Source organism: Erythrolamprus reginae, chromosome 3, assembly GCF_031021105.1.
Source record: "Erythrolamprus reginae isolate rEryReg1 chromosome 3, rEryReg1.hap1, whole genome shotgun sequence".
NCBI classification, from domain to species: Eukaryota; Metazoa; Chordata; class Lepidosauria; order Squamata; family Dipsadidae; genus Erythrolamprus; species Erythrolamprus reginae.
The window spans coordinates 136,552,899-136,624,987 of NC_091952.1; the positions used below are offsets into that span (position 1 = coordinate 136,552,899).

Below are 72,089 nucleotides of genomic sequence, written 5' to 3' on the forward strand. Positions count from 1 at the left end.
TGCTGGAAAGCAAAGGATTCTAAGTGAGCCAAAAACAGTGAATAAAGAACATGGATGAAACAGAGAATCCCACAAAGTCTGCTACTTTTCCTTCTGCTCCACTGCATGAATGTCAAGAAGTTGGCACAGAATGCAGCTACAAACAGTACAAATATTTTTTGAGGCAAAAATCAAAGTGGGGTGATGGGGAGCAGATAGATGGTCTTAAATGATTCTTTGCATCTCACTTAGCTGTTTTTCAACAGCAGCTGCTGGCCAGCTCTCATTCTCAACTATAACAAGGCATTAAAATATTTTTCAATAAATTGATTAAATGAAATAGTGTTATATTCAGATCTTTATTACCAATATTAGCAGTATATGAGATTAGTTATGTTCTTTGGTAGTGCCACACACAAACAAATTACAAAAATAATTGTATCATTGCTTGCAAATGAGTGATAAAAATGGAGCCAGCATTATAGTATATTATTGTTGAATCATTGGTGCCTATGTTTTGCATCCAAAATTTTAAAGTTTCCAATAGCTCCTTTTTTACTCTGAGATTGCTAACCTTTTCATTTTCAATATTTCTTGCATAAAGGGTGATTAAATTATATTGCTGCTCTAGTTTGTTACTTCCTGAGTAATCAGCAGTGAAAGTGGTGAATAGGAGATGTCTACCTCTGCCTAATCTATCACTTGCTGGATTCACACTGCTTGTGCTAACATTGAGGATGATACTGTGGAATAACCCTTGTATCTGGAGGATTGTCCTGTGTACATGTTGGGAAGAATTGAAATCAATGTGGCATTTCTCAATTTCCAAGCATAATTTGATTCCTTTTATGATGTGGATATTTTCAACATGACCTTGTCATAGATATTAGATATTTTTTAACAAGTGGGGGAAATATTTTTTTCTGAGCAAATTTTCTGCAGTGCAAAATGCTGCCTTTTTTTGTCTAAAAGTGCATGATCTTAATTAAACTATCATCATAATCTGGTGCCAATATTAGCTAGCTGCCCACAGAACAGTGTCATTGGACTTTTATGGCTCTTGACTAATTATGTGGATAAACGTTAAAGAAAGGGGGAATCATAAAGACAAATGTAATTGTGGAAACTGGACATAATGTAATTCTAATCTCAAGAAGAAAATGGTGAGTATCAATCTATTATCGACCTACCTACCTACCTACCTACCTACCTACCTACCTACCTTTCTATCCCATGTATGATTTTATACACTTTGATCAAGTCACCCCTTCAACGCCATCACACCAGCACTACCAGCAATGCCTCACTAACTTGTATCAGGAAATTTTTTTCTGAGAGGAGGTCCTTTACACCTTGAAATGCCCTGACTTGCACCGAACCACAACACCATGTAATTCTTTGTCGATCAATGGCTTAAACAGAAAGGGGACTCTACGGGGCCTTAGCCTTATCAGCTATATGTTGGGGTCTAAATTAAAGGAAATAGGGGTGCTCATGTACCCTGGAACTCCTATAGCAGGTGGACACAGCTTCCCATAACTGTCGCATTAATTGTCTTCTCATCTCAAGTCACCTTCAGTCAGAGAGTTCTGAACCAATCTTGACCCTGTAGGCTTGGAATGTGGTCATGGGCAATTTTCAGCAGCAGGCTTGCTTCTTGGTCATCATATTTTATGATCACCCTTTTGATTCCCAACACTGAGATTCAGTTTCCTTGACAGTCTGAGATCCTCACCAGTTGAGTTCTTAGTTGGCCCAGGGTGAGGTTAGGCATGGTCCGCTTGGCAGTTTCCCAGGACACGATCATTATCGATGAGCCCTTATCTATCTGTATTTCACAGGAGGAACCTTTCACTAACACAGTATGTATGTATGTATGTATGTATGTATGTATGTATGTATGTATGTATGTATGTATTTATTTATTTATTTATTTATTTATTTATTTATTTATTTATTTATTTATTTATTTATTTATTTATTTATTTATTTATTTATTTATTTATTTATTTATTTATTTATTTATTTATTTATTTATTTATTGATTGATTGATTGATTGATTGGACTTTTATGCCACCCCTCTCTGAGTATTGTGGATCAGTTCACTGCTCTGGCCCCTCACTTGGTTCACTCTGATGTAATTTACCCCTGGTTTGGAATGTAATTGCTGGCTCATCTGTTTAGGCCTCTCTCATCTCTCCTTAGCTCGTTGGGTAGTAGTTTCACCCAGAACCTCTGCACAGGAAACGTGGTGCCTTGCAAACTCTCACTATGTGTCCAAATTTCCTACATCTGTGGCAAATGGCGTTACAGAACTGGCAATTTGCTCGGAGGCATTGCACCCCACAACTAAAACAAGATACTGACCCTGGTTTCCGTGCATCCCCTTTATGGCCCATCTGGTATGTTTATGTTTATGTTTATTTAGATTTGTATGCCGCCCCTCTCCGCCCCTCTCTTAGTCGTCTTCTTCACATTCGGGTTGTTCAGCAGCAATGTCCTTTTCTTGAATCTCGCAAACTTCAGCATCCCCTTTAATAGGAGTGTTCCTTCGGCACAGTGCTTCATCATCCTTATTAGATGTCCTAGTTGCCCTGGCTTCCTGTACTGCTGCCTTCAGGGTTAACTCATCGCCCTTTGCTATGAGTCTTTTTTGTAACCCCATATCATGCACCCCACAAACAAGCTGGAAGAGTAGTGCTTCATCTAGATGCTGAAATTTGCAATGGATTGCACCTTTTCTCAGTTCAGCCACTTAGTCATTTATGCTTTCTCATTCCTGCTGCAAGGGTTTGCTGAATTCGTACCGGCTAATGAATTTTGAAGGTGCCGGATTGTACTGCTTCTTGAGTATCTCCTGTAGCTTTGTCCATGTCACTGTTTCTATAATTTCAAGTTCTGTTAATGCTACAGCTCTATCAAAAACCTTGGGTCCACAATGGCTCACGAACATGTCCTTCTTCCTGTTATTTGTAAGATTCATCAAATCATTAACTTCCAAGAAACAGCGGAATCTTGCCATACAGTTGTCCCACAATTCATTTTCTCCATCAAATGGGGTCAGCGGATGGTAGGACAACATCACAGTGCTCTAGTTGGCTGCTTCTTCTTTGATTAGTTTGAATCTGGAACCCTGTGGTCCAACTCTTCCTTCCAACCGGGGTTGGATTGCCTCTGTTTAAAAATCCTCTTCTGTATCTCATCCTCATCGCCAATGTTGAATTCAGATACTGAAGAGGCAAGAGACTGGCAGTGAGACTTCAGCTCTTTATTGGTTATAATGAGCAAACATCAGCCCTTGCCTGCTTTTGGCAGGGGTTTAAATAGGGAGCCCTTTTGGGAAGGAGCCAATCAGAATTTCCCTGCTCCACTTCCTTGTTGGACTGGAATGAAAACTTCCCAGCTTCTCAGGACATAACAGCAGTGTTCCAATATTTAAGGAGCTGCCTCAAAGAAGAGGGGGTCAACCTAGTCTCCAAAGCATCTGAAAGCAGGACAAGAAGCAATGGATGGAAACTAATCAATGAGAGAACCAACACGGAACTAAGGAGAAATTGCCTAATGGTGAGAACAATTAACTAGTGAAATTGCCTTCATCATTAGAGATTTTAAAAAAGGGATTGGATATACATTTGTCAGAGATTATATAGGTTCTCCTGCTTGAGCAGGAAGTTGGACTTGACAATCTCCAACTCTGTTATTCTGTACTCTGTAAAATAAAATCTGTCACTGCTTCCATCTCCCCCCCGCCCCCCATTTGCCAAAAGAGACAGGACAGGATGCCATGATTTTAGTTTTTTAATGTTAAGTTTCAAGCCAACTTTTGCATTCTTTCACCCATATCTTTATGTGATTGCAATATGTTAAGATAATAATATGAGTCCCAAAATAAATCCTAACATTGTTATGACTCACTGAAGAGTCCTAGGCAGTGAAAACTTTGCTAACACAAGTAAACAAAACAATTAAGCTGCCTCTTTTTTGCCCACTCTGTGTCAGAAATGACTGATAATTTTCAAGAGAAAAAAAAGGCAGCTGTAGTTATAATAAAGTACTGTACATCTGTTGAAGATTCTTAAGTAGGTCTAAGATGACTCAATGACGCTAGTCATTAATGTTCAGTCTCATTAAGGTCTTAGCATTATAACTAAAGATCTCTTGAGGTTTAAATACCCTGTAAATTGGCTTGCTTTCTGGAGACAGATTGCTCTGGAAGTGCATTTTGTAAGGTAGGAAATGTTTAACATTTCTCTAACATGTTATTTTATTTAAGTGCTTAGAGAGTTTTGTTGTAAACTAGAATGAGTAAAATAGGAAGAGCTCTGTTAGTAAAGATGTGCTTTAGCAGATGGGTACTCAGAGAGAAGTGTATTCTGCATGTGTTCTTAGGATGTCATAACGTATCATTCTTGGTAATTGAATTACGGTAGTTGCTTAGATTTCTGGGGTTAATTTCATTAATGTTCCCAGCAGGTACATCTTTAATACCCACATTCTAAATGTGTTAAGTGGAAGGAAAAACCAGGCTCCTCTGAAATCAAACTGTGTGAAAGCAGACATATAAATTCTAGACTGCATCTACTATCCTACCTATATTTGTGGTTTCATAACAAACAAGTAGCACACTGGCACTTTCCTTTAAGTGTTGCTCTTCTAAATAATTATGGACATATTATTTCAAAACAGGTATTTAATATATTCTTTTACCAGCAAGTGTCAGCTATGGGCCTGCTGGGCAATTGGATGTGTAAAATCTAGGGCCATGGGCTGACAGGGAAATCGAAAATATCCCGAAAGAAATCTTACTAAATCTTAAAGAGTAACTTAAAGAAAAGAAGGATATGGGAAGACATGAAAAAATATTTAACTCCTTTTTAACTTTTGTTATTTTAGGTTTAATATTTAATTTCAGTAATAAGATGTCCCAATCAAGGTCAGCAGCTTTTAAAAAACTCATAAAATAAAATGTAGTACTTCAGGGAAATAACAAAATACTGCTGGCTTGCTAAATTTCAGCCAGGGTCTTTCTACAAGAGAGACTGGAGAAGGTTCAAAAAATAATTACAGATCAAGAGTTTCGTAGAGAAGACAATAAATCTTCTTAAACATGGCTGAGGTTTGCTACAAGGCTGACTTAAAATTCAATTCTATATAACAATACACAGAATCAGATTTAATTTACCACTCATTGCTCAAGCATTGCATTATATCCAAAGTTCCTTATCCACTGAATCATGTAGTGCTTTACATATTAATTTTCCAAATTCAAATTCAATAACAATTTATAGAAGTAATGTGTTCATTACTATCACAATATGATTTCCTATTCTTTTTTAACACAGTGAAACCCATTCCACTTTTTAATCTAATTTAAAACTGATGGGTGATCTCTGGTGGGCCCGGAACACAGGTTTATCCTCTGTCCTGGTGCTTCTTGACCTCTCAGCAGCTTTCGATATCATCGATCATGGTATCTTTCTGCGCTGAGTGGAGGGGTTGGGAGTGGGAGGCACTGTTTTACGGTGGTTCTCCTCCTACTTCTCTGGTCGGTCTCAGTCAGTGTTAGCAGGGGATCAGAGGTTGACGCCTAGGTCCTTACCTTGTGGACTTCCTCAGGGGTCGGTCCTCTCCTCCCTGCTGTTTAATATCTACATGAAACCATTGGGTGAGATCCAAGGGCACGGGGTGAGTTACCATCAGTACGCTGATGATACTCAGCTATACATCTCCACCCCGTCTCCACTCAGTGAAGGAGTGGAAGTGATGTGCTGGAGTCTGGAGACTTTCAGGGTCTGGATGGGTGCCAACAGGCTCAAGCTCAATCCAGACAAGATGGAGTGGCTGTGGGTACTGCCTCCCAAGGACGCGTCCATCTATCCATCCATTGCCTTGGGGGGGAATTATTGAGCCCTTCAGAGAGGGTCCTTCAGAGAGGGTCCATCCTCCTTGATCCACAGCTGACTTTAGAACATCATCTTTTGGCAAGGGGGGGCATTTTCCCAGGTCTGCCTGGTGCATCAGTTGCGACCCTATTTGGACAGGGAATCTTTGCTCACGGTCACTCATGCCCTTATCATCTTGAGGTTCGACTACTGCAATGCTCTCTACATGGGGCTACCTTTGAAGAGTGTTTGGAAACTTCAGATCATACAGAATGCAGCCGTGAGAGCGGTTATGGGCCTTCCAAGGCATGTCCATATCTCATCATTACTCCATTGGCTGCTGATTGGTTTCTGGACACAATTCAAAGTGTTGGTTATGACCTATAAAGCACTACATGGCATAGGATCAGATTATCTCCAAGACCGCTTTCTGCCGCATGAATCCCAGCGTCCGGTGAGGTCCCACAGAGTTGGCCTCCGTAGGGTGCCGTCAGCCAAACAATGCCAGCTGGTGGGACCTAGGGGAAGAGCCTTTTCTGTGGGGGCCCCAGCCCTCTGGAATCAGCTCTCCCCAGATATTCACACTTCCCCCATCCTCCTTGCCTTCTGAAAGAGTTTAAAAACTCATCTTTGCTGCCAGGCCTGGGGTCATTAGATCTTCCCCCAACCAATGAGTGTTTTTAGCATAATTTATTGGGTGAATGTTAATGAATGTTTTTAAAGTATTTTAGAATTTTTAAAGTTTTTTAATTTATTAATTGGATCTATTGTGTTTTGCCGGGCTCAGTGGCATGAGCCCCAATTAAGTGCAAAGGTATGAAGTCAGACACGCACACTTGAAAAGTCAAGAACACAGTTTTTATTGAAAATAAAATAAAAGCAAAACACTCTTTTTGCAGTCAAAAGGCACACTTTCAAAGCAGCAGACTTGAAGGCAGTGAAAAGCAATAAACAAACACAAAGCAATTAGCAAGCAGCTGTGAAGACGTCACAGCTACCCTTCTTCAACCGTTGGCAACTCACACACTTGACTATGGTTTAGTTTCAAAGTACTGAGATCGATGCAAAGAGAGTCCTTGAGACGAAAGCCACTTCCTCTTTCTCCGAATAGAAAATCTTTCCACACTTAGAGGCCGGCACGCTGCCCATTTAACAGCAGACCTAATTAGTTGAACCACACCCAACCACAGGTGAACTCTCTTATCTCTACATACCTACATAGCTGCTCTTTTCTATTCATTGCCCTGCGCCCTCTCTTCATCTGATCCCAGTGAGGATAATGATGATGAACTACCTCCTAAATGGCTGTCTGCCAGGCCCCCCTTTGAGGAGCCCAGTTCACATTAATTCCCTGTGTCAGACGCTTTGCTGTCAGCAGCAGACAGCAGTAACACTGGGCCTCTGACACTGCGAAGATTCACCCACATCCACCCCCACATTCCTTGGGGCAGGAGCTGGACCAGAGCCAACCACAACATATAGTACTGTTTGTCTTTTATATATGCTGTGAACCGCCTCGAGTCCTTGGAGAGGGGCGGCATACAAATCCAATTAAACTTAAACTTAAACTTTTTTTCAATTGTAAATATATAAACCAATGTCAGACATCCTTCTGATTCTAACTCTTCCTTAGACTTGAGGATAGGATCACTAAAATTAAAAGATACTATTTGCCCATTAGTCCACCAGTCGGACTTCACCACCATTTCTTTTCTACAAAATGTTTCCTCGGGTGACACCCAAAGAGGCATCTTCATGGAAAACCTGACAAGTTGTCAAGTATTTAACACCAGACAAGTCATCAAAAATGTATAAGGGTATAAGGTATTTCAAATGAATATTGGAAATGCAAATGTAAAGAAGAGACTTGTTATCATTTATAGTGGACATGTGATAAACCAAAGAAATTTTGGAGTAGGATTCATATCCTGATATAGAATATTCTTAAAGAGAATATAAAGGCAATGGACGAATGGCTGGAAACATTGATGAAATTAACAGAGATGCTTTTGTGTTGTTCGATGGAATATCCTTCTGGGTTCAGTTCCAAGTGAGGGAAAAATACCCTGGATTCATGGAAGTTGCTTGGAAAGAAGGTTTAATGGAGGACAGGAGCACATGGCATGAGCTCCTGAACAGAAAAAGTGGATCATATGCTTCCAGTTGTTGGGTGAAGAGAAAAAAAGGCTGAGATTCTGAGAGTTCCTTGTTTTATGCCATGACTTGGGTTCCACCCTGGGGCCTCCTGCTCCTGTGCAAGAAATGCACTCTAGTTGGCCGTCAAACTCCCATAGGGCCATGCAGGGGCAACTCTGTAGGCTGTGTTTTTGAGTTCAAGTTTGGCTGAGCTCTGCTGGGTGATGGTGCAATGAAAGTGCTTTGTACAATTCCTAATATGGCTGTCTGAAGGAGGTAGATTTTTGTTATGTAGAATAAATTGGTCCAGGCTATTAACAAAGGTGGGGGAGATGAGTGATCTGGGTACATTGACAAAGGTGGGGGCTACTAAGAGTGAATTTTTTTTTCTGCCTAAAAGCATGTTTCTGGAGATATTCTATATAATATTCTGCCTTTTTAATATTTCCTAGGATATTTCATTTTTTTCTAGGAGAGGGGGTGGGTGTTGACTTCCTACACTATTTTTGTATTTTATATTTTAAACAAGTTATATAAATAAAAAAATAAATAATCTGACCCCAGCTATCAACTAAAGCAAGAAGACATCATATTGGGCAGCAGACGTATGACAATAGCAAAGGCGTTAATTCATATTATTTGGCAGGAGCAAATTGTAAACCACTTTTGTGTTTTACCAAAGAAACCACATGGATACAAGATAAAGTAATTGATGATAAGTGCTATATGCTGGGTTCCTCAGGTTGGATGGTAACAACATGTTTTGCAAGTTCTAGGTTAAGGTAAAGTGGAAGAAGAGACTAACCAGTTTGCATGATATGGTCTTGAACATATATTCACCATTTTCAAGGAAAACATCAGGAATCAATTTGAAATCCTAACCTGATTTTAGTGGCAATGAGTGCACCATTGAGAGATAACGTTGGGGACAAATCAACCTGAAGAAGGTCTAAGTGATCGCTAAGAATCCACACCAACTAGAAGGCATCTAATTTATCAACAAATTCAACAGGTCTACTACTTCTAAGCATACAGATGCAAATTGCAATGGAAAAGGTTTACTGTGCTTGTTAATTGCAGTTGTTCTTTTTAATTAGGCAGAGAAGTCTATCTATCAAGGTAATGCGATTGCAAAATAAAGTCTCAATTTTACATTTAAAAAACCTCTTATTGGATAATTGGTAATATTATCTAATTTGTATCTCACAGAGATCAGCACAGAAATAGCTATTTATAACTTTAGCTATATGTCATTATTACTTACTCCACAAAGTACTGAACATTTCTGAAAATGAACACACTAATAATATCCAAGCCACTCTTATTTCCCGGCTTTTGATTTGAGAGCTATACCAGGGAAGTGATACACTGATTGGTCTTCTCACTAATGAATTCAGCTACCAGGATACCATAAAGCAAGAATCCAGCTCCCTTTGAGGGAGATTTTAAGTTTGCTGTAAGCAAAGAGAAGGAAGAAGGGAGGGAGGGAGGAAAAAGCAGCTCCAACTGTTTCTAACCAGCCAGCCAGCAGCTGCTGTCCCTGTCTTGTGGTTAAGCAGGATTTGCTTGCACATAATTTCTTCTCCACTTGAGGAGGCTGCTTTACCCTGGAATTGCTGGAAACTGCTGTCTTTGGGTCTCGTTTGTTCATGAGAAGAAAACATTTTTAAGGATTTTTGAAGCTGGAAGCACTGTTACTGTTCCAGCGAGGTGATGGATTGAAGATTAAACATGTACGGGGATCATCCACACTTCATGAAGTTTCACACAGACTTTGTGAGTAAGTACTTCATGAACAGTTCTGGATTTCAGGTTTTCAACAAAAATAGTAAGTTAGATGGTTGTGTGAAGATGAACACTAGGTGGGAGGATGGGAACAGGCACTGGATTTATGTTAATGTTAAGGAAAAGAAAATGATGTTCTTACATCTACCAAGATACTTTCTCATTGGGAAGATGCTCCTTCATCATTATATTACTGGAACTCAGGAGATAGTACTTTAAAAAAAAGTTAATGCATAACCCTTCTTTTAAGTTAGCTCATTGTGAGTTTAGTTCTCAAATTTCAGTTGAATTATGATTCATGAGTTTAAAAATCCTATATAAATTCTGTCAAATAATTGCCAGAAATGCATAAATAAAAGTCATTGCTTGATTATATTTTATCTCATCCAAACACTTGTAAGACTGTTTTAAGCATTTATAGTAGCTATAGTTGATCACTGATAAATCGGTGCCTCATATTTTATTGGATGCACCCTTCTCTATTTCTCTATCTTAGATGCACACTCATCAGAAGAAAATAGCTTAATTATATCTGCAAGGGTGTCATTCACTTTTATACGTCATAATTCAATCTTATGGGCTTGAAGTAGGGTAGCCACATAGCGGTATAACTTCTCAGTAAACTTAACAAGATAGGATAATGGGCTATATGAGTATGCAACTTGCTTGCCTCAAAAAACAACCATCAGTTTAACCATTGTATATATGTGAGAGGTGGAAATTAACACATGTACTGAGATATAAAAGATCTGCATTTATGTATCTTTATATTTATGTCCAAAGTTCATTTTCCCCTTCTTCCTCAAAAATGGAAGACACATTGACAATATGCAGTTAACAGGGACAACAAAAATAAAATGACACTACCTGTCTGTCTTAGTTTTATGAGGATCAAGTAGGGAGATAGGTAGATCGGTGGTAGATCTGCACATTTCATAACATGTAACTCTTAGGTAGCTATCTTGACTCTGCCTTTGTCATCTTCAGACTATCAACCTGAAATGTTACAATAAGGGAGAGTTAATTACCATTTCAAATGACTGTTTTCCACATTACAAGAGTTACATAATATTATAGCAGTACTACAGTATTTTCAGTGGTAAACATTGTGAGACAAAACAGTTTCACCTGATAACTTCTGTTGTGGTTAGCTCTGGTCCAGCTCCTGCCCAAAGGAATGTGGAAGTGGAGGTGGGGGAAACATCCACATGCCACAGGCCTGTTTTGCTCCCAATAGAATCTGCCGACGAAGTCTCCTATGACCAAGGAAGCATGAGTGACAGGGAAGAGGGGAATTTGGCAGACAGCCCAGGAGGAGATCAATCTTCCTTATCATCCCTGGATTCTGAACAAGAACTTATGACAGACCCACACATGCAGAGAGTGATGCATAGAAGAGAACAACTGAAGGATTATTACAGGAGATAAGTGAGGCCACCTGTGGTTGGGTGGGGCTGCTGTAATTAGTGCTACAGATAAAAAGAGCAGTGTGCTGATTTAGCCTTGTGGAAGTTTATCTGATTCATAGTTTCGTCAAGATCGTGGTTTTGCTGTTTCCCTGTTCAAGATTGTGTGTGGACTTTCAGGACTTTGGAATTGGACTCAATTTCCCAGTTACTGGGTGAGAAATTGGGATTGCATTTAACCTGTGCCTGGTGTGTACCAGAAAATCCCTTTGACATTTAAAAAGGGAGTTTGTTCTGCTTCTCTGTTGATAAAGACTTTTGGTTTTCCTTCTATCGTGTGGTGCGTGTCTTTCTGGACCAATTACCCTGTAATTACGGGCGGTTGGGACACGCCTGCAGAACAACTTCTGAAAGAAATTGACTCAGACTGGTATGATGCTAATCACAATAAATAATCTAATTCGAGAGTGGTGTATTTAAAAAACATTACTGTTAATATTCCAGTCTAAAAGGTAAAAACTATCTACCATTTCAGGCCCTTCCCCATTCCTTCTAATGTTGGTTACTTCAGTTGTTGCAATTAGGTCTATACATAGCTCCATTGATCTTCATTGCTAGAACTTGGAGTTCATTTTTCTATTTTCAACTAGGAGAGTAATGTCATCCAGCATAATGCAGCTTATTGATATTTTTTTCTCCAGTTTTAAAACCATATTATCTTCTTCCAATCCACCTTTTTTCAATAAATATTCAGCATATGTGTTTGATAAACAGAAACAGATTACAAAGTTTTATGTCACTCCTATGCCCATGTGGAATAAGTCGGTTTTGTGAACATTCTGCCCATGACTTCAGACTGGGGCTTAGGTGTCCTATAAGGAGAATGAGATATTATGGGATTCTTATTTTACTTTGGACATTCCACAGCTTTATATGATTGAGACCTTTCTGAAATCAATGAAGTACATATTGATTTATTTGGGGCACATTTTGGCTATTTCAATTACCCTGCTTGCATCACCAATGATACCTGTCTGTTCCTTGGCGTTCTCTAAAACCAACTTGATCATCTGGCACCATGTTTGGGGGGGCGTGGCGTGGCGTGGCAGGCCTGGGTCGCTGCCAGTTCTAGTGTCCTAGGCCGCCAAGATACTACCGGTTCCAAAGAACTGGTCCAAACTGGGAGGAACCCATCTCTGCCTGGTCTGCTTCTTTTCCTGATGAATAGACACAAGTCAAATTGGGCACGTTCATCTCTCTTTCTGACCTATCCACTATTAATATAGTGTAGGAATTGTTCCTTTGATCGTGTTTTTATCTAAGGTAAGAATCAAATATGATTTAAAGAGAATATGTATAAGAAAAGACAAGAAGAGCTCAGCAAACATTTGTCAGAGTCAATAGAATCTGGGCAGGTTTCACTCTGCACATGGAAAGACCATGTTCTATGACTGAGATGGTGAACCTATGGCACGCGTGGCACAGGTGGCATGCAGAGCCCTCTCTGCGGGCACTTCAGCCAACTTCCCAGTCCAGCTCCACTGTGCATACTGTCCTGCTGGTCTTCGGGTATCTGCTATGCATGCACAGTGGGATGGGGTACATACAGGGACAAGCACACATGCGCAGGGGTAAGGCACATGCGTAGGGATATGTTGCATTGCATTTTGGGGGTTCATGTGAGGGTGAGTGCAAGGATGCACGCGTATGCACAAGGGTGCATGCAGGGGGTGGGACACATGCTCAGGGGTAGGTGCATGTGTATGGGTGTTCGCATTGCATTTTGGGCACTTGGCATCAAAAAGATTAACCCTTACTGTTGTTTGGTCTTCATCTGTTTATCCCCGTCTTAAGATCTTTCAGTAAGTATGAGCAGCAGAAGATATAACCATCCTGCCCTCCCTGGGAGCCTAACTTTTTGGTACAGTACTAGATGGAATGTAAACAGCACATATGAGCCGGGTGGTGCAGCAGGTAGGGTGCTGTACTGCAGGCCACTTAAGCTGACTGTAGATCTGTAGGTCAGTGGCTCAAATCTCATCACCGGCTCAAGGTGGACTCAGCCTTCCATCCTTCTGAGGTGGGTAAAATGAGGACCCAGATTGTGAGGGCAATATGCTGGCTCTGTTAAAAAGTGCTATTGCTAACATGTTGTAAGCCGCCCTGAGTCTAAGGAGAAGGGCGGCATAAAAATCAAATAAATGAATGAATGAATGAATAAATAAATAAATAAGGCGTACTTTAAAAAAGTTTTTCAGCAAAGAAGATACTATATATCATTCAGCTTAATTCAGAAAACATGTAATCTGTCTTCCCATATGTTGTCTGTGGTGTTATTTTCTTTAAAGGTGGAATATTGCTTGGGAAATCATATCTGAGACCGCCTTCTGCTACATGAATCCCAGTGACCGGTGAGGTCCCACAGAGTTGGTCTCCTTAGGGTCCCGTTGACCAAACAATGTCTGCTGGCAGGACCTAGGGGAAGAGCCTTCTCTGTGGGGGCCCTGGCCCTCTGGAATCAGCTCCCTCCTGTCTATCCCCATGAACTCCATAGGGTCCAGCAGCACAACAGGCTGTCTGCTTAGGAGAATCACGAGCCCCATTGCGTCCCATGCTGTTCCTTTGACATTCACACTGCCCCACCCTCCTCACCTTCTGGACGTGTTTAAAAACTCATCTTTGCCGCCAGGCCTGGGGTTCCTTAGATCTTCCCCCCTGACCAATGAATGCTTTAGTTTGATTGCTGAATGAATGATATTGATGGTTTTTATGATTTTAAAGACTTTTAAAAAATGCGTTAATTGGATTCCTATTATTGTTTCTTGTTTTTCTGTACATGCTGTGAGCAGCCCCAAGTCCTCGGAGAGGGGCGGCATACAAATCCAACTAAATAAATAAATAAAATAAATAAAATAATCTGAAAAGCATAATAGGAGCACTTACTTGCCCATAAGTTGGAATGTCATTAGAATATGTTCTTGTCTTCCCTGTGAGTTACCCTTTTTCTTTTCCCTTTCAGGTTTCCCAGTTCATTCCAGGTCTGTACCTGGAAATCTGTCACCAAATGGGAACTCTATTATAAACAACAAATCCAACCACCTGGAAGCATCTCTTGATGCATCAGAAATTCTGTCTCTCCCCATGAACTCCATAGGGTCCAGCAGCACAACAGGCTGTCAGCTTAGGAGAATCACGAGCCCCGTTGCGTCCCATGCTGTTCCTTTGACTTCTCCACCAGACATGAATTTTGCTGTGCATACCAGTCCACAGGTAGGCACCAATTCTCTTCATTTTTGTTTAGTATAATTGGCATTTTTAATATTTCATATCCTCAATATAATTTTAATCCATGTCTGGAATCTTTCGATTATGAGTCTTTCAACACCTGAGGGAAAAAAGGTTCACCATCACTGATATAGAGTATAGAATGGTCCAAATCAGTGTCCATCCATTCCTGCATCCTTCTGCTGAAAATTGCCTTTCAGTGATTGTAGGGAATATGTTTTCTAAAAGATAATTGATTTTGTGAAATAAAAAAGAGGAGGAAAAGGGTTGAACTGCTCACTCAAAAATTTCATTTTTAAAATTCTCTTTTGCATGTTTTAGGCACATAGTTAATTAATTTACTTATTTGTTTCTCTAGATTAATTTATATGTTACCTTGTGTTATGTAGCACACAGTAAAATTACTTTTGTCTCAATAGAAATTCAGCTAGGATACTGGACTAAACTAATATTAGTTTACTATCAACTAATAGTAAAGCCAGGTGGGGCATGGTCCCCAGACACAGCCGGAGAAGCCGGGCAGGGCTCAGAGTCCATGGAGGTTTCTCCCAGCCGACAGTAGATCAGCTGTTGGGCGGGAGAAATGGCGCCGGCTCTACCATGCGGGATTTGAAAAACCTGTGCAGAGTTTGTTTTTTGGCTGCGCAGCCGCGCAACCGCACAGGCTAGAGGGAACAGTGGCCAGGAGCACAGGATGCAGATGCATCCTGAGTTCCTGTCACTCACCCGCGGGCCAGGTAAATGGCCTCAGCAGGCCCCATTCGGCCCGTGAGCCGTAGTTTGGGGACCACTGGGCTAAGGCCACTGCCTTACAAAGCAGAGGCCCAGGTTCAAATCCCAGTAAGGTTATGGCTACCTGATGAGGGCAAATTAGCCTGAAATAGATCTATAGTAGTCTCCCTCCCTTTTCATTATCAGCAAAAATATGTTACACATACACATACACACACTGCTTATTGCAGTGAACAATTTGTTCATATCCCAATACATATCATTTCATTTCTATCATCAAACTTATATTCAAAATTGTTACTTTTCTTTTTTCCATATACAAAATATATTTTAAATTTAATTTGCATATTCTATATTATTAAACTTATAATCCTCTTTTCATTTTCTTTTTGGGTTGCCTCCACCATATATTTATTTACTTATTTACTTATTTACTTATTTACTTATTTACTTATTTACTTATTTACTTATTTACTTATTTACTTATTTACTTATTTACTTATTTACTTATTTACTTATTTACTTATTTACTTATTTACTTATTTACTTATTTACTTATTTACTTATTTACTTATTTACTTATTTACTTATTTACTTATTTACTTATTTACTTATTTACTTATTTACTTATTTACTTATTTACTTATTTACTTACTTATTTATTTATTTATTTATTTATTTATTTATTTATTTATTTATTTATTTATTTATTTATTTATTTATTTATTTATTTATTTATTTATTTATTTATTTATTTATTTATTTATTTATTTATTTATTTATTTATTTATTTATTTAGATTTGTATGCCGCCCCTCTCCGAAGACTCGGGGCGGCTCACAACAGAGTAAAACAAATCATAAATAATCTGAATAAGTTTAAAATATTTAAAGATTTTAAAAACCCCATATACTAACAGACACACACACAACCATACCATGTATAAATTAAACATGCCCAGGGGGAGATGTTTCAATTCCCCCATGCCTGACGGCAAAGGTTTCTATCTCACATTTCTATCTTTAACTTCCTTTTTTTGCTATAGTTACATTCTCTCCTCTCTTACGTACTCTCTCTCCTACCTAAGAGACCGCCTGCTGCCGCGCAAATCCCAGCGGCTGATTAGGTCCCACAGAGTTGGCCTTATCCAGGTCCTGTTGACTAAACAATACCGTCTGGCTGGACCCATGGGAAGAGCCTTCCCTGTGGTGGCCCCGGCCCTCTGGAATCAACTGCCCCTGGAGATTCGAACTACCCCCAGGGCGGCATCAGAGAAGGCCCTCCCCCGCGGTCCTGTCAGTTTGCATTGCTTGGCTGATGGGACCTTGAAGAGGCCAACTCTGTGTGCTCTTATAGGTCTCTGGGAGGTACATGGTAAGAACTATATACTATTTACCTGTCTTTTGCCTCAAATCTTGCTTTTATTTTGTTGCTATCAGTTCTTGTCTAGTAAAAGTATTCTCCTCTACCATCATGGAGTTGGGGGTTTTAATTCCTGGATTTTGAACAGAAGCACACCTGACACACAACCTCTTTCCCCCCCAAAATGGTACTCATGTTTCAAATCAAAAAATCCACTTCATTATTCTGTGTTCAATTTCATTATTTTAAGTTTATAAATCCACTATATGGAATAGTCAATTTATAGTAAGACAGAGACAGCTTCCAGATCAAATATCAATGTTTTCCCCCTTTAAAATAGGATATCATTCAAAAACCACATCTTTGAAATCTTCCAAGAAATTTTTTTTCTCCTAGTTCCCGAGTGTTTTTCTTCACTGTTATAGTATACTTGACCTGCCGCTATTCTTTAGCTTTATTTATTTATTTTATTTATTTATTGGATTTGTATGCCGCCCCTCTCTGTAGACTCCCTCCTTATTTCTCTCCCTTGTACTTTTGGAGTTGTTTTAAAAAGCAATCAATCTTTTTTTTATCTTGCTAGTTAGTTTAGTTTTATTAGATTTGTATGCCACCCCTCTCTGCAGACTCACAACAATAATAATAACAGAATACAATGTAACAAATCTAATCTTAGAAATTATCTAAAAACCCACCATTTAAAAATCATATAACACAAGCATATCATATATAAACTATATAAGCCCAGGGGAGATGTCTCAATTCCCCCATGCCTGGCAATATAGGTGGGTCTAGAGCAATTTACGAAAGGCAAGGAGGGTGGGGACAGTTCTGATCTCTGGGGGGAGTTGGTTCCAGAGGGCCGGGGCCACCACAGAGAAGGCTCTTCGACATTCTTTAGTCGACGGGACCCAGAGAAGGCCAACTCTGTGGGACCTTATCGGCTGCTGGAATTCGTGTGGCAGAAGACGATCCCGGAGATATTCTGGTCCGATGCCATGGAGGGCTTTATAGGTCATTACCAACACTTTGAATTGTGACTGGAAACTGATTGGCAGCCAATGCAAGTCACAGAGTGTTGAAGAAATGTGGGTGAAACTGGGTAACCCCACAATGGCTCTCGCGGTCGCATTCTGCACGATCAGAAGTTTCCGAACACTTTTCAAAGGTAGCCCCATGTAGAGAGTATTGCAGTAGTTGAACCTTGAGGTGATGAGGGCGTGAACGACTATGAGCAGTGACTCCCTTTCCAAATAAGCGATATAGGTGGGTTTTGAGCAATTTACGAAATCGCAATTTATGATTATTTGTCCTCAAATAATCCCTTCCCCTGCCCCTAAAAATTGTAAACATGAATATTCAGTTTCAGTTTCAGAAACCTGATGAATTAAAATGCAACTTGCTAAATGGAACCTATCTCCACAGAACTCTTCTGACAAAAATCAAGAGCCCTTCCCTGGGGTAATTCTTTCTAGCACTGACATAACTTTTTTTTTTGCTGCTTTGATAGCCCAGCAAATTCATATTCATTTTTCTTGATCCTGTTCTTCCCAGTGCTGAATCACCTGTGTGTGTAAGATACTCAGTCAAACAAAAACAATTCTGTTTACCAAATTTAGATCCCCCTAGTTGTCATGAAATGGCTTTCAGAACAAGGTTGTAATGCCAAGCTGTCGTGTTGAGTAGTTCAAAGAAGTGTGCCACATTTGCTTTTCTGCTAATGGGATGAGGCAGCTGGTCCTAAGGGATTAGCAAGCAACCAGCTAATGGATTTGGATTCAAGCTGCTGTCCCAAATGTCATACATCATTGAACTTAGCATGCAGGAACCAGGCTACAAATATTTTTTTTTTAAGGAAACACCAACAACATAAGAGAAATGATAAGAACAAAATTGAGTCTTCTTTCTTTTTCAAAGTATTAAAATGCACCCTAGAATCAGTGTGGAAAGAAAGCAGGAGTCCATAATCAACTAAAATGGATTAAGTTAATTACTATTTAAAATTTTCTATCTCTGCTCTTGATTTTTCACATATTGAAGCTGCTCAATCATATTCTCTTTTGCTCTTTTTCAAGAAAAAAGTTTATTTAAGGAAGAGTAATCTATAAATTTACAGTCATATTATTATATTGACCATTTGCAACAATGTTTAAAGATGCTTCAACGACTTTCTCCTTGTTGCCACACCGAGTAGTTCTGTATTTCATCTGCTATATATAGGACACCAGATGCCCTAAGGAAACACACTACCATCATTTCTATACACAAGCTTTCAAAACTATTTGGGGTATAATAAATTCCAGGAGTTTTTTTTTAAACAGTGAAAGAATCACTGCCCTGCTCCATACTGCCGTTGGATTTGGGGAAGGAAAGGAAAATAGTACAATTTTTCTCTTCAAAGACCTCCTGGAGGTAGAGTGGTCTGCAAAGGGTTCATGCAAATAAGAAAATTGATTGCTTATATAGAGTCCAGCCTTTCAAAGAAAGGCTAGTTTGTTATAATTTGTTATTATTTCAAATATAAGACAGCTGAGTAGGAAATAGCAATGTTGCAGCTCAGGCAATGTTGTGAAATCACAGAGGTCCAAGAAACACTTTATATGAAATGGGCTTAATTTGGTTACAATTAAAAAAACTCAAAAGAAACTGCCAGTCAGGGATGGATTATACTGCACTGTCTTCTGGGATGGAGGAAAGGTTATACTTACAGCAAATAGAATCAGTCCTACTGCCCTACTCACTGCCAGAGAGCCTGAGGGAAGGCGTGGAATGCAAGTTCCCACTTGTGGTGCTGCTCTGCCATCTTCTGGTCTCCTCCACTTTTCTGCTAACAGTCAGAATGGAAACCAAGTTATCTTGCTTAATTAATATAAAGAATAAATCACTGTTTCCATACCAGAAGAATAGCACAGTTTTACTTCAACCCTATCTTTTTTTAGAAAAGAATATTTTATTTTATAAGAAGCACATACAAAATGGAAGGTAACCCATGTTCATAGGGAAGTGTGTACAAGGTATAGAACATACCATAGCCACATGCAGAAGGGAATAGCCAGAGGATTGTGGCTGCTGCCTCCCAACTCAGTGATGAGGAAATTCAATTCTAAGGGAAGACTAATTATGGGATATTTAGAGTGGTGGTGACACAATAGTTAAAATGTAGTACTGCCAGCTAGCTATGCCCACTGCCAGGAGTTCAGGAAGGTTGACTCAGCCTTCCATTCTTCTAGGCTAGTAAAATGAGGATCCAGGGTGTTGGAGACAATATGCTGACTCTGTAAATCACTAAGTGAGTGTTGTAAAATACTATGAAAGTATATAAGTCTAAGTGCTATTGCTATTTAATAGAATATAATTTTTTAATGGCCAAGTGTGATTGGACACACAAGGAATTTGTCTTGGTACATATGCTCTCAGCATATATAAAAGAAAAAGATAAATTTGTCAAAAATCATGTGGTACAACACTTAATGATTGTCATAGGGGTCAAATAAGCAATTAAGAAACAATCAATATTGTTAAATCAGAGGCTGGAGGCCGAGGAAGAGGGTAACAGCTCTTTTTTCAATAATCAGAAACATTTAAAGTGATCAGCTCGCAGGCAGGTAGTGACTTAAAGACAAGCGGCCAAAACCGCACCTTATATACTTTTTACCAGCGCTGGGGATTGGTGACAATGTTTCAAGAGTTCGCGCCGGGGCTTCCTATTGGTTGCGCCCGGCGATTCCTTATTGGTCGTGCCTCGGCTTCCCATTGGTTGTGCTTGCAGGCTTCTCATTGGTCGCACCTGCTCCAATCAGCGATCACCTTTATTCTAACAACTTGCAAACATAACACCCCTCCCCCATAGGTCAACATGACTGTCAGTCATTTAGGTAGGTTACGTAATCCTGTAACCTGATTGGTGGTTTGGTTGCTCGCCCAGACCTGCGCAGTTCAGTTTGCTGGGAGTTGTCCTCCTGGTCGGCTGGCTCCTGTGCAGCTCCGTCCAGGAGCCTTGCCTTGGCCAATGGACGTCGATGCAGCCTCACCAACGCCGGCCGCCAGGGTTCCAGGACAGCCGTCGCTGGATGCCTGAAGATGTTGCAGTGAGTAGAACGGTTGTTCCTGCTGGTTTCTTGTAGTGTAATCTGTGGGGAGAATGTTACTGTTATTTTGGGGTAACTCTCCGGGATGTCGCTTTCTGATTTGGTCAATGTGTCTTCGCCAAATCCTCCCATTGTGGAGGAGGATTGTATATGATTTGGGACCAGTTCTATGTTCTATGGTCACCTCCCTCCAGTGGAGGTTGGAGTCAAAGTCTTTGGCATACACTGGGTCACCCATTTTAAAAGTCCTTTCGGGCTCCCCCATTGGTTTGTCTTTTTCTTTGGTGTATTCCGGGTGAAGTCTGTCCAGCTGGGAACGGAGTTTTCTTCCCATAAGAAGCTCTGCTGGACTTTTCTTGGTGCTGGCCGAAGGGGTAATGTGTTGGGCCATCAGGAACTCATCCAGCTGCTGCTGCCAGTCTCCGGGTGTCGATCGGTGAAGGACTTCTTTAGTGAACCTCACCATGCGTTCAGATTTGCCATTAGTAGCCGTGAAATGGGGTGATGTTAATGCATGGCAGATCCCCTGTTCGGCTAGAAAGACTTCCATTTGTCTGGAAGTCAGTTGTGGGCCATTGTCGGAGACCAGGACGTCTGGCAGTTCGTGCGTTGCGAAGATTTTCCGAAGTGCCTTTATTGTAGCTGCCGTTGTAGTTGAGGTCATTAAAACAACCTCCAGCCATTTTGAGTACGCATCCACTATGATTAGGAACGATTGGCCCGCTAGTGGGCCTGCAAAGTCTATATGGATGCGAGACCACGGTTCTTTTGGCGTTTCCCACTCCATAGGCTTAGTCTTGGGCGGGTCTGGACGAGTTTGTAGGCATGGATTACAAGTTGCTACCCATGTTTCTATTTCCTGATCCAACCCCGGCCATCATAGATGGCTCCTAGCCAGGCTTTTCATTCTTACCATGCCTGGGTGACCTTGATGTAGCAATTTTAATGCTTTCTTTTGTAGTTGTTTCGGGACTATTACCCGGTCACCCCACAGTATGCAATCCCTTAACACACTTAATTCCATTTGTCTATTTTTAAATGCCTGACAAGTTTCTTTCGGTATTTCTTCCGGCCACCCCTTTAGAACCCATTGTTTGATTCGGGACAACACAGGGTCTACATTTGTCTCTCTGGCTATTTCGTCTGCGATTATTATTGGGTTTTCCTGCATTTCAATCAGTAATACATCCGAGGCTGGGGCTGGGTCCTTTACCAAGTCTGCCTGGGGGCATCTGCTCAGGGCATCCGCATGGCCAATTTCCTTCCCTCCCCTGTGCTTGAGGACATAATTGTAAGCCACTAAGAAAATTGTCCAATGGGTCATCCTCGGGGAGAGAAATGTGGGGGTCTGTCTATCTCGCGCTAAAATTCCCAATAGGGGTTTATGGTCCGTAATTAAGGTAAATGAGCGGCCGAACAAATATCCATGGAATTTTTTAACACCTGCAACCAATGCTAGCGCTTCTTTGTCTAATTGGGAGTAGTTCCTTTCTGCCAGAGCCAGGGTTTTTGAATAAAATGCAATGGGAGCATCGGTGCCGTCTGGAAATGTATGACTAAGGACAGCTCCTATCCCGAAGGGGGAAGCGTCGCATGTTAAGATTACAGGCATAGTAATATTATACTGTACAAGAACACTGTCAGATGATAATAATTTTTAATGGCTTGAAAGGCATTGTGTTTGGTGGGTCCCCATGTCCAGACTGTGCCTTGTTTAAGTAGACGATGGAGAGGCTCCGCTACTGTGGCTTTCTGTTTGAGAAATATGGAATAGAAGTTTAGTAAGCCCAGGAAAGATTGTAGTTCAGCCTTGTTTGTTGGGACAGGGGCATTTTTTATTGCTAGGACTTTTTCTTCTGTTGGATGGATATCTTTTTTGTCTATAGAGAACCCTAGAAATTCAACACTGGGGACTGCCCATGAGCATTTATCTGGTTTTATGCGGAGACCCGTTTCCTGGAATTTTGTTAACACCTGTCGGATTCTTTCCCATAATAGGGAGGCTGATGTTGCAGAAATAAGTACGTAGTTGAAATATGGCACCACCTCGGGGATTTTGTTTAATAGGCGCTCCATTAGGCTTTGAAAGATGCCGGGGGCGATTGCAACTCCAAATTGTAATCGGGTGCATTTAAATGCCCCCTGATGGGTTACTATTGTTTGAATTTCCGCTGTTTCCTCTGAGACAGGTAATTGCTGGTATACCTGGGCTAAATCGATCTTGATGAAAATGGAGCCATTTCCTAATGTGTGCAATAAATGTTGCACTACCGGTATTGGGTAGGCATTGTGTTGCAAAGCTCTGTTAATCGTCGCTTTGCAGTCAGCACATATACAGACTGAGCCATCTGGTTTTAAAGGAAGGACAATTGGGGTCTCCCATTTAGCATGATCTATTGGTACTAGGATTCCTTGGGCGATTAATTTGTCTAATTGTTGGTCGACTTTTGGAAGCAGTGGTAAGGGTACCCTCTGGGGTTTGAGACGAATTGGGGCCACTGTGGGGTCAATATTAAATGAGATTGGGGTGCCCATGTATGTGCCCAGTCCTGGTTCAAATACATCAGCAAATTCCCTCATTATATCCATTGGGGGTAAGTTTGGGTTAGCAATGGAGTGAATTCCCGTGATGCCCATACCAAGCGGATGGAACCAATCTAACCCCAACAACGTGTGCCTAGGGCCATCTACAACAATTAGCGGCAACATTCCCTTAAACCCCTCACAACATACTGGTACATTGATAGACTCCAATACAGGAATAGCATTTCCCTGAAAATCTGAAAGTCTGGAAGTCCAAGGATTTAATTGTTCCTTTTGAACATGTGGCAAGTATAGATGAAATTTATGCCACGGCGTTATAGAGTGATGGGATCCCATGTCAATTTCCAATTTGCAGGGTCGATTGTTAATCAAAAGTGAGGTAAAAAGTTTCCCCTGTGTCGCTGAAGAATTATAATTAATGGGGAATGGGGAATTACCTTTGCGGAATCCTGGGCGGAAACCGGTGGTCTGTTTAAAGTTCCCACGGTTATAGGGAGCGTTGAAATTTCCGGATGCGGCTGGTTGGTGCTTCCAGGGTTGGGCAAATCCCCTGGCAAAGGTGCTCAGCAAACCTCGGCGATGTGACCTTTTCTATGGCAACGATAGCAGAGGGCATCCTTGAATGGGCATCTGGATCGGTCGTGTGAGCCGTTGCACCCGAAGCATGGAGGAAAAGGTCGCCATGGGCTGTTGTATTGTGGTGGGTGGCAGTAGTCCTCTTCTGTCGCTGGGTCGGGAGGCTGTCCAGTGGTGTCTTCGGTGGTTGTAGGGTTGTTTTCGGCTACTTTGTTGACTGTTGGTTCTGAGCGTTTGAGTTAGGCGGCAGATGCGTCGGAGACTTCAGCGGCTTTAACAGCCTTTATGATATCTTGCAAGGAGGTGTCCTTGTCGATGAGGTATTTCTTTTGTAGATTTAGGTTGCTCATGCCGAAGATTAGACGGTTGATTAGCTGTTCTTCTGGGTCTTTGTATTTGCATTTTGCTAGTAAGGCTCGTAGTCGGGTGACAAAGTCATTGATCGACTCGCCTTCAGCCTGCTTCATTTGGAAAAATTTGTTTCGGCTGATGTGAGCAGGAGTCGTTGGCTGGAAATGGTTCGTGAGCTTTTCCTGCAGAGCCATCCAAGAGTTGCTCTCGATGGATTCTTCATCTGCGAGCGTGGTGGCTAGGTTGTAGATCACTGGGCCGCAATAATGGAGGAATATAGCTCATTTTCTGTTCTCCGATGCGTCATCTAGGTTGCTTGCTTGGAGGAAGATGTGAAATTTGGACATGTATGCCATCCACGAATCCTCATCGGGGTTGAAGAAAGGTAAAGCATGTGGCATTGCCGAAGCCATCTCTGGAATGTGAAGGCTCAAACCCCTCGTCGCCACTGTTAAATCAGAGGCTGGAGGCCAAGGAAGAGGGTAACAGCTCTTTATTCAATAATCAGGAACATTTAAAGTGACCAGCTCGCAGGCAGGTAGTAACTTAAAGACAAGCGGCCAAAACCGCACCTTATATACTTTTTACCAGCGCTGGGGATTGGTGACAATGTTTCAAGACTTCGCGCCGGGGCTTCCTATTGGTTGCACCCGGCAATTCCTTATTGGTCATGCCTCGGCTTCCCATTGGTTGTGCTTGCGGGCTTCTCATTGGTCGCGCCTTCTCCAATCAGCGATCACCTTTATTCTAACAACTTGCAAACATAACAAATATTAATAAAAATCTTAGGATACAAGCAACAAGTTACAGTCATACAGTGCTAAGTGGGAGGAAAAGGATGATAGGAATGATGGGAATTATTTGTTTAGTAGAGTGATGGCATTCGGGAAAAAACTGTTCTTGTGTCTAGTTATCTTGGTGTGCAGTGCTCTTTAGCAATGTTTTGAGGGTAGGAGTTGAAACAGTTTGGTCAAGGATGTGAGGGGTCAGTAAATATTTTCCCCGCCCTCTTTTTGACTCGTGCAGTATACAGGTCCTCAATGGAAGGCAGGTTGGCAGCAATTGTTTTTTCTGCAGTTCTGATTATCCTCTGAAGTCTGTGTTGGTCTTGTTGGGTTGCAGCACCAAACCAGACAGTTATAGAGGTGCAGATGACAGACTCAATGATTCCTCTGTAGAACTGTATCAGCAGCTTCTTGGGCTTTGAGCTTCTGGAGCTGTTGCAGAAAGAACATTCTTTGTTGTGCTTTTTTGATGATTTTTTTGATGTTAGGTGATCATTTTATGTCTTGAGATATGATAGAACCTAGAAATTTGAAGGTCTCTACTGTTGATACTGTGTTGTCTAATATTGTGAGAGGTGGAAGGGTGGAAGGGTTTCTACTAAAGTCTACCACCATTTTTACAGTTTTGAGTGTGTTCAGTTGTAGATAATTCTGGTCACACCACAAGATAGTTGTTCAACCTCCCGTCTGTATGCGGATTCATCATTGTCTCGAATGAGTCTGATCACTGTTGTACCATCTGCAAACTTTAGTAGTTTAACAGATGAATCGTTTGAGATGCAATCATTAGTGTATAGAGAGAAAAGAAGTGGTGAGAGCACCTGTGCTAATTATACATGTATCTGATGTGATTTTTCCTAGCTTCACCTGCTGCTTCCTGTCTGTTAGGAAGCTTGTGATCCGCTTACAAGTGTGTTCAGGTACCACTAGCTGATTTAGTTTGGTTAAGAGAATGTCCAATATGATGGTATTGAATGCTGCACTGAAGTTGTAGAAAAGAAGGTGTAGAAAAAAAGGATGACGGATTCCGGTACAATGCCAAAGAGCTGTGATGGTGAAACTATGGATGTGTGCCACAGGTGGCATGTGGAGCCATATCTGCCAGCACGTGAGCTGTTGCCCTAGCATATCTGCATACATGCGCTGGCCAGCTGATTTTCAGCTCATGTGGAGGCTCTGAAAGGGTGTTTTTTTCCCTCAGGAGGGCCTCTGGGGGTGGGCAGCAGGCCATTTTCACCCTCTCCATGTTCCAGAAAAATCTCTAGAAAGGGTGAAAAATGGGCTTAGAGGGCCCACTGGAAGTCAGGAAGCAGGGGAGCATGTGCATGGAGATAGGGCCTGTGGTGAGGCATTGAATTATGGGTGTGGGCATGCACATGCATGCGATAATGCACACGCAGTTGCCTTCAACACCCAAGGAGAAAAAAGGTTTGCCATCCCTGCCATGGAGAATATGGTCAGAAATGATTTTGCACTGCCAAAGAAACTTGGGCCAGATTTTATTTAATTATAAATACATTTAATTTTAATTAAACTTGTATTTTGACTCAATATAATTATAATTATTATAATTCTTGTATTTAAAATAATTACAATTAAATTGTGAAGGTAAGATCTGCACACCATCGAAACAATCTACCTACTGTATTTGTGGAAGCTTCTCCAAAAAGATCCAAGAAGTAACGATAAATTTTCTGAGAGCAAGAACAGTTAACCAATGGAATAGCTTGCCCAACAAAGTTGTGGAAGTCATTGGAGGTTTTCAAAATTAGACTGTAGAGACTTTTGACTGGGATAGTACAAGGCTCCCAACGTGTGCAAGGGACCTCTGAGATCTCTTCCCGCCCTATGATTTTATGTTCTACATGGTGTGTTTACAATCTTTGAAGATTTTTAATTCTAGGCAGGCCCAGCACTGCTTTGGCTACTATATTCTGTGCCAGTTGAAGTTTCATCTAAATATGACTAAATGTTACATTCTTTATGCATTTCTAAAATATGTTTCATTCTGTAATGTTTTTAAAAATTATTTGGTACATTTGTTCATGTTAAAAACCAGAAAAATGGAACTCTGGAAATTAATTATATACAGACTTGCACCTCATGTTTGGAATATAGATCAGGTAAAATTCATAGCAATATTCAAAGTAACTAAATTCCATAAGTCTGAATAATTTTTTGAGTTATATTTATTATTATGACCACCCCTTGTTGCTCCGGGCAATGTTAAGCAGACTATGGCAGGAAGTGGACTTTGAAGAAGCTAGACTGAAGGAATATGGATAACATTTCCTCCTTTTGGGAAAGTGCATTATTTAGTAGCACTTCCTAATCATTAGGAACTCTGAATTGATTAATGGATTAATTATTGCACGGAGGATATTGCATTAAGACTATACAGTTTTTACATCTTTATATTAAATAGGATAAAGTTAATCTATCACTCAATCTTGCATCTAGAAAAAAAAAAGGCAAGCTTTGAAATTTGAAAAAAGTGGTCTTCAAACTACTTTCCATAGAACGATGGTTCTTTTGAGATTTATTAAAATTGAACTGAATTGAATATGGCCAGTATGAGTCGACACATAAGGAATTTCTTCATGGTACAGTGTGCATGCAAAGCAAAATATTAATCATAACCATAACCATAACCATAATCATAGCATCAACATTAGCAGCAGCAGCAGCAGCCCTCAGTGGGGCACTACCATGATGTGGTTGTGGGGCTTGTGTGCTCTGAGGAACATAAGAGCTATGCTAGAGGTTCAACCATATTGGTGGTCTCATCAGAGGAATCAGACAAATAATGACTCTCCCATAAAAAAGATGGTGAAATGTAAATTTCAGAAAGCCATACCAGCTTAGTTGTTGCCTGGGTTAACAAGATCTGTGCTAGAAGTTGGAGTTCCACATGCACAAACTGGTCCGAACCGGGAACATTTCATCCATGCTTTATATCCATGAAGTGACATCAACAGGTTGTACCTGCCTAGAAGAATAGGGGGCAGAAGGCTATTGCAAATCCATCAAACTGTAGAAGAAGAAAAATGAAGTTTGAATGATTACTGCATTTTTCAGAGTATAAGACGCACTGGAGTATATGACACACCTAGATTTTAGAGGTGGAAAACAAGGAAAAATATTCTGAACCAAATGGTGTAGTTATATATACTAAATTAATCCACTGGTCATTATGTAAAAAATACAACTTACGGAATCAAAAAAGTCATGGTAACACAAAGTCAAAAAGGTTGTCAAAAATGAGAAGGTGAAGATCTTGTGGGACTTTTGAGTACAGATGTATTGTCATTTGGAATACAACACGCCAGATATCACAGATGTTGAAAACCAAAACCTACAATTTATTATTATCGCTGTACTATGAGATGCCAGATTGAAAGAAAAAGAATTGGAAAAAATAACAAAATATCACGACCTGGCCATCAAAACTACATGATTATGGATGAAACATGTAACAGTGATACCCATTGTCATCAGGACATTTGGTACCATTTCTAAGAATTTTATAAAACACATCAAAAAATTGCATCTTCCTATGTAACACCAGCAGAACTGCAAAAAGCTGCACTGCTTGGAACATCATACATTTTAAGAAGATACTTAGTTGATACCTAGGATCCTGGCACAAATCCATATCAGCCATCAGCACCAGTCAATAATATTTGTGATACATTTTTAAATGTTCAGTTTACTGAGCTTCATATTTAATGAATAAAAGTGATAACAACAACAATATTATTATTATAATAAAACCACAAAGAAAGGGCAGGAGTAAAGAAGATTTCAGAACCACTGAACTATATCTTTCAAAGATCCTGGAGCACCGGGGAACTGCCAGAGGACTGGAAAAGAGCTGATGTAGTTCCCATCTTCAAAAAAGGGGAAAAAATCTCCAGGAAACCAAAGACCTATCAGCCTGACCTCAATACCAGGGAAGATTCTGGAAAAACAACGAATCAGTGAACACCTACAAGTAAGCAAAGTAATAACCAAAAGCCAACATGGGTTTGTCAAAAACAGATCATGCCAGACTAATCTTATTGTATTCTTTAACAGAGTGACAAAATTAGTGGAGGAATACTGCCAATATAATTTATTTGGACTTCAGTAGGGCATTTGATAAAGTAGACTATAACCTACTACAAGAAAAAGTAGAAAAAATGGGTTAGATAGCATTACCACCAGATGGATTCATAACTGGCTGACCAATCACACTCAACATGTAGTCCTCAATGGAACTGCATCTACATGGAGGGAAGTATGCAGTGGAGTACCCCACTGTTTTAGGCCCAGTACTCTTTAACATCTTCATCAATGATTTGGATGAGGGGATGGATGGGAAGTCATCACATTTGTAGATGACACCAAGCTGGTAGGAATAGCCAACACTCCAGAAGGTAAGTTTAAGATACAGAATGATCTTGTGGTCTTCACTAGTCTGTTGCATGGCGCCTTCTTTTTGTAAAAAAAAAAATCTTTATTTTGCTTCCTGTGTATGTGCAGAAGCAAAATCTCATGAAGAAATGTGTGCATGGGTGAGCATAGCAAGCATGCACATTGATAATTTTTCATTTTGGGTGGGTGGGTGTATAAATTTTTATTGTTTTTCCACACCTTACAGAGATTCAAATTCACATACCTCAAATTAGAATACAATACAATATAGTATCAAATGCCAAATTCTTAATCCAAATTTCCTAATTATTTATCCAATTTATTCTGGTACATATCATTCATCCTGTGCCACCTCCTTTTCAAATCCTATCATCCGGATTTTAGATATTATCTTTTGCCCTAATTTGAATTTAAAGTGCTATTAGCGATCTCAATTTCTTGTGGCTATTTGCTGTTTATCTACCAAAACTGTGCCACCGTGCTACAATCCATTTCTTATATTCTTAAACTCATCAAAACCCTCATTTTATCGAGCTGCCCTTAACAAAAGAAATTTCCAAATTTACTTCTCTTTATATCCCAGAAAGTAAGAAAAGATAACCATTCATATCAAATCTTAATCTAATTATAACAATATACATAGGAGGAAGGGTTGTGTTTTAAACATTTAAAAAAATACTTCCCATTCCCTTCATTCCTTTCATTTATTTCATTATACCAGTATATAATTTCTACTTTAACAAATCATAATCATTATATACCATATTATATATCATATTATTTTTCAAGAAAAGTATTTTCCACCGAACCCCCCCCAAAATAGTAATATTTTCCCCTAATCTATATATCTTCCACTGTAGTTCTTAGTGTAATAATATTTCCTAATCTATAAATTCCACTGCCAAACCCAATGTAATTATCTTCCCTAATCTATATGTCACTGTCATACAAGTGCAATAATCTTCCCTATTTTCACTGCCAATTCCATAATATATATATTTCCCTAATCTATGTATTTTCCCTGCTCTATATACCTTCCACTATCGAACTCAGTGTGATAATCTTCCCTAATCTATTTAATTCATCTTTTCCTTACTCCATCCATTTTTACTGTCATACCCAACATAACCAATACTAATTATTATCCCATATTAATCCTCTAATCCTTTTCCCCTTTCCTCCTATTATTTATCAGTATAAATCAGTATAAATCACATAATAAATGTATAATTCAAATAATCAATAAATGATAAATTTATAATTCAAATAATCAATAAGACTATCAAAAGTAGTAATCATCCAAAATAATCAGAACCATAATCACGACCATTTTTAATTTTCTCATCCATAATAATCATAATCATAACCTTTTTCAATTTTCTCATTCATAACCATTTCAGTTTCCTCTCCTTTATTCCATCATTCCATTTTAACTTTTTTATCTCTAATTTTCTTTTCAGTAATAAACTCCAATAAAATTAAGTCATTAATAATTCCAATTCATTTAGTTTCATAGTCATTTCCTTTTATAATTTATAACTTTATGGGAAAAAACTCTTCTTTGAAGTGCTGGTATCTTCTGCTGTCTTCTGGGTATTCAATGAAAATGTTCTTAAAATGTCTCAAACCTCTTTTCAAATTGTATTATTCAATATATTTTCAAATAATTCAGATGTTACTGTACTAGAAGTACAGTAGATGTTTTCTTTCTCTAGCTTCACCTGTTGTAAAAAAAAGTGGAATCAAAATTTCTGGGACAAATAAAAACTCTCTGGTCTTATTCATGTTTATTTGTCTGGATTTTAAAAATCATATCAGTGTTTCTAAAAAAACCCTAGCATACACACACCCTCGTGTTCCATTATCACACAGACATATTTAGGGTTTATATCAGTCAGCAAATAAAGTAAGTAAAATACTTCTTTCAATCCCAGATTGTTCCTTGAATTGCCAGGTTATGGTGGTTATTTTCTGAACTTATGTTAACAAATAACTTTGTGAATGAAGTCTGCTTGATCACTGAAAGTATGATGTTCACTTCTCATTTCCATATGGAAATGCCAACAGAAATCTATGCCTTAAATCCGGTTCTGAATATTGGATCAAAAATGGAATAACAATCTGACGTTGTGTAACGCATTTTGCTTCCCCCCTCTATATGATCCCATTTTAGTCCGGTATCATGAACAGCGCTGGAACCTCTGAAGATACCAAGCCTTTGACAAATTTCCAACGGATGGGAGTGATGAATTATTCATCCCCAAGTCCAGGATCCCTCACAAAGCATGTCTGCGCAATTTGTGGAGACAGATCATCAGGTACCCACAGCTTGATTTCTGGGAAGTATTAAATAACTATTATGATATAATATTGCCTCAGGATTCTTAGCTCTTAATTGATCATACGGAAAGTATCTTTTTGTTTCTTCACTCAGGGCAAAATCATTTTTAATGTATAGCTTTTGAGTACATTGGACTATTGCTTTATTTGAGGCCAATTTTCTAACTTTTATGAGCTGATGAGGGGGTTAACCACTCTCGCAGTGCTTAAACATCCATGCCTCATATAATTACACTCCTTCCCCTGGTTGGCTGCTGTTCTGATCACATCTGGGTTCTTCACAGTCTGGTCTGTTTCCTATACAGTTTTCTTAGTCTTCTCAGGCATATTGAGTGTTTCTGCATTTAGTCATTACTGAAACAAAATGCTCTAATAATTTGAACGCCCCAATTCAAAAGTGTAGAGAACATTTAAACTTGTTCATATATCCCAATTGGAATGTGCTGATGTGTATTGCTGTATTGCTAGGAAAGCACTATGGGGTGTACAGTTGTGAAGGCTGCAAAGGATTCTTTAAGCGGACAGTAAGAAAGGACCTTGTCTACACATGTCGAGATAATAAAGACTGTCTGATCGACAAGCGCCAGAGAAATCGTTGCCAGTATTGCCGTTATCAGAAATGTCTAGCAACAGGCATGAAAAGGGAAGGTATGTTGTTAAAATAAACACATTCATACACATATATGAACATATATATATTAAGTATATACTTAGTATATACCAGTGATCGCAAATCTATTGTGCGGGTGCCACAGGTGGCACGTGGAGCAATATCTGCTGATACATGAGCCGTTGGCTTAGCTGAGCTCCAGTGTGCATGTGAGTGCCGGCTAGCTGATGTTTGGGTCACACAGAGGGTATGTGAAGATATTTTTGGCTTCCAGAGAGCCTTCAGGGAGATGAGGGAGGGTGTTTTTACTCTCTGCTGGCTCCAGGGAAACCTTTGGAGCCTGGGGAGGGTGAAACACGAGCCTACTGGGCCCACCAGAAGTTGGAAAACAGGCTGTTTCCGGCCTCCATAATGTTCTGTCTGGGTGCCCCCAGACTTCAACACCAACTGAAAAAAGCAGCCATACACGCTGGTAAAAGCAAAGGCACTTTATAGTTTGAAAAACAAACACAGAAAAAACCCTGTTCTTCCACACAGGCAGGCTATGAGGCTTCACAGCAGAGTCAGGATGGCCAGACAATACAGCAGACTTCTTGTTGGCACACACACCACTGTAGAGAATAAGACCCACGCCTTCCCCCCCCAAGGTTTCAGCCTTCAAGGCCACAAGCCAGAATCAGAGACGCCAAAGATTACAGCCAGGTCCCAGGACTCCCAAAGATAATACTCCACAATACAGGAAGGGTGGGTCTGCCTTTTCAGCCTTTCTGGGGAGAACCACACCGAAACCCAGCTGTTGCCTCTTTAGGGCTGGAAATACCTGGCTAATTGTCCCCTTCGTTGTGCTGCTCTTCTCTGCCTGAGATCGATGATGGCTTGTGCATTTTCATCTAAGGACTCCAGGCTGCTTGCTGGGGAGAGCTCCACCCCGGGGGACTCAGGCTGTTCTCCCTCTCCCTCGGCTTGATATTCCTCCTCCCCGTCTGCCTGGGCCTCCTCCTCCTCCTCCTCCTGTTCCTCCTCCTCCCCCTCTGAGCATGGAGCCGGCAGAGGGTCAGCCGTTCCCTGAGGAGCCTCAGACGGAATCACAACACATAAGGGGGTGGGGGAAGCTGTTTTTGCCCTTCCCAGGCATTGAATTATGGGCATGGACACTCACTCATGTGCAATAGCGCATTCGCATACTCTTTTGGCACCCGAGGAAAAAATAGGTCACCATCACTGGTATATACTATATTAAGATGTGCATATGACTAACAGACCCAATAAGCAGGATCTTCAGGAACTTTAAAATCTCAAAAACAAAAAATTCATAAAATAAAGTAAATGTACACTATTTTGGCACTGAAGAATGCAAAACCAACTCTAATTCCCCTCCCCCCAACCCTGCAGAAATAAAATGAGTTTTATCCCCTCTTCCCATTGGTGACAATTTGGTCACATTGTCCAATTGGTCACAATTGGTCACATTGTCCAATTAGTTACCAGCCTTTTATTTTAATAATAGTCCACGTCTTGGCCAATACCTACAGAAGTGTCCTTGACTCTCACAGTTGAAGATTGTAGCCTCCGCATTCCATCTCACCCTTCCCTCCTCTCCTTCCAATTCTTTGACAAGTTGAAAAGCAGTAATAGTTAGAAGAAACTTAAACATTTTCCAATCTTGACACTTCATAAATTACCTATATGAGGGAATAGAAGGGAAACTCATTAAACCCCAGTTTAGTGTCATGAAAATAACACTAAACTGCGGTGAATAGCTTAAAAAAGTGGATGTTAAGACTCAATATTCAGAACAATCTTGACAGACTTGGATATTGGGGACTAGGCAACAAAATTGAAAGGCCGGATAATTAAACACCTGGCCGCCATTTGCAAAGGCGGGAATTAGCTCGGCACCAATCGCTGCAGGGGAGCTCTCGCACAATAGCACGAGAGCTCCCAGTATCCTTTGTGGGCCTCATGGACCATCGGGAGGCATGGGCATGGCTATCGCCCTATTTTAAGGTCTGTTGCGCCACCCACGCCTCCTTGCCAGGGTGCCGCCCTGCAGACACCCACCCACCCTCCGCTCAATCCAGGGTGTTTAGTGGGTCACCCAATTGGGGGCCGAGTAGGAATTTTTGGCAATCTCTGAACATTTATTCAGATTGTTTTTTCGCCTACTCCATCCTGGGCGAACGAGATGGAATTGGGGTTAGGGGGTGCATCTGCTTGTAAATAGGTTTTGATTTAACAATTTGATGCTTATATTGGTCACTATATGGCAGAAACGGGGAGGAAAGGGTATCAGTAGCAACTGTGTGTTCTCCTTTGGGCATTTTTTTGTAAGATGATTGGCACCCCCGCTGCACAACTCATGCTTCCTCATCGGATGGAGCGGTGTGAAGGGGGTGCCCTTGGGGCTCACCTACATCATTTCCGGTTCCGGGTCATGCAGGGTGAGCCCTCCCACACGCTGGGCGTGGCTTTATGGACTGGGTGTAAGCGGGGCATGCCTCACCCTGACCAGGCATGGAGTTACACCCATTGGTTGCCCAAGTATGTTGTGTTCAAGAAATTCTGCCCCCATTTAGCGACCCCTGCAGGTCTTTCTGTTAATATTTAATAAAGTGACCCATTTTACCCAACTCAGTGTCCGAGTGTTTATTTCCCATCCGATGCAATGCAATTTAGTGTTGAGAAAAGTAAGATTCTGCATTTAGGCAGGAAAAAAAATTCCTCACAGTCATTGCTGAGTAAAGCCTTATTAGAATAATTGTCTGAACATAGAAAAGAATCTAAGGAAGAAGAAAAGCCTATTCTGAACTTAGGCTCCCTGCTGATGGGTGGGAGTCAGAGAAAATGTATGGAAGTCACAGTATAATTATAGGATTACATTTCAGGACACAGAATGGAGAATGACAAAATTCTTGTGGACCTTTTTTTATGCACTAAGCGGTTCAAGAAGAGAGGCAGAGAAGCAGAGAAAGGAGTGAGAATGAAGTGGAATCTACAAGCAGCAATGGTGGGAGTCTTGAAGAGATGCCTGTGGAAAGGATTTTAGAAGCTGAAATGGCAGTTGAACTAAAGTCTGAAGCATATGGTGATGTGAATGCAGAAACCTCGGTAGGTGAGATTCATTTCGGTGCTGTTTCTTAGGCTGTGAGTAACTGTGAGTAATGTGAGTAACATTGAATACAAACTCACGAGTTAATGCACATTCAGAAAAATGACCTCTTTGGCAAGTACACTATAGGTTCATAAAATATTTTTAAACAACTGGTAATGATAGACATCTGGGGTTTTCTTATGACACACACAAGAAGAAACTTGAAAATTAGGACAACCGAATCAGTCCATTTTGGTTCCTCTTTGTCGAAGAAAGTACTAATCTGAAGTTGCTTGTTCCACTTCTTTTTCCAGACACGCACACAGTGAACATAGATTGTTTGGATTTCCTCCTGATATACACTATTTAGCTAAGTGTTAAACTTCTAGAGTGTATTTAATTTAAATGCTTTACTAACATTACTTGTGTTGAATTCCCAGTCTCAGGAAAGTTCATGTGCACATGCAAATGTTTTCCTATTTATTTATTTCCTGACTTTATTATTTTTATAAGTAGCTGAAAGAGATGTCAGTCTCCTATTTTCCCACATGAACAACCCTGTGAAGTCAGTTGGGCTTCCAACATCATATAAGCTTAACCTCTGCTCCTCTCCTCTCCTGTCCTCCCTTCACTAAAACCAGAAAACAGAAGAAAAATAAAAGTTCAGCTTAATTCTGATCTTTTAGCTGCCAAATAATTTTAGGAACACACACAGGCAAAAGGGCAGTACAGTAGTTAAATTCACAGAGGTCATTGCCCCTCCTACTCAACGGGATAGTTCCTTGTTTGGAACCAAGCTGTCTTGGCTGATCTCCTAAGATGAAATGGAAGAAAGGTGCCCAAATTTCACTGGCTGGGCTGCTGCTCCTACAATGAGCAACCCTGGCATTTGGGCAGTGTTTCAGATTCTTAAGATGCACTTTTGCTTGAAATGCATATGACTATGGATTGGATCTGCTTCAGATCTTGCTCTGTGGTTGGCTTTCCTGCAGGGTCTGTGATAACTCACCATGGCTAACTCACCATAACCAACTTGTCACAGCCAAATCACCATGGCTAACTCACCACAGCCGATTTGCCACAGCCAACTCATCACGGCCATCTCACCACATGACAACTTGTTGTGCGGCAAAAGTTACATTAATATCAAAGTAATGGTGGAATAGAATCATTTAAAAATAGATGAAAAAGGAGGGGCAGAGTAAATGTGAATGGCAAAAATTAAAATATTTTAATTTATTTTAAATAATTACATAAAATTGCTACATTGTCTTGCAGCGAGTTGTCCTATGGCAAATTGGCTGTGGCGAGTTGTCCTGCAGCGAGTTGGCTGGGAGGAGGTGGCTGCAAAGAGTTGGCCATGGTGAGTTGGCCCCAGCAAGTTGGCTGTGGCAAGTTGTCCTATTCCCTTCCTGCATTCCTAGTAGCCTAGCAGCAAAAGAAGAGTGGGAAGTTTAGAAACTAATGCTAAATAGGCACCTCTGGCAAGAGCAGCATTCAAAAATCCTTGTAGCATCAGAATACATACACAACTGATTGGAATCTATTCCTTACATCATTAGTATGGAGACCCAGAAAAGCCCTGAGCTAAATCCCTGAGCATGCACAATTCTCTCCCACAGTTAAATGGGGAATTCCTAATACTTTTGTTTTTGGAGAATTTCTAGAGTTAACAGCAGCAGGGGGAAAATGTACTCCAGGTTATCAGAGAATTAAGTAGAGCATCAGGTGTGCACCACAGAAATCAGAGTAATTCCTAGATGACATTAATAATTATAGAACATTCCTTTTGCAGCCATATAGTGGTTTTAATGGAGTGTTACAGTCCATATGCAGTAGCTCAGAGGTAAGACTTTCAGAATTCAGGAAGCAAAATCTAGCACACCTAATTTACAGATACTGTAGGAAGTCAAACAGTGTGCAATAGAGATTTTATTCTGCTTTTATTTCTATTTATTCTATTTTCTATTCTATTTTAGATGCTTCTTACTCTGTCCTTTCAAGCTAGCTTCCTTGAGGCTAGTTCTGCATTTTGGAAAGATCACCCTTATATAAAGTTACTCTCAATCCTTTTTAGTCTAAGCCATGAGAATCTCATCCATGATTCTCTTTGCTGTTCTGTTCCCTAATAAAGAAACTACTATGTAAAACATACATTTTTTGTGCAAGGATGTGTCTTATAATCTGCTCCAGATTCTGCTGATGATAAGATACCAGTTTCATACCATAATCTGACCTTTAGTCTTTTCAATTGACAGAAAGGCAATTGTTTTTCTTTTTTTTCTTCTCTTTCTTTAAATAAGGAGATGGGGGAAAAGAGGCAGAATATACCAATTGAAGACAAGAATTTCCCCATACCCCAGACAGTCCTTGGCAAGGTGGAAAGACTTATAATAGATTTAAAAGGGAGAGTGTTATTTCTAAAATTAGCTTATAGAAAATAGCCCAAACAAGGTGTTTTTGCTGGCTTATGTACTTGTTTCTCCTCTAGACCAATGATCCTGTCACCAATATTTGCCATGCAGCTGATAAACAGCTCTTCACATTGGTTGAATGGGCCAAGCGGATTCCGCACTTCTCAGACCTGACATTAGAAGACCAAGTTATCCTCCTCCGAGCAGGTAATGGCTTGTAGACTTCTCTTTGCCATTGCTCTCCTTGAATGATCAACATAGCACCAGAAACTAGAAAACTTGAATGATGTAGGTTGTAGCTGATGAATTATCCACTTGCACATTATCTCGTAAAAAGAAAATATACTTTTTTCTAAATTTTTCAAGGCATTTTGTTCTTCCAGAAGATAAAGCATCTTCCCATGTTGGGAAAAAAAATGGCTAGAGACAAGGAATTGCTCAGACCTTCAGAATTTGAGCAGTATTCAGCTTCCTCACATTTTCATATAATCCAATCTTCCTACTTTCTCTATATCTATTTTTCAGCTTAAACATGAGTACTTTTCAGCTGGTGGTCTGTAGAGATTCTCAGTCATTCAGGTCATGGTTTTCAGCTGATGGTAAGATTCTCTCATCCCAAATCCCAAAGGGATGGAATTCTGAATCTTACTTCATGCTGCTTTCTTGAAATAAAACCCAAGGTAGATGGTGGCTTTTGGAATTATGAATTGCAAATGAGCATCAGAGCTAAACAAGACAGAATGGTACGATCTGTCCTGTCTCAAAACTGAAAGGAAATGCTTCATCTTGCCAGCTAGAGCATTTACTACCAGGCTGGTTATGAATAATATTGTGAACCTCTAATCTAATCGTCTACATTCTCACTATCTATGAGCCAAAGGCAGTTTGAGACTTATAACCATTTGTTTAGTTGTTGTTTGAAATAGCACTGAAAAATGTAACTTATTGCTCATACATATGGGCATTGCTGCAACCTGGTCATGTGACCAAAATTTGGATTCTTAGCAATTGGTTCACATTTATGGTTCATACTTAGCATTTGGTTCATATTTATGACTATTGGTTTGAACCTAACCCTAACCCAGGGGTGGGCTACTGCCCAGACAGGGGGAGAGGGGAGGGGAACACAGTGGGGTAGCGAAAATGGAGCTCCACACCAAAACACCCAAATTGCACTGAAAGATGTTGAAACAAAATGCATAAGCCATGCCCACAGTGTGGCAGTAAAAAATTTGGTAGCCTATGCCCTAACCTTAACTCTAACCCTAACCTTTTGCAAATCTCTGACAAGCAAATTCAATGGGGAAGTCAGATTCACTTTACAATGATGTTTACTCATAACAACTGCAGTAGTTCACTTAACAACTGTGGCAACAATTGTAAACCACCCCGACTCTCCAGATAGAGGTGGCACATAAAACCAACAGACAAACAAATGTAGAATAGAATAGAATTTTATTGGCCAAGTGTGATTGGACACATAAGGAATTTGTCTTGGTGCATATGCTCTCAGCGTACATAAAAGAAAAAGATACATTTGTCAAGAATCATGTGGTACAACACTTAATGATTGTCATAGGGGTCAAATAAGCAATGAAGAAACAATCAATATTAATAAAAATATTAGGATACAAGCAACAAGTTACAGTCATACAATGCTAAGTGGGAGGAAAAGGATGATAGGAATGATGAGAAAAACTAGTAGAAATAGAAGTGCAGACTTAGTAAAAAGTCTGACAGTGTTTAATGTATGTCATTAAATCGTGCAAAACTCATTTAACAACTGTCTCATTTAGCAACAGAAATTTTGGGCTCAATTTGTGGTCATGGACTACCTGTATTTGGAAGAAAACCATCTCCCCAATTGGATGTGATTGTACAACCCCCATGGATATGAGATATTGTCATGCTGGTTGTGTCATCCACAATCTGTAAAATCATACATCAAGTAAAATGATCCTTTGTACATTTCTTTAAAAAGAGATTGAAAAGTATAAAAATAAAAACAATTTGATGGCTTGTTAAAAATAAATAGTTTATAGTTAAACAGTGACTATGTTGGGAAAAACACTGCTTCAACACACGGGTTTTCAATGTTTGTAGATTTGCTTGTCTTCTTAGTATTGGAAAGTAGTAAAACACATTTTTTTCTACCATCACATTGTGAAGTGGCAAAGCCCAATAACTTCTTATAAACACTTATTGGTTTAATGACATCTGGTGTCAATTATGCAGACAGATATTTAGTCAATACAAGTCATATATTTGAATTCCCTGCAAAGATTATGCCATGAGATACAAAGATTTTCTAAGAACTCTAGTCCAGCCAAGTTAACAGCCTGAATATCAAGCTTTTTTTTTTCAAAGACCCCAAAACAAATGTGTATATCACTCTTATTTCCTCTTTTAGGTTGGAATGAACTGCTGATTGCCTCTTTTTCCCATCGCTCTGTTTCTGTACAGGATGGTATCTTACTGGCCACTGGCTTACATGTGCATCGGAGCAGTGCACACAGCGCTGGAGTGGGCTCCATATTTGACAGGCATGTTTTTATTCTTAATTCCAAACTGCATTTTCCTAGATGACTACTGCTTAGTTTTGATAGAGTAAGAAAAGCTTAAACAAGTACTTCTGAAATCTGTAGGAAAGAAAAGGCTGCCTGGGTTTATGTAGGTCTAAATTTATTTATTTATTTGTTTGTTTCCTGGGAAATTTTTCCTGGCTCGGATTCTTAAGTAGAAAATGGTTCTTAAGTAGAGGCAAAAAGTAGAGGCAAAAAATTGTTGAACACCTGGTTCTTATCTAGAAAAGTTCTTAAGTAAAGTCGTTCTTAAGTAGAGGTACCACTGTAATTCCTTTTTCTGATAAATGGGGTATGTTGATCTAAAGAATATATGAGAACATTTCAGTTTCCTTCTATGTAACCTAGATACTAGATACTGTACCTAAGAACGCATCTACTTATGAACTTTTCTAGATAAGAACCAGGTGTTCAAGATTTTTTTGCTTCTTCTCAAGAACCATTTTCCACTTACAAACCCAACCCTCCGAAACTGTAACCGGAAAAGGCAGGGAGAAGCCTCTGTGGGGCTTCTCTAGGAATCTCCTGGGAGGAAACAGGGCCTCCACCCTCCCTGTGGTTTCCCTAATCGCATACATTATTTGGTTTTTACATTGATTCCTATGGGAAAAATTGCTTCTTCTTACAAAGTTTTCTACATAAGAACCTGGTCACAGAATGAATTAAGTTTGTAAGTAGAGGTACCACTGTAGTCTATTGTAAGAAAGAGGTATTACAGATGTGATGCACAGGTATATTCTAAAGGGGCAAGCCATAGAAAGGATTAATAAAGAATTATCAGTGAGATAGAATTTTAAAAAATTAACTGATATGGTAGGGTAAATATATTTTATGAAATCCATGTAGAATTAACACTGTTAACATGGTAGGCTACAGGAGATATGAAGGAATGATCTGTACCTCTAGTTGTTCAAACACACAGATGTCAAAACTCAATTTCGCTGGGGGCTGTATCACAGTTGTATTTGACCTTGGAAGGCCAGGGGGGGCATGATCAGGGTGAGTGTGGCCAGCTCGATGGCACTCGTGTCGGAAGCGCCTGTGGTGGCCCAAGTTCTCTGCCAGAGATAACAGGCTCCCAAGCTCCATTTCAGCTGCGACCTTCTGTAACCCTCCGTCAGCAAAAAATGGACCTTGGGAGTGCCCTTCTGAGCTCCATTTTCACTGGCAGAGGAACTGAGGGCAGGTTCTTCACTGTTTCCAGGGTGGCCCCATTGGCCAGATTTTTGCATCCTGTGGGCCCGATTTGGCACCTGGGCCTTGAGTTTGACACCCCTGCTCAAACAGATCAAAAGGATTAACACTTTATAAGGGTTTTTCATTTGTGGCTTTAGTTATAGCTCTTCCTAATTTAATTCAAATATTTCTTTAGAATTATCCTCCTTTGGAATAAATATATAACATAATTGGAACAAGAAAGCTGTTCCATAGAGTTGCAGACCCCATAGAGAAGTTTCTTCCCCCAAATTTCTCACAAGAGCATCCTCCTCTAGGACATGCAAACTGAATGAATGGCTTTTAATTGAAAGAGATAATTCTGCAGGTATCTGCATTCCAAAACACTGCTTAGATTGAAATCTTAGCTTGAAAAGGAATAAAAACAACAAAATTGAGCATCCATTTGCATGAAGATTACTCTATTTCCCTGTTTAAAACATTCAGGTTTTCCACAAGCATGAAAATAGATGGGAGAACTACTGCAAAAATGCAGTATGACTCTAAATGATTATAGCATTGAATTGATGCTTCATTAAACAAACAAAAAACCTCACCCCAGCTCCTGATAATTCTACACTACTTAACCACAGAATGGGATAACTTGCAGTGGCCAACTCGTCACAGGACAACTTGCTGCAGACAACTTGCCGTGGGACAATTCTACATGGGATAACTCCATGTGATAAATGTTATTTGCTATGTTTTGTTGACATTACGTCCATTTTTGTGGAAATGGCCAAAATTAAAATAATGTCAAAGAAACAGTGCTGGATAACATTTATTGGGTTGAGTTATCCATGTGGAATTGCCCCATGGTGAGCTGGCCATGGCAAAATGGTTGTCTTAGACCCACTTAACTACCGCTTAGAGTAGAAGCACCAGTAACCCATACATATAATTTGATTCACTCATTCTCCTTCTTCCTGGTCTCTCTTTGCAGAGTTCTTACTGAGTTGGTATCCAAAATGAAAGACATGCAGATGGACAAATCTGAACTGGGGTGTCTGCGAGCCATTGTCTTGTTCAATCCAGGTTAAGTATTGAATCTTGGGGAGGCTTCCATCTTCCTCAGGAAATTCTCAGGCCTCTCTACACCCAGCTAATTTAACCAATGACTATACTGGATTCTGAGGAGCAGAGGGGTTTTTTTTCTTATGACTTTTCATAATTGATTTTGGTTTTTGTTTTAATTGGCTTTCAGTGTTTGTCATTATCATGTTGCATTTACTGAGGCAACAATGATCTACAAGAAACAATAATGGTAAATGTATGGAAGATGAGTTTCAAAGAAGAAAGAGAAATTGAATGCTACACAGAGAAGAGTAATTGAACAGTAATTAGACAAAATAGATGGGAAATGGGAATGCTGAGATTATCCCAGTGTTCAGTATTAACCGTGTTACAACTTCTTGAGTTGCAGCTGTAACTATTCCATTATATTATGAACAGCTACATGCCTTTTCACAGATTTCTTAAAATAGATAACAAAGTTTATATTTCATAAAATTGTTAGATTTTTTTCATATAATACACAATTTAAGAATCAGTATAATTTCTCTCTATTGTCACTGCATCAGATGCCAAAGGCCTGTCCAGTCCTGCAGAGGTAGAATTTCTACGTGAGAAAGTTTATGCTACCCTGGAGGCATACACAAAACAGAAGTATCCTGAACAACCTGGAAGGTAAATAGAAATTGTTTAGGTTGCTTAATGCATCGTGATATTAATAAGTTACAAAATTATGTCAGCCATGATGTTTTTGTATCCTTAGCTTGAATTTATAGGAGAATATAGAACCATAAATAAAATGAATAAATGCTCTTTTTCTCTCTGTGACTGAGCCTTCAACTTCAAACTGAAACTGAAAATGTTGTAGGTGTCTTCAGACAACCTAAAGAGAGAAAGAAGGAAAGAGGAAAGACGAGGGGTAGATTAGGATGAAGTGGATGATGAGCTAAAATTGCTCAATTAGCCTCATAGTTAAAGCAGAGAATGATACTCAGTACAGTTGGATGTAATATCAAATGTTTTAAGCATCTTTTGTCAATATTAAATGCTTACTAAATGTAATGCTGTCTAGAATTACACTATTTTTCTAGTACATAAGATATTACTGAGATATTATTATACATACAGTCAGTGAAGGGTTACCAACATTTTTACTATCACACTGTGGGCGTGACTTATGCAGGACACCCTGAATTTTCTTTTAACATCTTTCAGTGCAAATTGGTGCTCTGGGGTGGAGCTCCATTTTTGCTACCCACTGTGTTCCCCCCACCCATCCGGGCAGTAGCCCACCCCTGCATACAGTATTTCTTCGGGATTTCCATTGCTCAAGAATTGGGGAATCTTACCATGCAAAATTTGTGTTAGCAATGTTAATCCTACAACATTTTGGTTATACATGAACTAAAAGCACAATCACAAGCATTCTAGAGAGGGAAAAATTGGAAAAAAGCAGAAGAAGCCATTGGAACTAGACAAAAAGCTTGGTGAATATCTAAAAATTTAAAAAGCATATGTGGGAGGTGGAAATAGAAACAAGGAATTAGCTAGCGTGAAAGATGCCAGGAAATCTAAATCTCAAACAAAAGGTGTTTGAGGAAATCTAAATCTCAATTTAAAACAAGCTTGGCACAGGATGCTAAGATTTTTTTAAGGGAATTAAAGGAAAAGATTCAGTATATCAGAAGTTTGATGAAAACAGTACAAGGATAACAGGTAATAGAAAAAGGCAAAACTGCCTGACTCTTTTTGCTTCAGTTTTTCTGAAAAGAGGAGTTCAGTTACACTGGATAACCGTAGACAAAAAAACCCCAAATCTGTAAGTATCTGTAAATAAAACAACACAGTGGTTAGTAGACATTGATATGTCTTTGTTAAGAATTAGTGTCAGAGTGCGCCAGTGTGACTAGGTGAGACAATCCCCAATCTCAGGTACATAGAATTTGCCTTCCCCTTTAACATCAGGTTGTTGTGCATTAGCCAAACTAACAAATGTTTGCTTAGCTGGTCTCAAGCCAAAAAACATTTCTGGGTCATTTGCAATGCGGTAACTCCCTCCTCTGTCCAACAACCAAGTGTTTTCAGACACTGTTGCTGCCAGGGGAAAAAATGATGATGAAGAACCATCCCTCATGTGTGGAATAGCCCTATGGCCTTGTCTTCCTGCTCCTCTGTTTCTCCTTTCAGGGCAGCCTCTCTAGAGATGCTCTGTAGAACCACACGCGAAGCAACATTTCACTGTGTAAACATCTCAGCTGCTCTGCTTGCATTTTGAGATGCTGCAGATGTTGACCTGTGCTGAGCATTATCTCCTTCCTATCCTAGTCCCCTTTCAAAACATTCTTCCTCCAGCAATCACCCAGTCAAATACTTCATGGTTAAGCCCTTCTCTTGCATAGACTCTAGGCTACTCACAATGTCCCATTAATTGTCCAATGAACTGAGCACCACATATACCTTGTGTGCCTCAGTAAACATCATTTCTCTTTCCTCTAATTCCAGGAATGTCTTTCTCATAGCCTGCAGATATGTGGACATGCTTCTCTGGCTTTAGTTGTGCTTTATATGGTCTCGTCAGCAACACTTTAATACGTACAGCCTCTCTAACACATACACTGTGCAAAGCCTCCCAGCCCAATTTTGCAGACTGGAGACCTCTCATGTGCATCAGCTGACAGTTTTCTAAAGCCATAATTATGCTGGCAAATGCTTTTTCATTTCTTCTCTAGTTTCCATCAATATAAATAAATAAACAAACAAATAAATAAACAAATAAATAAACAAACAAACAAATAAACAAATAAACAAATAGACAGCCAGCCAGCCAGCCAGCCAGCCAGCCAGCCAGACAGACAGACAGACAGACAGACAGACAGACAGATAGATAGATAAATATGTTGACCGAATCCATGTTAGCTGTTTAGGTTACAAACACCAACCATTAATACACCACAATGCACAGCTCTGGTGCAAGCTCTCACTGGGTTTCTATTCTCTCTGGCTTTTCTGGCCTTTTCTCTGAACTGGGTCAATAACCCGTCATAGTGTGCACAATGTGACTATGTGAGACTGCCCAGGAGCAAAACAGAGATTTGTATGTAAATAGTGGTTATATCTACAAAGAATATATACATACATGTACTTTAGTCAGACCTTAAATAAACAGCAATCAGCAATTACAGCACAGAAGCACACATGGAGAGAGGGATAAAGTGATATCAGCTCAAATACCTTGCTGGCTCATTCCCAGTATTACATCATCGTAACAGCTAGTCAGCTCTTAAACCATTACCCTGACAGTCTCATCAGACTAACCTAATCTCAAATTTTGAATTTGGCAAACCAGGAAATTTATTCAGTAATAATCTAGGATGCTTTAGCTGGCTCTAGAAATCTAAATGCATTCAAGGTCAGTCAATATTTCCTGACTATTTTTATTGTCAAGCTCAGATTCAATTCCTGCCTTTTAATCATCTATTTGAAATGATTAAGTGGAGCATGTCCTTCACTCCAAGAAGACTAAACCAATCTAAAAGCAGAGTATTTTATCTTTTTCTATGCTACTTGCCATCTTTCGCCATCTTCCCAGAGTAGCTAGTGTATTGCTTCTTTTCTCTTGGTTTCATTTTAAACATATCTAAAGAGCACTTGAGTTTTTCTTCACATGCTTCATTAACTTCCACTCATTTTGAAGTTGAGCTTTCCTGATACCGTCTTTGCAAATTTGGACCAACTCTCTGTATTGTTTGATGACCTTTTTTCCCCTTACCTCTCTCTCTCTCTCTCTCTCTTTCTCTCTGTCTCTCTCTCTCTCTCTGTGATTTTAAATCAGATTTGGCAGAGATACACTGGCTTGTTTCTGCTATTCAATATTGGACTGGAGAAGGATTTCGCTGTTAGCATCTTCATTTTAAGGAACTCTTTGGTCAATTTTTCTTACTAACTTCTCAGGCCATTGAATCTTATATAGATAGGAAATGATTTGGAGCTGATTTTCATGACCAGCATTTTCCAGTACATGTACTGGCCCATTTCTAAAGGGCAGGAATGCACAACATCATCCTGTACTACTCTGTTTCCCCCCAAAATAAGACATCCTCCAATAATAAGCCCAATTGGTTTTTGAGTGCATAGCAATAAGGCTAAGCACTTAAGTCAGGGTTCAAAAAATATAACACAGGGTCTTATTTTCAGGTAAACATGGTAATGATTGATCACTAACCAAGGTAGTCACTAAAAGAGGAATGGCTGCATATACAAGCTCATTTATAAAACAGTGGAAGACTGGCCTTGTCTGGTTTAGTTCAATCTTTTAAAGTGCAATTGACAAGAAGTTGGACACTTTCTCCTTCCAGCCAAAGGGACAGAAAAATTGTAATATTTTTGGTGTTCATTTTTTAATTCCCACACACCCACCCTGCACTGGTAAAGAAATGGGTAGATCCACCAATAAGAGAGTTTAATTAATTAGATGCATACACTGTCTTTCAAAGCAGTATATATGGTGCTCTTGCCTCCTGGTTTCCCCATAACAAGCCTATGTCATGGGTTAGAATGAGATAAAGCAACTGGCCAATCGACACCCAGACTTTCATGCCTAAGGGAGGACTAAAATGTCTGGTATCCTGAGTTATAACCCAGCAACCCAGGTCATCACTGGGGTCAAAGCAGAATAATGGACGGAAATTCAGACAAGGATTTCTAAAACCAGCCATTTCAATCTGGTGTTGTAATGCTGCAAAGTAGAAAAGTCCTGAATACTATTTTTAAATAGAATGCAAAAAGTGGGGAAGGATGAGGGATAGGTATAAATGTGCCTTTATGTGGATTAGTACTCCAGTGCATTTGGCCCTGAAATGTTATTTAGGAAAACATACAGTTCTTAGCTTGAAAGAGAATCCTCAGGAGCTAATTTTTATAATTTTTACATTGTCCCATTCTGCCATCTGCTGGACAATATTTAGATTGCTAAAATAAAAAAACCCATACATTTTCTGAATTATTTTAAAATCTTTTTTGATTCTTCATCTGTTTTTGAGCAGCAATATTAGATTATCCTACAGAGAAAAGAGACCTCTAACTGAAGGGAATACTCGCATTTGCAATGTATTCCCACAGCACAGTGATGGTGAACCTATGGCACGGGTGCCACAGGTGGCACGCAGAGCCATTCCTGCTGGCATGCTAGCCATTTATTTATTTACTTATTTTGTCCAATACACAATAATACACAATGAAGATTATAGAGGATATAGTACAGAAAAAAAACGAGATATAGGAGAGACTATAGGACAGGGGATGGAAGGCCCTCTAGTGAGCTTATGTACGCCTTAGCTCAGATCCAATGTGCAGGTGTGTGCCAGCTAGCTGGTTTTTGGCTCACACAGAGGCTCTGGGAGGGCATTTTTGGCTTTCAGAGAGCCTCAAGTGGGATGGGGGAGGGCGTTTTTACCCTCCTGCAGCTCCAGGGAAGGGTGGAACCCAAGCCTGCTGGGCCCACCAAAAGTTGGGAAACAGTCAGTTTCTGGCCTCCAGAGGGCCTCTGGGGGATGGGGGAAGCTGTTTTCTCCCTCCCCAGGCATTGAATTATGGGTGTGGGCACTCGTGTATGCATGATAGCATGTGCGCACACTCTTTCGGCACCTGAGGGAAAAAAGGTTCGCCATCACAGCCATAGCATTTCAAAGTGTTCAATTTTAATTATATTATGTCAAAGGTAGTAATAGATAGAAGGGGTATAATACTGAATTTTACACATACATAAACATACTACATACCCTCAATTTAATTAAATAATTTTTAAAAAGGAAGATGACTAATACAAATGAATATAAAGTAAGAAAGTTTAAAATGCAAGAAAGAAAAAAAACAGAAAATAAAGAAAAAAGATATAAAGAAATAGTTTCTATTTTTTTACAGCAGTTATAAGTACAATTATAAATCTTCCACTTATTCTATGGTTGTAACATAACTTTCATCTTCCTATAATCTAATTAGCAATAATAATTAGCAATAAAGGTATATATTGTCTTTTCTATAATTAAATACAGTAAGTCAATTTAGCCATTTCAGCCAAACACCACCGCCCCCATCTTTACTAACTATTCCTCCAGTGTGCGTAATGCAGAATTTTTCCATCTTTGTGCAAATAATAATCTTGCTGTAGTTATCATGTACAAAAACAATATTCAATGACATTTTCTGAACTGTTTGTCATAAGACAAACTTCTGGCCTCAATTGCATAACCTCCTATAAAATCCTCTGGATCAACTTACTTAGTGTAGCTTTACCCAGCCATTGAACATTATAAATTGATATGTCCCTTTTTGTTATTTAGATTTACAACATATATATTTCTAGACAATCTCTCTGAGGAGCTGCATCAGCAGTAAACAATTTTATATATTATAAAAATAATTTTATAAAAAGCCTCTTTAAGGTTATAACATAGTATATATAAAGAAAGTTTTAAATACAAGTTTAAGAATGTTTTAAATGTAATAAACAGAAAAAAGGTTGATTAAAACTTTGAATTTAGAAAATTACAAATGGACTAAGGATCCAGGCAAATTTAAAATAGTTTTTTGGAATTAGTTATAATTTTTCCTGTACAAAAATGCTGTTGTTTTGAATTTAAAAAGAAAAAAACATAATAGCATTTTTAAAATTGAGCATCAGGGGGAATTAAAGATTATTAAAAAGAACATATAAGCTTGATTTATAGTAACACAATGAAGCAAAATATTCTAATATTAGGCAAATTGAATGATATTTTTGATACAATGGACTCTGAAGGTTACTAGTATCAACAGAGACATCTGCCTCTATGAAGAGACTGCATCTAAAAATCTTATGAAGGAGGAACAAGTTCTACCTGACAAGACTGAGTTGAAAATATATTTACAAATGTATTTATTTATGTAGCATATGGCAATGTTACATTAACCAGGAGACTACAATGCTAATGCAGAGTAATAGTTTGGCTGCCTCTTAGCTAGCCCACTCGTGTGCTTCCCAAGGTATGCCACATGAGGGCGAGCTGGCTCCACACCAGGAAGAAAGACACGTGGCTTTTCTGCAGCAGCAGCATCATAAGGCTTCACCAACAGGCATCACAATCTGGAAAATTCAGCATCAGCAAGATTCTGTCTGCAGGAAGTGCTTCCTCTTCACCCCACCAAAGTGGTACCTATTTATTTACTTACGTGCAGCTTGCTAGGAGGGCAAAAGCTGAGCCAAGTCACCACCAGGAGCTCACCACACCATACAGTACAAGGATTTGAACCACTGGAGCAAATATGATCTCCACTTTCATTAAGTGACTAAGCCACCATGCCTCCCATATTTATAAATGACAGCCTGCAACATGGAAAAAGATGTTACACTGAACACATATAAGAGGTCTAATATCTTCATTAAAAGCAATATACAAATGATGGTCAAATAATATATCAAGAGAGTAATCTGTCAATTTTCCTATATTGGATTTACAAAAGAGTTATCATTAAAGGGAAGGTTCAAAGAAACAATGAAAAGAGAGTTTTACATCATTATTTGTTGTTAACCACTAAAGATCAAGACTGTTAGAAGTAAAAGGAATATAAAGTTAGTTCATTTTATCAAAGTTAAAATTCCTCATAACTCTTAAAATGACTGAAAGGACTTAAATGACAATGCATTATAGATTTGTTTATAGTTAAGAGATGTTACGGTATAATGGGAAGAAGGTATCATTTCTGCATTGTTTAGAGGACATGATAAGTTACTAGAATTATTTATATTTGTTGGAATGTCGCTCCTTTTTTCTTTTTTTCTTTATTATATCCTTTTGTCTTTCTGTTTTTCTTTTTTGCACCTTCCATTTCTTTTCATAGTTATATATTTTAAATCTGTATTAAAGTTTTACTTGTAATTATAATCTTTAATAAAGTATACATATATGTGTATGTGTATATACACACATTGACACACTCAAACAAACAGTTATCTCTCTCCTCTCTCCCCTCTTCCTCCTCTCTTTCTCTCTCTCTCTCTATATAAAATGAACGGCATCCAAAGGACATATGGTTTTGACAATGTCAGATATCTTAGCACTTGCACACAGACTTCTGCTGGCTTGCTTCCAACCCAGTTCAGAAAAGGGGGATTCTGTTTGACCTTGGGATTACCAGCACCTATTGATTACAGATTTTCTTCCTCCCTCCCTCTTTCTCTCCGTCCCTCCTTCCTTCCCTCCCTCTATCTCTCCCCCCCCACCCTCCCTCCTTCTTCCAGATTTGCTAAACTTCTTCTCAGGCTGCCTGCATTGCGATCTTTGTTGTTAACCACTAAAGATCAAGACTGTTAGAAGTAAAAGGAATATAAAGTTAGTTCATTTTATCAAAGTTAAAATTCCTCATAACTCTTAAAATGACTGAAAGGACTTAAATGACAATGCATTATAGATTTGTTTATAGTTAAGAGATGTTACGGTATAATGGGAAGAAGGTATCATTTCTGCATTGTTTAGAGGACATGATAAGTTACTAGAATTATTTATATTTGTTGGAATGTCGCTCCTTTTTTCTTTTTTTCTTTATTATATCCTTTTGTCTTTCTGTTTTTCTTTTTTGCACCTTCCATTTCTTTTCATAGTTATATATTTTAAATCTGTATTAAAGTTTTACTTGTAATTATAATCTTTAATAAAGTATACATATATGTGTATATACACACATTGACACACTCAAACAAACAGTTATCTCTCTCCTCTCTCCCCTCTTCCTCCTCTCTTTCTCTCTCTCTCTCTATATAAAATGAACGGCATCCAAAGGACATATGGTTTTGACAATGTCAGATATCTTAGCACTTGCACACAGACTTCTGCTGGCTTGCTTCCAACCCAGTTCAGAAAAGGGGGATTCTGTTTGACCTTGGGATTACCAGCACCTATTGATTACAGATTTTCTTCCTCCCTCCCTCTTTCTCTCCGTCCCTCCTTCCTTCCCTCCCTCTATCTCTCCCCCCCCACCCTCCCTCCTTCTTCCAGATTTGCTAAACTTCTTCTCAGGCTGCCTGCATTGCGATCTATAGGTCTGAAATGCCTGGAACATCTCTTCTTCTTCAAGCTAATAGGTGATACCCCTATTGACACCTTTCTTATGGAGATGTTAGAGACCCCTCTGCAAATCACCTGATGAGGACAGGATGATAATAAGAAAATGCAAAAGACACCACTGAAGAGGTTTTGTTCCTGATCTGCCTGCTTTCACCCATTCCATTCTCCTGAACATCTGTATGGAATGACTTTCAGAAAGAATAGGAACTCCTATAAAGGTTAAGCTTTTAAAAAATGGAATGTTGTTCATATGCAGACTTTTAAATAGTAGCTAGGAGGAACAGAGCATCCTGCAGCTCATCAAAAATTATTTGTAGCTCATCACAAAAAAACTTGTATGAATGATTGAGTTTAAATTATTTTTTCAATTTCCAAAAGATGAGAAATAAAATAATATATGAGTAATTAGTATGGAAGTCACTGCTGAGGTCCTGCTTACTGGGTATTCTGGAGAATTGAGTTAGGAAACGTCTCTTACAACATGTCATTTATATCCTTGTATACTTGTGTTCAAATTTTACCCAAAATATATATACACATGATAAGAAACTGGCATTGGATATTGTTGACATCATAATTCCAAGATGGAACAGGATAATTTGGAATAGACTTCCATTCATTTACATGATCTGAATATGGGCTTGTTTTATTTTAGATAGCAATACATTACTCTAGATTTTCTTTTGTTATTTTGTTGTGACAATATTTATAAATAATTGTTCAGCATGTTATATTACTGTGTACATATTCCTGCTGTACTTTGTTATGTGCAAGGAGGACAAAACCGAAATGTCCAAACCGATCTGGAAGTAAAGCGGTTTATTCAGTTCAAATTCTCATTACATAGAATAGCTGAAATAAGAACAAGGAGGTTGAGCCATTTAGCCTAAAAACAGACTTTCATGATGTTGCTTCTATTCTTTAGCGAAAGCATTCTTAACATTTTGCTGGAAGTCTACCAACATAGAAAATCCTTACATTCCTCTTATGAGACACCAGAGGGCTCCCACGCAGGATAGCAGAAAATTGGGGAATTGGGAGGTGGAAAAAAGAGGGGGAAAATAGAACATTTAAAAGCTAACACTAAAAGATGGTGGTCTCCATAACAACCATCAAATGAGGATGTCAAGTACTATATGTTGTATGCATGTTGTTATGTTTTACATACAGTATTTGGGGCAACAAAAAGCATACACACTTCTTATAATTCCTTATGTCCACATTTAACATTTCTTTTGCATCATACTATTCTGTTTTTTTAACATAGTTTATGAAATTGCTGCTTATAGTGCATCCTATTCTTTTGTATTTTTATTATAAAAAAGCTGTGAGAGGAAATTATACTTTATTTGTATAAAGCACAAATTAATCCAATCAGAACAATGACTATAAATCTAAAATTTATATTATTGTGCACTTGAATTAAACAGAGAATTTACATACTATACATCTCTGTGATCAAATACTCTACCTTCAAGATAAATATAAAACATAATGAAAATAAATGATTACATGCAGCAAAATGTCATAATGATAAACTAATACAAAAAAATCTTAAATGTCTGAAGTGAACCCCAAAATTATCCTTGGGCTATTTCAAAAACTATCTGAAATAATAGATTTCATGATGATTAAAGATTTCATCTCATCCAGCCAACACTTTCTTCATATGCATAGAACAAAATTATGTCATAACTCGTTACTGAAAATGAGGAAGTATGCCTAAATAGCTGAACTTCTACATCTCAAAATACTCTTACGGCACTCCCAAATTATATGTCCGCATATGCAGAAGCATAACCTTAGTGTCATACCACCTTTGTGTTCTCTGATCATAAAATGTATGAATCAGGCCATAAAAATTTAATCTTCATTTTTTTTAAAAAAATCCACATTTTCCTTTGTTGTCTATAAGTACTTTAATACTGAGTTTGATTTAGAATTTCCAGATAAACATGGGAGGAGGGAGGTAGTCTTACAGGGAGATTTTTTGGTTCAATCAACCAGTTGATTATCTGACATCCAACCAGAAAGCTATCTGACATCATCTGCTTCACTAATAATTATACACACTGTGGGATTCAGCCAGTTCACATCAGTTCAACTGAACTGGTTGTTAACTCTGTGCGCAGTTCAGCGAACTGGCTGAATCACCATGAGGCTCATCCCTCCCTCACCCACGTACTCCTCGCCTCGGCTGGCCTTTCCGGAGGCCATTTTGGCATCTCGGTGCTCCTATAGCTATCCCTCCCAACTCCAAGCAAGCCACGTCCACGCAGGTGAAACCCCAAGACAGCTCTGACAAGGCACTTTGAGGGAGGGTAAACAAGCAGCCAAACTAACTGCCTGAAGGACCCCATCCATCACCAGGTGCCTCAGCAGGCGGTGAGCAAGGCCTTGGCTGGGCACCTTGGCAAACTACAGACTTTGAAGGGGCCAATCTAAGGCCCAAAGCTGGCTCTGACCTTAGGAGGCTGGGGGCATTGTTGGGGCTCCTGTGAAGAGGTGTTCAGGCCCTGTCCCCATGCAGCACTGTGATCCATGAGCTGCTGCTGGCATTATGCAGCTACCCGGGAAGCCTCTTCATGGACGGTGGTCTACAGGTGGGCGCCCCTCATCCCTCCCCTCCCAGCTACTCATCAACTGACCTGAGAAGATAAGGCGGACAGTGGTGGTGGGGGGAGACCAGCATCTCCGGGCCCACCACGCGATTAAGTATTGTATAATACATAATAATAATAATAATAATAATAATAATAATAATAATAATAATAATAATAATATTTATTGGATTTGTATGCCGCCCCCTCCGCAGACTCGGGGCGGCTAACAACAATAATAAACACAACATGTACAATCCAATAATAATAATTAAAAAAAACAACTAAAAACCCCCATTATAAAACCAAACATACACACAAACATACCATGCATAACTTGTAATGGCCTAGGGGGAAGAGCTATCTCAACTCCCCCATGCCTGGCGGTATAAATGAGTCTTGAGTAGTTTACGAAAGACAGGGAGGGTGGGGGCAGTTCTAATCTCCGGGGGGGGGGTTGGTTCCAGAGGGCCGGGGCCACCACAGAGAAGGATCTTCCCCTGGGTCCCGCCAAATGACATTGTTTAGTCGACGGGACCCGGAGAAGGCCAACTCTGTGAGACCTTATCGGTTCCTGGGATTTGTGCGGTAGCAGGCGGTTCCGGAGGTAATCTGGTCCATTGCCATGTAGGGCTTTAAAGGTCATGACCAACACTTTGAATTGTGACCGGAAACTGATCGGCAGCCAATGCAAGCCATGGAGTGTTGAAGAAACATGGGCGAATCTTGGAAGCCCCACGATGGCTCGCGCGGCTGCGTTCTGCACGATCTGAAGTTTCCGAACACTTTTCAGAGGTAGCCCCATGTAGAGAGCATTGCAGTAATAGAACCTCGAGGTGATGAGGGCATGAGTGACTGTGAGCAATGACTCCCTGTCCAAATAGGGTCGCAACTGGTGCACCAGGCGAACCTGGGTAAACGCCCTCCTCGCCACAGCCGAAAGATGATGTTCCAATGTCAGCTTTGGATCGAGGAGGATGCTCAAGTGGCGAACCCTCTCTGAGGGGGTCAGTAGTTCCCCCCCAGGGTAATGGACAGACAGATGGAATTGCCCTTGGGAGGCAAGACCCACAGCCACTCCATCTTGTCTGGGTTGAGTTTGAGTTTGTTGACACCCATCCAGGCCCCAACAGCCTACAGGCACTGGCACATCACTTCCATTGCTTCGTTGAGTGGACATGGGGTGGAGATGTATAACTGGGTATCATCGGCGTATTGATGATACCTCACCCCATGCCCTTGGATGATCTCACCCAGTGGTTTCATGTAGATATTGAATAGCAGGGCGGAGAGGACCGACCCCTGAAGCACCCCACAAGGGAGGGACCTAGAGGTCAACCCCCCACTAACACCAGCTGCGACCGACCAGAGAGGTAGGAGGAGAACCACTGAAGAACAGTGCCTCCCACTCCCAAGCCCTCCAGCCGGCGCAGAAGGATACCATGGTCGATGGTATCGAAAGCCGCTCAGAGGTCAAGAAGCACCAGGACAGAGGACAAGCCCCTGTCCCGGGCCCGCCAGAGATCATCCATCAACGTGACCAAAGCAGTTTCCGTGCTGTAGCCAGGCCTGAATCCAGACTGTTGAGGACCTAGATAATCGGCTTCTTCCAAGGACCGCTGGAGTTGGAGCGCCACCACCTTCTCAACAACCTTCCCCATAAAGGGAAGGTTGGAGACTGGATGGTAGTTATTAAACACGGCTGGGCCCAGGGAAGGCTTCTTGAGGAGGGGGCGCACAAATGCCTCCTCATAAAGGGCTGGAAAGGACCCCTTCCCCAAGGAGGCGTTGACAATCTCCTGGACCCAACTCCGTGTCACCTCTCGACTGGCCGAAACCAACCAAGAGGGACACGGATCCAGCAGACAGGTGGCGGAACACACAGCTCCATGGCCTTGTCCACTTCATCAGGTGTCACCAAGTCAAATTCCCCCCAGAGTGATGGACAAAGACGTTTAGCCCCAGTCACCTCGACTGACTCATTGTCAGCCGATACTGCTATGCAATTGGAGTCGAGATCATCCCGGATCCGAGCGACTTTATCAGCGAAAAACGAGTTAAATTCCTCGGCACTACCCTATAAGGGCTCCCCAACTCCCCCCTGATTTAGAAGGGAGCGGGTCACCCTAAACAGGGTGGCCGGCCGGGATTCCGCTGATGCAATCAAGGCGGCATGATACGCACATCTTGCTGCCTTGAGTGCCACTTTGTAGGTCTTAATAAAAGCTCTTACAAGTGTTTGGTCGGATTCAGACTTACTCTTCCTCTATCGCTTCTCTAGACGTCTCTTCTGGCGTTTCAACTCCCGGAGCTCCTCGTTGAACCATGGAGCTCTACGGGTTCTAGTGCCACAGAGAGGCCGCAAAGGTGCAATTCGGTCGAGAGCCTCCGCTGCAGCCTTGTTCCAGGCCTCAGCAAGAGACTCCACCAAGCTGTGGACGAGTGAATCTGGTAAAACCCCAAGCGCCCTCTGAAAGCCCTCAGGGTCCATCAGGCGACTGGGGCGGAACGTCCTAATTGGTTCCGCCTCCCTGCGGATCAGTCCATCACTTATCGGAGCATTGTTTCTGAGGTCTGTACCATGGGGAAGCATGAGTCTTTCCAATCAGCCTCTCCCACCAGAATCTATCAAGTCTCCAGCTGATCTCTAATTTGGATACCTGATTTTTAAAGATAGATTGGTCCATCTAACCACTAACTGGCACTGGGAAACAGTCTGAGCAAGTAGAGCAATGGAAAAAACCCTGCAAAGACTTAAGGCTTGGAAAACATTCTTCTTTGCAGAGAGTAACAATGAAATAGCTTGCAAGTGGGTAAGAGCTGGGAACATTGTTAGTATCTGGTTAGAGCTGGAGAGAAACATTCGGAGCAAGTAAAACAATGGAAACCCCCCCCCCCTACAAAGACAGGGCTTGAAAAACATTCTTCTTTGCAGAGAGTAACAATAAAAGAGGTTTTAGCACCTGGTTAGGGCTGGAAAGAATTATCTGGAGCAAGTAAAGCAATGAAAAAAAACCCCTACAAAGACAGGGTTTAGAATACATACTTGGCAGAGAGTAACAATGAAAGAGCTTGCAAGTCGTAAGAGCTGGAAACATTGTTCGCACCTGGTTAGGGCTGGAAAGAAACTTACTCAGAGCAAGTTGGATTAATGAAACAAACCCTGAAAAAATTTAGGGCTTGGAAAACATTCTTCACAGAGAGAAAGTGTCTGCAAGGTAAGAGCTGGGAAGATCGTTAGCAACTAGTTAGGGCTGGAAAAAAAAGCTACATTCAGAGTATAAGGCGCACCCTAATTATCAGCCTCTTTTAGGGAGGAAAAGGTATGTCTTATACACCGAAAAATATGGTAGGTAAATCAGGAAAAAAACCAAAGCTTACCAATGCTGGTGGGCCTGCACAGCGAGGCAAGAGCATGACTATGCAACCAGCCGCCTTCCCCTACATATCCCAGCCATCTGTTAGCTGGACTTGTTTTGAAAGCACCTAGTTACAATGTCCCTCTGAGACATTCCTTCTGGTTTGTCCTTCCTGCCATACTTCATCTCTCTCCATTTTAATTGGTTTTATTGCAATTTCCTTGTTTGTTGAGAGTTGGTAGTTGTCCAAAATCCTTGGAAGTCAAGTAGTCTACAGATAAATAGATCAATCAGTCAATCAGTCAATCAATCAAATTAACCAACCAACCAACCAACCAACCAACCAACCAACCAACCAACCAACCAACCAACCAACCAACCAACCAACTGATCAAAGCCCTGAATGGCAAAAATGGCATTAAAAAGCAGAACCTGCAGAGTCTGTAAGGCATTCATAGTATATCTGCAGTTTGAGGGGAATTTGAGGGTGAAAGTGGTAATTTTAGGCCCTTCATTTCAATTTTCATGAGTTTCTCCACCAAAAAAGACTGAGATTTTCAGAGAAGATGCTGAAGGCTGCAAAAAAGGGGCTCAGGAAGATGCCTATGGTCCAGGAGCTGCAGATTGCCCACCCTAGAGTTAAGCAGACAAATGTATGGCCATAATTGGAAAAGTGCAGGATTGATAGCTGCAGAAAACAGCAGCTGTCTCCTCCAATTCAAATACAGCCACCGGGACTAATGATATGGACAAGAGGTAATAAACACATAACACATAATTTGTTAACCCCAAACAAATGGGTTTATCATGTCCATAGGAGGACATCATCATCTAAACAATCCAGTTTATTTCTGTCTAGTCTATTATGTTGTGCGAACCAAGCGATAATGAAATTACATTTTATTGTTATTTATATACCACGGAGGGAGCAAATGTAGTCAAGATGCAATTTCTCATATTATTTAGGTTCATCAAAGGCAAAACATATTCTCAGTGCATAACTCAGCAGATATATTAAAACTTACTTAATTTAATGGGATTTCTTCACAGGTAACTGAAGCAGTTGTGTATACAAAGGAAGAGGAAGAAAGTTGGATGCATTCAAGTTATATCATCCCAGGTTTCATTAAGGACTCCCTTTGGCCCCAACTACCACAAAGAAAAGTTTTGGACATTACAGTGGATGATTCAGTGACAAGAGAAATTACAGGTGGTCTTCCTTTAGCTCATTTCTGCTAAATAACAAATGTTATTAAATGGGATTCAGAGATCTCTTGCCACAAACAATTTTAGAAGACCTGGCTGGGGAAGAATAGCAATAGCATTTAGACTTATATACCACTTCACAGTGCTTTACAGCCCTCTCTAAGCGGTTTGCAGAGTCAGCATATTGCCCCCAACAATCTGGGTCCTCATTTTACTGACCTTGGATGGATGGAAGGCTGAGTCAATCTTGAGTCTGGTGAGATTTGATCTGCTAAACTGCTGGCCGCTGGAGATCAGCAGAAGTAGCTTGCAGCACTGTACTCTATCCACTGCGCCACCGAGAAACATTATATTCCATTCATATTTACACTGATGATAAAAAAGTAACTTTATGATCAGTTATCACATTTAAAACTTTTTCAGACCTGTAAAGCAAAGGAAAGGCGAAGTACAATTGTAAAAATGTGGTACAGTATTTTACTTAGCGAACATTTCACTAATCGGGATCCTGGTCCCAATTGGGGTAGTAAAAACAAAGTTTATCTGTGTGTAATATGCTGTTCAACATATTGTACAGTGTTTTAATACCTATTTTGACATTAAACAATAGCAGATTATTTTTTATAGTTATAGCTAAAAACATTTATTGGACATAAGTCAGCAAAAATTCATTGAAACACTAACAGTGACTTAATTTTCAACTTTATCTTCTAAACTCCATTGCACAGAACATCAGAAAAGTTCTGGATTCCAGTAAATCTTTTCCATTAAACAGATTTATTTTGTTTTTTTAATCCACAAACATTTGCTTAAAATACAATGAAGTTCAACTTTCTCTTCTGTTTCCCCCCCCAGAAGCAATATTTGTTACTACTATTCTATGAACGTAATGAGAATCTAATGTTTTTCCCAGCCAAACTCTCGTGGTTCACTAAATCACATTTTATAATATTGGGTGGGGTTTCTGGGAGCTTCCAGACATCTGCAGGAGACCTGATTAGAGAAGGTACATGACATCTTGGAATATAAAACCAGTCATTGTATTTATTGATTTTTAAAAATGCGTTTAATATCAAGAGCATTTTGAACAGGAACACTTAGGTCTTTCAGAAGCCAACCGTTTTCTTATTAGTACAGGTACTGGGTGATATTGAAGCCAGTGATTCACTCTTCCACCAAACCCACTTAGAAGGGAAAAGGCCGTCAAGGTTCAGTAAAATAGGCAGTGGGCAGCCAGGAAAGTTGGTCTGAAGAACTGCAAAACCAGCTGGATGGTAATGAACATCACCAAAGGAGATCCACCGGCCATACCAAAGGAGACTTCTAGAGTGCTCTCCAGATGATTCGAAGCCGACCCATCTGGTCAGGCCAGGCCTGGGAAAGCTTTTCCTATGGTGCAAAGGTATCCCGTTTCTTCCTGTCAAATCATCTTGTGAAGAAGCCCCTCGGGACACTTGGGGTGACATCTGCACAATCTTCCAGGCAATGCCTGGAGAGCGAACCTCCCCCGTTGCCCTCCCTCCCTCCCTTCCCATGGAGCCGGAGCGAAAGGATGTCATTATTACCGCTTGGTGTTCGGTCCTTCGCTTCTGGCGCAAAAAGCGAGGGGTTCTCGAAGTGCCAAGCAGAATCGGAGCGGGGGTGAGAGAAAGAGAGCAGCCTCCCCGGAGTCGCTGGTTAGTCGACTCTCTGTCTCCAAACTCCTGTTCCAAACCAAGCAGACTAGACGATGCCCGAGACAAAGCGCACCTTCTCGTTCCACCTGCCATCTGAAACCGCGAGGTGCCCAGGTGATATTTGGGACAGCGGGCTTTTCTGTCCTGAGTTTTCAAACAAAACGCCCTGCCAGCTAAGGACTTCACAGCAGCCCACCCACCCAACCGCATCCGGGATGGCAGGCATTGCGGTCCAAGGCCAACTCTACTAGAAACGCGCCTAGGACACCTGGCTACAGGACCGCCGTAACTCTAGGCAAATTTGTGTCGGGATAAGGAGGGAAGGGGGAAATTAGGGCATAATGGCTCTATCCCACTAGTGGGCCGAAATCCCTGCGGCATCAAAGGGGACAGAATAGGGTTGCTTTGCAAGGCGAAGACGGAATCGAGGCGTTGTTTCAGGAGTTCGGAAACAATTTCCCCGGGTAACTTATGAAAGGATAAGAAAGGAGTGCAGTATTGCAAGCTACTTCTGCTGATCACTGAATCTCACTAGGCTCAAGGTAGACTCAGCCTTCCATCCTTCCGAGGTCGGTTAAATGAGCACCCAGATTGTTGGGGGCAATATGCTTACCCTCTGTAAACCGCTTAGAGAGGGATGTAAAGCACCGTGGAGCGGTATATAAGTCTAAATACTATTGCTATATAAGTATTCTAGATTCCATCTTTGGAGTTTGGCTGTTCAATCGTGCCTAGGTCATTTTGAGGGAGGCCAAGGGGCAAAGACGAAACTTTTCTTAAGTTATTCCGCGCAGCGCCGGTAGGCTGGGCGGATGGCTTCCGAGATAGGGGCAAGAGATCAACGTGGCTCGCTGGCCCTTAATTTATTAAAAGGCATTTTTGAAGCCGTCGTTTAATTACACCCCCTCCCCCCGCGCGCATGGAATCGTCCTGGCGTCGAGTCAATTTCAGGTTAAAGCAGGCGGCGGGTCGAAAACCTCCGCCTGAGTTTGGATTTCTTTCGGAAGACCTGCCGGCAGACGAGACTTTTGCCCGAAGGGAAACCGAGCGGAAAGAAACGGCCGCGTTTCTGGGATGCTCACTGCCAAGGGCTCCCAGACTGAGCCGGGCCGGGCTAGCCGGTTGACCTGAAGCAGCCGAGCAGCTGGGACCGACACGAGAGGCGATGGGAAGAAAGAAAACCTCGACCCAAGTACTGTACGTTGGGAAAAGTCAGAACCGCGAAGATTTGATCCTGAGCCCGGGTAGGTCTAGCGGAGCGACGTCACCTCAGGTGCTTTCCATCCGTCTTCTGTGAGGTGGGGAGCTGGTATTGGGGTGGGGGACACGCCAAGCCCTCACCCCCGCCTCCCCTCGGTCGGGAACGGCGCTGCTCCTCCCGTTTGCGGGCCGAGGACCACCCCTTCCTGCCCCTGACATCTGACCCCGTTTCCCCGCCGTCTCCTCCGCTCCTTCTCCGGGGTTACCTGAGCGGTACAAAGGCGCGGGCTGGGGCAGGGATGCCTCTCGCTTGTCCCCGAGGAAAGCCCCCGCTCTCCTTCGACGGAGGGACCCGCCCAGAGGGCAGGAAGCTCAGCGAAGACGGCCAGTGCCCTCGGTGCCTGGCCCGGCGCTAGGCAGGCGCAAGGATGGAGCTGTAGCCGCCTTCGGGCGAGCCCGCGGGCCTCCCGCCCAAGGCGCGATGCTCAGCCCTTCCTGCGCCGCCGCTCAAGACCGGGCTTGGGTTGGATTCTGCGCCGCGGGGCCGCTCCGGCTGGCAGGTAAGCGCTGGAGACTCCAGCTCAGGTGCCCGCCGGAACGCAAGGCGTCAGCCGGCCTGGGGTGTAACTCGGGGCCTCGAGTTGAGGTCCTCTGCGCTGCCGATGGGAAACCGTTTGTGGACTTCTTGCCTTACCCCAGTGTTTCCCAACCTTGGCAACTTGAAGATATTTGGACTTCAACTCCCAGAATTCCCTAGCCAGCGAATGCTGGCTGGGGAATTCTGGGAGTTGAAATCCAAATATCTTCAAGTTGCCAAGGTTGGGAAACACTGCCTTACCCGACCTCTTCTCTTTTCTGCAAGCGGAGTCGGGGCGCTTTTCTTCGCCCTCTCTCTCGCCAGGCTGGGCGGCCTGAAAAAATGGAGGAGACTCTGCAGGACGTCCTGGAACCGCCGCCGCCGCCTCCTCCTTTCTCTACTCCGCTGCTAGGTAAGTAAGTACCGGTAGTAGGGTCGGACCTCGGCCAGATTTGGGACGAGTCTCTGAGCCTGGCCGGCCCCGACGGTTGCGGGTCTCCTTCTCCTTTGTAGAGGCTGAGGGCAGGGTCCTTCTGCCCTCCTCAGTGAAGACTATTGTCTCTCCTATATCTCATATCTACTATTGTTCTATTCTAATCATCTTATATTACTCTCATAATATCCTTCTATTCTCTAACTGATATACTGTATTCTATTCCTAAATTTTCACTTCTATTCTTTCTCTAATATTGTGTATTGTTGTGCATTGGGCAAAATAAATAAATAAATAAATAAATAAATAAATAAATAAATAAATAAATAAAAATAAAAATAAAATAAAATAAAATAAAATAAAATAAAATAAAATATAATAAAATAAAATAAAATAAAATAAAATAAAATAAAATAAAATAAAATAAAATAAAATAAAATAAAAAACCCCAGAAAGAGGAAGGAAGGCAGGCCAACTTTGTTCGCCACCTCTGCGCGCGTGACGCCGGCGGAGAAGCCGACAGCTAGAAGCGATGGTGGAACAGGATCACCAGTATTATCCAGGTTTGCCTCAAAAAATCATCAATGTGTGGGGTGGCGTGAGGAGGGAGGGAGAGAAAGAAAAATCGGATCTCTATCTCTCTCGCGCGCGCACGCATGTGAAAGAGACGGACAGCTGCCGCTCCCTTGAGCAGTTTTAAAACAAAAGTTCATGTACTACCTGAGGCTGAAGCCAGAGTCAGACTTCCTCTGACTTCAGCATTTGTTCATCCCGACGGACAGATAAGAAAATAATTAGCAGACACTTATGCGTGTGCGTGCACGTACTACATGTACAGGTCGTTCTAATTAGTATCATTAATTAACGATGAAACTAACACTATGTAGGAGAGACAATTATAACTGAAATCAAATCTCAGCATTTAAATTAAGCATCAAGGGGGGGTCGATTTGGACAGATACTCATCACAATTATTGTAGCTAATAAAAGTGAGTAAGGCCCTCTCTCTAGATTTGTTTCAGAGCCGGTTTTGAGGTAGGCTTGAAAGGGGTCGGCCAGAACCTCGGCGCCCTTTTTTTCCTGTTTGCTGCGCTTTGCAAGGTTCTTCTGAAAGATGCACAGCGGATTCAGTCCTTATAATGAGAGCGATTTACAAGGCACAATAAGACGAAAAACGGGCAATGATGGTGCGACTCTCTAGCAAGTTTTAAAGGTTAGGGTTGCATTAGAAGGGGTCCAGTTTTCTTTTTAATTCCTTCTTTTTACTGATGAAATTTTTATTTTATTCTCCATTCCAAACGAAAAGAAAAAAAATATAGTTGAGGGGGGGAGAGAGAAATGCTTCTAATTGTTCGTTTGAAAGCAATCGGTTTTCTCTACATAAAAATTGACATTTTTGACTCTTTGAGTAGAAAAGTAAGATTTAACTATTTTGAATAAATAATTATTTCACAGTGGACACAAAGGTATTTTTCAGACCAAGGGTGGGGGAATCATTCGTTTGTGCTTCAGATGGCTACCCACCCTGGCCAATACTGAGTCCTGCCTTCCGTCTTCAAGCGCCAGAACCTCTCTTTAACGTCCCTGCCTTCCCCGACAACAGCATCTCAGTCCAGGGCACCTAATCGGTCACCATCTAAAATACAAATAATTAAAAAGCAACCAGAAAGCTAGTTTTGTGACACCAACAGGAGGGCAATCGCTCTGATGCCAAAGTTGGAGCCTCTAATTCAGTGTTTCTCAACCTTGGCCGCTGGAAGATGTGTGGACTTCAACTCCCAGAATTCCCCAGCCAGTCCACACATCTTCCAGCGGCCAAGGTTGAGAAACACTGCTCTAATGAAAATAAACAGTAACAACAACAAACAGAATGGAAAGGGAGAGAGGAAAGCACCTCTATTTCTGGGGGCGGGCGGGCGGGGGATGGGTGGGAAACAGGACCAGGGGAAAAAACCCGGAACGCATTTCAATATCTTATGTTGTAGCAAGAGGAAGGAAAGGCAAGAGTACCTTGTAAGTCCTGAGACGCGCGTTTCACATTCCTTCCCAGAAAGAAGAGCCCGAGATTGTTTTAAAAGTTAGGGGAGATGGGCGGCCATGGCGCGGAAAGCGCGCCCCAGGGAAGGGTCTCCAGCTAACTGGAGACAGGAAAAGGAAACCAGGCCGCCTAGCATCATCCATATAACGGGGTGATAAGATTCCCGTGCCGTTAAAGAACCCGGGGTGGCAGCTGGTTGAGTTCAGTGAAGCTGCCGCTGATGCAAGTTGCTACCTGTAGTTCTGCATTTCAAATCTCACCACCGGCTCAAAGTTGACTCAGCCTTCCATTCTTCCGAGGTGGGTAAAATGAGGACCAGGATTGTTGGGGGCAATATGCTGATTCTGTAAACCGCTCAGAGAGGGCTGTAAAAGCACCATGAAATCTAAATGCTATTGCTATAAAATGCTGTTGCCTCTGGGGCAAGATGGTCACTGGCAGGGATGGCCATGTGAGCCTTGGATAGGCTTGGATGAGGAAAGATATTTCTTGAAGGCCCGTCTGCGGCCCGCACTCGAGCTTCCTCGGGTTTGGTCCTTCAGGTGAAGCCCTCAGGGCGGACAATGGGGCGTACTTCGTCCTGCAGCTCAAAACTGGCCACTTACAAAGAATTCATTGCTATGGCGGGACAGTCTGGAAAGGACATTTTCTGGTTATAACTGCGACGAACGCGCCACCTAAGCAACACTTCACCAAGTGACCTTAAGCTAAAAGGGAAGAATTTTATTATTTATTTATTTTATTTCTTTGTCATACAAATATAGTACAGTATTGTATTGCAGTAGGTTTAAAATAAGTATAAAGTAGAGATAGAAAAGATAAAAAAGACATTAGGACAGGAACGGTAGGCACAAAGGTGCACTTATGCACGCCCTTTAACCCTTTCGGTTATCTCTCCTCTCTCTCTCTCTCTCTCTCTCTCCATCCATCCATCTATCTCTCTATCTCTCATCTATCTATCCATCCATCCATCTCTCTCTCTCTCTCTCACTCTCTGGGAATTCTGGGAGTTGAAGTCCAGATCTCTTCAAGGTGCCAAGGTTGGGAAACACTGGTCTAGAGCAGTGTTTCCCAACCTTGGCAACTTGAAGATATTTGGACTTCAACTCCCAGAATTCCCCAGCCACCAGGAGACTGTGAATTCAAATCCTGCCTTAGCCATGAAAACCAAGTGGGGCCAGTCATTCTCTCTCAACCAATTCACCTCACAGGGTTGTTGCTGTGGGGAAAACACACCAGGAAGAATTATTAATACTGTATGTTCACTGCCTTGAATTATTTGTAAAAATAATAAAGGCAGGATACAAATAAATATATAAATTACATTAATAAGTGTTCCACTGAGTCTACAAAAGGAACTGGCTGAGGTATTAAAATTTAGAAAGGAAATGACCTAGAAAATGTTACTATGAAATATTTGAAAAAAAACTCTGTTTTTCTTTAAATTTAGTTTATATTGGATTATACTATTAAAATATATAGTGTACACAGCATTATCTGGCTGGGGAATTCTGGGATTTGAAGTCCAAATATCTTCAAGTTGCCAAGGTTGGAAAACACTGGTCTAGAGCAAGCGGGACGGATGGGGCGATGGGGGCTGCCGCAAGGATCACTGTCTTTCTGGCTCGTTTTACAGGGAGACCCGCCAGGCCGCGCTCGGTGTGCGAAGGCTGCCGAGGCGTCATCTCGGAACGGTTCCTGCTGCGCCTGAACGACCGCCTGTGGCACGAACGGTGCGTGCGCTGCGCCTCCTGCCGCGAACCCCTGGAGAGCAGCTGCTTCTACCGGGAGCAGAAGTTTTACTGCCGCCTGGACTACGAGAAGTAAGTCCGCCGTCTTCGCGGGTCTCACTAAAAAGCCTAGGAGCCGTGGGACTTTTCTTCCATTCGGAAGCGGGGGAAGGAGCCACCTCTCTTGTTCAATTGAAAAACCCGAGGGAAACTAAGTTGCTTAAGCGCAGTTTTTAGTAAGATGAAATATATAAATGGGAAAACCAAAAGTTAGGGCTGCAAGTCACTAGAAGGCAGGAAAGTGGTATCATGGGGGGAACTCTAATCTTTGCTGTCCTCTTCTGGTCATCCTATTTTTATTTTTTTTTGTAACCCAGCAACAAATCAGGCTATTGGGTTTTTCTTAATATTTGGTTAAAATAGTTTGCTTTTATATGAATTTGACAGTTTTATAAATCTACATGTTTCCATAAATATGAAAGGGGCTATATATTTACGGAACTAGATGATATAAAATTACTGATTATTTTAATATATTTCTATTTTATAATAACCTTTTATAGCAAAAGATTTAGGCTTTTGTTTTTGTTTTGTTTGCTAAGGAGTTCTGTGTAACCGGCAAAACTGTCATGTTGTTTCAACAAACAATGTTGGTGAAAACTCATCATGTTACTTGGCTTGTACCTCTTGACCTAAGCTTGTTTGCAGTGCCAGATTGCACAGAGATCTTGAACAGGTGCTAGGAAATGTAGAGAGGATTAAAAGTGCAAAGAAAGTTCAGTCATTTTGAATGGATCTGTAACAGACAAGCTTAATTGTTACTCAGGGATTTTTGCATTTTTGTTCTTCAAATTTCACGTAGCAGATCCATATGTTTAATAATGTGGTATTTAAAGCAAAATATATATATGGGAAGAACAAAGTTGGTGTAAGTTTTGTATAATCAGACAAAACCATATAATGAATCTTAATGGCAGAATACCAGATACTACAGTAGTATAAATTTTAACACCTTTTTTTCTCTGCAAATTGGTATTCTACCATGGTTGAAATAAAAATGTGTTCATTCTCTCTCTGTCTCTCTGTCTCTCTCTGTCTCTCTCTGTCTCTCTGTCTCTGTCTCTCTGTCTCTGTCTCTCTCTCAATCTCTCTCTTGCATATCTATGTATTAAAATGTACATTATATATTTTAATAGTATAATCTAATATAAACTAAATTTAAAGAAAAACAGTTTTTTGAAATATTTCATAGTAACATTTTCTAGGTCATTTCCTTTTTAAATTTTAATACCTCAGCCAGTTCCTTTTGTAGACTCAGTGGAACATTTACTAATGTAATTTATATATTTATTTGTATCCTGCCTTTATTATTTTTACAAATAACTCAAGGCAGTGAACATACAGTACTTAATAATTCTTCCTCGTGTGTTTTCCCCACAACAACAACCCTGTGAGGTGAATTGGTTGAGAGAGAATGACTGGCCCCACTTGGTTTTCATGGCTAAGGCAGGATTTGAATTCACAGTCTCCTGATTTCTAATCTGGTGCCTTAACCAATAGACCTTTTCTAAATGATCTCCTTGTTAGGTTAGTTTACTTTCAATCCACTCTCAATCCCATCTCTATCTTCCCATTGTTTTCTATTGTTCAAACCCCCAGATAACCACAGGACATTAGAAAGTGCCACCCAAGACCTCATGTAGATGATTTCCTGTCCTCTGTTAGATTTCTCACATATTGTATTTGTTTTGTCGTAAGCCGCCCTCAGTCTCAGGAGAAGGGTGGCATAGAAAACTAATAAATAAATAAGTAAAGTCTATGGGGAATTGACTTAACAACTGTAATACTAACTTAACAATTGTAGTGATTCACCCAACAACTGGGTGTGTGTGATTACTTTGAGAAATTTTAACAGGGATCTTAATTAAAAAAAAAACCAGCCAGTATCTGAAATATAATTTTTTCCCCACATACAATAACTACTAGCTATGCTTTTTAGGATTTTAAAAATGGATACAAGTGAAACAAAATAAAATACACAACTTGGGGTAACAAAATAACCCTGATTTACTAGGAGTAGCTCTACTGTATTTGTGTGTGTGTATTTGTGTAAAATACACAAGAATTGATTACAATTCCAGGGGAAATAGTCCCAAAATGTAAAGAGGCATTGTCTTTATTAAGTCAACTGAAATGTTATATTAGTTTCAAGGGAAGTTGGTTAAAGACTGGAGAGAAATTGGCTGGTCTTTCTGCCAGTTCTGTAGTGGTTCATGCTTTTAGATAGAAACAGAGAGTGGAAGATTCCAAACATATCAGAGGAAAATATTTGTAGTTCAGGGTTGAAATGAAAGGTACTTGGTGCTCTCTGGTTTGATTGTTTTCTTGCAGAGGTTTCATTACCCAAACTGGTACTATCATCAGTGAACTGTAGGTACATCTACAAGAAAACAGCCAAGCTTAGAGAGCACCAAGTCATATCAGAGAATCTTACCAGATGCAAAGGCAGTATCTAGAACCATTCCCAAAGTAGGCTGAAAATAAGACAATTATTGTAAGGCTTTCCTTTTGGAAAACATCAGCATCCCATTTTTCCTTCCTTCAGTTCCAAAACCATATACTGTATATGGGAGATAGGGAGAAGAAAGAGCAGCAAATGTCTCCCCTTCTTTGTATAACTATTTCCTTGGATATTGCAACATGGATAAGCATGATGTTGTTTAAATGCTACTGTATATTATAAAAGCAAAATTAATCCTTAGTTTGTACCTTGGTATGAATCCATACCACCACTATTCCAACAACATTTTATTTTACTCTCCCAGGTTCATTTTTTCTGATATAAGGATAAAATAATTAACCTGCCTCGTGGACTTAGCAGAAATATGGAGTTAATTATATTGAGTATTATGGAAATGTGACAGCAGTGCATCAGTAGTAAATATTAGACAATTACCCTGATTTACTACTGTATTTTATCTGTCTTGATAACAGCATGTCCGATCAAGACTCGATACTTTATGATTTTTATATTCTGTGGAAGACAACATAGCAGATAATTCTGCATTAAATTTGCAGGTAGAAATTTTTGCAATCCTTCCTTGCATTGCATTGCATTGCTTGCATTTCATGCGAAACTGAATTTTTCAATGTTTTATATTCTTTTGGATAGTTCAAATTGTAGCAGGGCAGGCTAATATTACATTGTATGTGATTCGTGTTTGCTGTTTGAGTAAATGCCACATGATTGATTCTTACCACTTTTACCTTGCTCCTGCTTATCCCACGGTTTTTCAATTTGAGAAGTGGAAAATGTAGGTAGCTATTTTGTTGAAGGAAAAAGCAGTATTAGGTAGTTGACATTTCTCCATATGCTAAGTAATCCTCCCCATGCTCTTTTCTGAGAGGAATTTGGTATGAGTAAGACACCCATTTGCCACTTGTCTTGAAAGCAATAAAAGCCCTTCTGGGCTCTGTATCGATTCTGCCCAGCTGCTGCCCCATCCTGGTTGACACTACAGGGGCTGCCCTCCCTCCCTCCCTCCAGTGCTTAGGGGGGGTCTTTCTCTTGTTGACAGCGGAACAAATCCCTTTGAACAGAGACATCTTTCCTCTTCCCACTCTTCTTTCTTGCCTTCACATCCTCCTTGCTGATGCTGTGAATGTTTTCCCCATGCCTGGCATGGGAGCAGCTTCCCTCAAAATATTACACAAGTTTCATAAAAGAAGGGGATTCTTTGGATCGACAAGTAAAAACAACCTTCTGGTTGCAGGATGACAATGCTAGGCAGCATTTTTAATGTAATATATGTAATATATATCCCTTGGATTGAGTAATTTTGAAAAAAATACATTACCAACCTTGTGATGTTTCTTTTATGGTTGACTCACAGTAGAATATTTACAATCATGGCCAAGGAAGAGGTTGGATACACATGTTGCAGTAAGCCGCAGTGTGAATACTTTGGTTTTGATTTAGCAGCGTGGGTAAATCCAGATCTTATGATTTATAAGCAATAGCTTTAGCCAAGATTTATGGCTTGATGTAAACCTCTTCACACTAAACCATGTTGACCCACTTATGTAAACCATGGTTTAGTAGGTTGTTTAACTCAACGTATTGTTGGATTTAGTACCTCTTTCTCTGCATAATTTCAACACATCTTCCTATTTTGATATTTTATTTTATTGATGAATATGACATATTATGTATCTTTATAAAATTATTTAACCTCCTATAAACTGCATTCATTCATTCATTCGTTCGTTCGTTCGTTCGTTCTTTCATTCATTCATTCATTCATTCATTCATTCATTCATTTGCTATTAGAGTTGAAAAGGACCTTGCAGATCATTTAGTCCAAGCCCCTGCTCAAGCAGGAATCCTACACCACCCCAACCAATGGCAGTCCAATCTCCTCTTGAATATGTTGAGAGTTGGGGCGTTCACAACCTCCGCTGGCAGGCCATTCCATTGGTTGATCGCCCTCATCATCAGGAAGTTCCTCCTTATTTCCAGGTTGAATCTTTCCTTGGTCAGCTTCCATCTGTTACTCCTCATCTGGCCCTCTGGTGCCCTGGAAAACAGTGTGACTCCTTCTTCTCTGTGGCAACCCTTCAAGAACCTGTAGACTGCTATTATATCCGCCCCCCCCCCCCCTTGGTCCTCCTTTTCGCTAGACTATCCATGCCTACGTAGTTCCAGCAAGCTCTCTTTGTATGTATTGGTTTCTAGTCCCTTTATCATTTTGGTTGTACTTTTTGTACCTCTTCAAGAGTTTCTATGACCCTTTGGGAGCGAGGTGACCAAAATTGAATGCAGTACTCCAGGTCTGGTCTGACTAGGGCGTTATATAGTGATGCTAATACTTCCCTAGTCTTGGAGTGTATCCCTCTGTTGATGCATCTTAAGTTTGTGTTGGCTTTTTAAGCTGCTGCTGCGCCTTGCTGGCTCATATTTAGTTGGTTATCCACCAAGACTCCGGGATCTCTTTCACAGTCACTACTGCTAAGTGTGGTTCCTCCCTGTTTGTATGTGTGTCTTGGGTTTTTCTTGCCTATGTGTAGGACTTTGCTTTTCTCAACATTGAACATCATTTTGTTTTGATCTATCCAGATCTTTCTGTATTTTGAGCCTACCATCTAGGGTTTTGGCTACCCCTGCCAGGTTGGTGTCATCTGCAAATTTGATTTGTTCCTCCTCTATTCCCTCATCTAGGTCATTAATGAAAATGTTGAAGAGCACTGGGCCCAGGACTGAACCCTGTGGTACCCTGCTGCCTACCTCTTTCCATGTGGATTTGGAGCCGTTGAGGACAACTCATTGGGTGCAGTTGGCCAGCCAACTGTTTATCCATCTACATGTGTTGTAATCTATCCTGGTTTTTTCTAATTTGTGGAGTAGGAGATTGTGATCTACTTTATCAAAAATATATTAGGTCTACTGCGTTACGTTGGTCTACTGATTTGGTACGGTGATTCGGTTATGGTGATACGGCATCACTGTATATTCAAAGTATTACTGTGGGAAATAGGGTTGAATGGATGCCTAGTAACTTTGACTATATTAATGATGATGCCAC

At 40.6% G+C, this 72,089-nt stretch overlaps 1 protein-coding gene across 1 annotated transcript; it reads left to right on the plus strand.

Annotated features, from left to right (window-relative positions):
- The first annotated feature begins 31,512 nt into the window (after nt 1-31,512).
- Nucleotides 31,513-53,131, plus strand: RXRG (retinoid X receptor gamma). Its single transcript, XM_070749048.1, has 8 exons — nt 31,513-31,645; nt 32,136-32,315; nt 35,216-35,385; nt 37,860-37,989; nt 40,193-40,325; nt 42,523-42,614; nt 43,160-43,265; nt 51,620-53,131. The coding sequence occupies exons 1-8, from the start codon at nt 31,564-31,566 to the stop codon at nt 51,765-51,767; spliced, it is 1,041 nt and encodes a 346-aa protein (XP_070605149.1). The 5' UTR covers nt 31,513-31,563; the 3' UTR covers nt 51,768-53,131.
- Nucleotides 53,132-72,089: the final 18,958 nt, after the last annotated feature.

What these genes read in the sequence shown, in the direction of transcription:
- RXRG (XM_070749048.1), top strand. Translation starts at nt 31,564, where the DNA reads ATGGGAGTGATGAATTATTCATCCCCAAGTCCAGGATCCCTCACAAAG. An exon ending in TTGTGGAGACAGATCATCAG is followed by an intron (nt 31,646 to 32,135) that starts GTACCCACAGCT and finishes CTGTATTGCTAG; the next exon opens with GAAAGCACTATGGGGTGTAC. An exon ending in ATGTGAATGCAGAAACCTCG is followed by an intron (nt 35,386 to 37,859) that starts GTAGGTGAGATT and finishes TTTCTCCTCTAG; the next exon opens with ACCAATGATCCTGTCACCAA.